The 67,681-nt window shown below is 63.2% G+C and overlaps 3 protein-coding genes across 3 annotated transcripts; 1 reads left to right on the top strand and 2 right to left on the bottom strand.

The window, feature by feature from the left end:
* The first annotated feature begins 40,889 nt into the window (after positions 1 to 40,889).
* Positions 40,890 to 42,683, top strand: LOC142830008 (uncharacterized). The gene is made up of 2 exons (XM_075932813.1): positions 40,890 to 41,820; positions 42,016 to 42,683. Exons 1-2 carry the CDS (start codon positions 41,271 to 41,273, stop codon positions 42,528 to 42,530), a joined length of 1,065 nt encoding a protein of 354 aa, XP_075788928.1. The 5' UTR covers positions 40,890 to 41,270; the 3' UTR covers positions 42,531 to 42,683.
* Positions 42,684 to 43,304: 621 nt separating this feature from the next.
* LOC142830022 (uncharacterized) lies at positions 43,305 to 44,655 on the bottom strand. Its single transcript, XM_075932862.1, has 3 exons — positions 43,788 to 44,655; positions 43,355 to 43,533; positions 43,305 to 43,308 (listed from the first exon to the last, which is right to left on the bottom strand). The coding sequence occupies exons 1-3, from the start codon at positions 44,259 to 44,261 to the stop codon at positions 43,305 to 43,307; spliced, it is 657 nt and encodes a 218-aa protein (XP_075788977.1). The 5' UTR covers positions 44,262 to 44,655.
* A 3,869-nt stretch (positions 44,656 to 48,524) lies between these two features.
* Positions 48,525 to 54,717, bottom strand: LOC142830009 (C-C motif chemokine 19-like). The gene is made up of 4 exons (XM_075932814.1): positions 54,516 to 54,717; positions 51,504 to 51,627; positions 50,238 to 50,334; positions 48,525 to 49,547 (listed from the first exon to the last, which is right to left on the bottom strand). The coding sequence occupies exons 1-3, from the start codon at positions 54,580 to 54,582 to the stop codon at positions 50,238 to 50,240; spliced, it is 288 nt and encodes a 95-aa protein (XP_075788929.1). The 5' UTR covers positions 54,583 to 54,717; the 3' UTR covers positions 48,525 to 49,547.
* Positions 54,718 to 67,681: the final 12,964 nt, after the last annotated feature.

Consider the following 67,681-nt stretch of genomic DNA (forward strand, 5'->3'; position numbering starts at 1 on the left):
AGCAACGCTCCGGGATGGGACCCCGTTGCTGCTTAGCAACACACGGCAACACTCCGGGATGGGACCCCGTTGCTGCTTAGCAACACACGGCAACACTCCGGGATGGGACCCCGTTGCTGCTTAGCAACACACGGCAACACTCCGGGATGGGACCCCATTGCTGCTTAGCAACGCACGGCAACACTCCGGGAGGGGGCCCCGTTGCCACTTACCGACGCACGGCAATGCTCCGGGATGGGACCCCGTGCCGCTTAGCAACGCTCCGGGATGGGACCCCGTGCCACTTAGCAACGCTCCGGGATGGGACCCCGTGCCACTTAGCAACGCTCCGGGATGGGACCCGTGCCACTTAGCAATGCTCCGGGATGGGACCCCGTGCCGCTTAGCAACGCTCCGGGATGGGACCCCGTGCCACTTAGCAATGCTCCGGGATGGGACCCCGTGCCGCTTAGCAACGCTCCGGGATGGGACCCCGTGCCGCTTAGCAATGCTCCGGGATGGGACCCCGTGCCACTTAGCAACACACGGCAACACTGGGGGGCTGGGGGATTCTCTCCCAATGAACCGGCAGAGGGGGTTTCAGGCCCTGGGCTGACGCAGCATCTGCCTTCCGGGATAAGAGCGTGGCCTCCTGTGCGGCGAGCGGCGCCTCACGCCAAGGCACAGCCCCTGGCAGCGAGGGAGAGCCAGGCTGCGCCTTCGAAGCGCTGCCCGGGGCCGGCTCGTGTGAGCGAATACCCCCCGCGCCGTTCCTCCCAGCGCAGCCCCCTTGCGGCACAGCTGGGGGGCTCTGCCGGCAGCCGGGGCTGGGACGCGTCCGAGGCTCAAGTCTTCGCCTGGGCCGTTTCCGGCGGCAGGCAGGTCCTTGGCACCGCAGTGCCCCGAGCGGGAAGGCTGGCGAGCGGCGCTTCCGCTAGAGAGGCCCCTGCGGCCGCAGGACGGCTCCTTCCCCGCGGGAAGTCCCCGCTCCTTATTGTAAACGGGAGGAAGGGGCCGGGCGGCCGGGGAACAGAAACTGACTCGCAGGCGGGATTCAGACTGAAACTTAGCGCGGCTCGGCCCTGGCAGCCGGCCCGGAGAGCGTCGACTCTGCAGCCAGCCCAGCCTCGGACGAGGCGCAGCCGGGAACAGCGCGGGCTGGGCCCCCTGGCCCCCCACAGACCTCCGCCAGCTCCCTACGAACCCGTGCCGGTGGAGGGGGGCAGCCCCCCAGCGCAAAGCCTGGCCTGGCAGTGCTCAGGGGTCCGACGTGCCCCCCTCCGACGGGAAAGCAACCCCCCCGAGCCGGCGAAGGGACAGGAGACTGGCCAGCAGCCCCCGGGTTTTCACTGCTGCGGGCCCCTTCAGCCATGGCCCACAAAGGTCCGAGTCTAACGGCAGGGCCCCGGCAGCCTCCGGCGGCTTGGAACCGGGACTCCCAGCCTCCCCTCCCGCAGGGGCCACGGGCGCTCCTGAAACAGCTGCTGCGGCCCAGCCCCGCGGTGGCTGCGTGGCAGTGGCAGTGGCGGGGGGAGGGGAGTTGGGAGAGGCCACATGGCGCCATTCGTGTGCGTGCGTCTGACCGCGTGTACCGCGCAGCCGGGATCCCTGGGCCGTGGGGTCCCGGCGCGCCCTGCCCTTGGCCAGTGGGCGGGCATGGCCTCCCTCCACGGCTCGCAGAGGCTGGGCCAGACCAGGGCACCGCGGCCTTGGCGGAGCTGCACCCCTCTTGGGTCTCTCACTGTGGGGTGGGGCCAGAGCCTGGAGCCCAGGGCAGGCGCCCGAAGGGGGGGGCTGTGGGGCTGCTCGCCGCTAGGTCCCGGGTTCGGGTGCACCCCAGGGGGCTGGGGGCAGGCGGCGTTATCAGCAGGAGCTGGCCCAGTGGCCTGCGTGCCGTGGGTTTGCTGAGGTCTCCTTTCCCAGTGCGCGCTAGCCAGCCCCCCACCCTGCACAGGGAAGCCCGGGACTGGGCAGAGTGAGAATGAACTCTCCTCTCTGTCCTCCCGGATAGGACCGGGGAAAGCATGTGCGCGCAGGTACATGTGTGTGCGCTTGCATGTCTGTGAGCACATTCATGTGTGTGTGCTTGTGCGTGCACATGTGTTTATGTGCGTGTGTGTGTGCAGGTGCATGTGCTCGTGTGTGTGCATGTGTGCACGCTTGCATGTCTGTGAGCACATTCATGTGCGTGTGCTTGTGTGTGCACATGTGTTTATGTGCGTGTGTGTGTGTGTGAGTGCAGGTGTATGTGCTCGTGTGTGTGCATGTGTGCATGCTTGCATGTCTGTGAGCACATTCATGTGTGTGTGCTTGTGTGTGCACATGTGTTTATGTGCGTGTGTGTGTGAGTGCAGGTGCATGTGCTCGTGTGTGTGCATGTGTGCATGCTTGCATGTCTGTGAGCACATTCGTGTGTGTGCTTGTGTGTGCACATGTGTTTATGTGTGTGTGTGTGTGAGTGCAGATGCATGTGCTCGTGTGTGTGCATGTGTGCATGCTTGCATGTCTGTGAGCACATTCATGCGTGCATGCACAGGTGCAGAGGGAGCAAGAGCAAAATCCTGCAGTAGGGAGGGGTAGACTGGCCGGCCTGTGCGGCCCTTCTCACCCTGGGCTCCGTGGCTCTAACCCCAGCTGGCATGGCCCTGCCTCGCCTCGGGTGGCCAGATGGTTTCAACGAACCCACCGGACACACCGGCCATTCCATCCCAAGCGACGCTGCATCGGAGATAGCAGCACCGGACAGTTCGACTTTCTCAGTTTGCTTCCCGGACAGAAAGCTCAAATACTGGACTGTGCGGTTCAGATCAGACCCCGGCGGCCCTCGCCTCCCCCCGGGGTGAACGAGGGAAGCAAGCGGGAGTCTCACGCTACCGCAAGGCCCCGTCTCCTCTCCTGAGTTCCCCATCCCTCGGCGGATTCTGATCTGACTCAGAGCGGGCCTCTTCCTGCCGTTCACGATCGCTCTTGAGTCTCTGGGGCAGGAGCACGGTTGCAAGATACTTTCACCCAAAATCCCAGACAGGGCGGGGCAAATTGGTTGAGCAAAAAAAAAAAAAAAGGGGGGGGGACCAAACTTGTTGGGGGGGGAAGGTCACTGCGCCTTTAAATCTCCCCACTCCCCCGACGTAGTAGGGCAAGAATATCCGCACCAGCCTCCGACCAAAAAACACAGAAAATCCTGGTATTTTCTGGGGGGGTTTTACTGGACAAGGGCCACAAATACCACACTGTCCAGTGAAAACCGGACACCTGGCGACCCTAGGCAGGAGCCCAGATCCCATGGTGAGGGGCAGCAGGCACCCTCAGACAGACAGCTGTGCTTAGCTGAGAGGTTTCCAGGCTGGCTTGATGGTCCAGGCCCCGCAGCGACGCAGGAGCCTCTTACGCCATCGCTCCTCAGCCGCCAGTTGGAGAGGCAATGAGTGGCAGCCACGCAGCAGAGTTCCGGGCAGCGGTCCCCTAAGAACCAGGCGGAGCCCCACCGCGGCCTCTCCCAGGGATCCCTGCACAGCCATCAGATGGGCACAGCTCGACTGGCCACTGACCTAGGCTGGATTAGAACCGGTGACCTCGTTTGAGCTGCCAGTGGTGATCTGCCGTGGGACCCCCGGGGCACAAACGCTGGAGTCACAGAATCCTAGAGCACTGGAACTGGCAGGGACCTCGAGAGTCGTCGAGTCCAGTCCCCTGCCCTCCCGGCAGGACCAAGCACCGGCTAGACTCTAGACCATCCCTGGCCGGCGTCTGTCCAACCTGCTCTTCAATATCCCCAGTGATGGAGATTCCACAACCTCCCTGGGCAATTTATTGCAGTGTCTCACCACCCTGACAGGTGGGAAGTTTTTCCTAATGTCCAACCTAAACCTCCCTCGCTGCAGTTTAAGCCCATTGCTTCTTGTCCTGTCCTCAGAGGCCAAGGAGAACAATTTGTCTCCCTCCTCCTTATGACTCCTTATGATGGAAGGTCCCAAGTGCTCTTAGCATGCCGGTCTCGGCCGGGTGGCCGGGTTCATCTGCAGCTTTAAAAGAACCACAAGCAGTCCTGTAGCACCTTAGGGTCTGTCTACACTACCACCCTAGTTCGAATGAGGGTGGCTAACGTAGGCATTTGAAGTTGCAAATGAAGCCCGGGATTTGAATTTCCCGGGCTTCATTTGCATCTTGCCGGGCGCCGCCATTTTTAAATCCCCCTTAGTGCGGACTCTGTGCCCGCGGCTACACGTGGCACGCAGTAGGTAGTTCGAATTAGGCTCTCTAATCCGAACTACCATTACTCCTCGTGGAACGAGGCGTACAGGTAGTTCGGAATAGGAAGCCTAATCCGAACTATCTAGTCCGTGCCGCGTGTAGCCGCGGGCACAGAGTCCGCACTAAGGGGGATTTAAAAATGGCGGCGCCCGGCAACATGCAAATGAAGCCCGGAATATTTAAATCCTGGGCTTCATTTGCAAGTTCGTATGACTTCATTAACCACCCTCGTTCGAACTAGGGTGATAGTGTAGACATACCCGAAGAGACTCAGGTGTCATCAAGTCCAGCCCCCTGCTCAAGGCAGGACCAATCCCAACTCAATCAACCCGGCCAGGGCTTTGTCAAGTCGAGACTTAAACACCTCTAGGGATGGAGACTCCACCCCCTCCCTAGGGAACCCAGCCCAGGGCTTCCCCACCCTCCTAATGAAATAGTTTTCCCTAATATCCAACCTGGACCTCTCCCACCACAACTTGAGCCCATTGCTCCTTGTTCTGCCGCCTGCCCCCACTGAGAACAGCCTCTCTCCAGCCTCTTTGGACCCCCCTTCAGGGAGTTGAAGGCTGCTCTCAAATCCCCCCTCGCTCTGCTCATCTGCAGACTAAACAGACCCAAGTCCCTCAGCCTCTCCTTGCAGGTCATGTGCTCCAGCCCCCTAATCATTTTGGTAAATGGCGGGGGAGGCAGAAGGATCCGGCTGCCCAGCGGCCCCACTTCAGAAACCACCTTCCCAAGGGGGCCGGTTTCCCTGGCCCCGCTTTGACCTCCACGACTGTTCCTGCCACGGGTCATTACCTCCGATTTTCTGTTCCCGTGGCACCGCGAACCCCCGCCCCTCTGCAGCCCCACAGCGGGGGGCAGGCCCTGCCCTGAGGCGCTTCCCGTCCGGCAAAGAGGAGACTAGAAACGTTCTCCCTGTGGACGCTAGGGAAGAGACGAGGCGACAGGGCCAGGAATGGAACCAAGGTTCAAGTCTGGAAACCCAGCCTGGCTCTCTGGCAGAGTCTAGAACAGGCGCCGGGCAGGAATCCGCAAGTACAGCCCCCTCCCCGTGCTGGGCTGTGCCTGTGTGTGCATGGGCAGCTGCCTCGTGCTTTTGGGGGCTGACATCATGAGAGCCCAGGGCCGGCCAGGCAGGGACTGCGCTTGCTCGGGGCCACCAAGGAGGCTGGGATGGGTCAGAGCTCGGCCGCCTTTCGAGAGAATCAAACCGTCCCTTCGAGCGCCCAGGGTGACAGGCGCTGCTGGGAGGTGCCAGGGCTGTGCCAGAGGAGCTGGTCGGAACGGCCCCTTCCGGCTGCGGCATCGACACGTAGGCGCCTCGCTCGGCCCGGCCCACGCCAGTCCCCGCGCTCGGAGTGGGCAGAGAACGAGGAGCCTCCAGCCGACGCCAAACAGAAGGCAGGAAGCTGCAGAACAAGCCGTGTTCAGCCCCGCACGGCCCCAGCAGAGGCAGCTGCAGTGGGACCTGGCCTGGCCTGGCCCCGGGGCCCCGTTCGGCTCAGGCGCCGAGTGTCTCCCCTCCGGGGTGAGCTGGTTGGACTTCCCGGGGTTCAGCTCCAGGCTGGGCTCGGTGAAGGACGGGTGCCCACCGTGCCGCCAGGAGGCAGGAGAGCTTTGAGTTCTGCCCCCCAAACGCAGGGAGAAAGCACCGTTCTGGGGACTTCCAGGGGGTCTCAGCGTGGCTGGGCCCGGGTGTTACCTCGCTGTCCCCAGGCCACGATGCCTCATAACCAGCAAACTCCACTTCTGGCAGCTCTCCTGGGCCGCTCTGCACTGGAACGGCTGCCCGGGGATGGAACCAGCGCTCCCTAGGCGTAGGGTGGGGGCTACCCCAGCCTCACCTCCCCCCTGACCTCGGCTCCCTGTTGTAGTGATTTGGGGGCCTTGACAAGGTAATTCCCCCCCACCCCATAGACGTGCTTCTATGTTTCCTGCCTCAACTGTGAGCTCTCGGACGGCAGGGCTGTGGTTTCTTCTGGGCCTCGTCCGGCCTCGGCACAACACACCGGATTGGCAGCCCTTGTGCAGGAAGCAGGTGTGATGCTGGCAGACCAGATGCCAGCTCATGCCAAAACGCTGCAGAACAAGCCTCCTCGAATGTTTGCGAATGCACGTCTGGGAGCCAGCCCCATCGACTGGCTGGTGCGTCAGCAGAGATCAAAGGGATGGCTGGACAGAGCGCATCTGAGGTTTGAACTTCGTGAAAACTACTGGGATGCCACATGTGTTGTTTTCATGTATCTGTGTCCTGTTACGAAGGAGGGGCACACATCTGCATGGTGCACACCCTTGTAACTGAATAGCCCCACGGACGAGAGAGAAGCCTTCTGGAAGGCAGATGAAGAAGGCGATTGCAGAGCTGAAGTCGAAATAGCTTAATTTGGCTTTTGGCGCTGTCTACACAGCAGGAAGTCGAAGAAAGAAAACTCTTCCTTTGACTTCCTTACTCTTCATGAAATGGAGTCAGAGTAAGAAGTCCTTCAGCGCGACGTTATTTCGAAATAAAGGCATGTCATGTAGACACACAGACTGTGTCTACACTGGGCCACTTATTCCGGAAAATCAGCCGCTTTTCCGGAATAAGCTGCGAGCTGTCTACACTGGCCCTTGAATTTCCGGAAAAGCAACGATGCTCTACTGTACAAAATCAACCGCTATTCCAGAAAAACTATTCTGCTCCCGCTCGGGCATAAGTCCTTATTCTGGAACACTGTTCCGGAAAAGGGCCAGTGTAGACAGCCCAGTAGTCTTTTCCGGAAAAAAGCCCCGATCGCGAAAATGGCAATCGGGGCTCTTTTCCGGAAAAGCGCGTCTACATTGGCCACAGACGCTTTTCCGGAAAAGCAGCCTGCCAATGTAGATGTTCCTTTTCTGGAAAAACTGAAAACGGAATAGTATTCCGTTTTAAGCAGTTCCGGAAATTCATGCCAGTGTAGACACAGCCACACTATGTTATTTCGGAATAATGTCAGCTATTCCGAAATAACGCTGCTGTGTAGACGTACCTTTATAGGAAAGGTACCAGATGCAAAACGGAGAGCCCCACGGAAAACTGGGTACCTGAGAAGACTTCTGTGGGACTGGAAGTTTATTACATGACTCACCATTTGGAGTTACAAACTGCGACTTACTTGTGTATGTGTTTTATCTGCTTTAACTTCTCAGGAGCTCTCATTGCTTTTTCTAGCTAATAGACCCCACAACGTTCTCTGTAGAGTCGGCTGCCAGCTTTGTCTTTGGTGTGAGACTGAGGACACCAGTGGATCTGGGTTAAGTGACTCATCTCGGGACTGGGAGCAATCTACGTGGGGTGTGATTTTTGGTGTAAGTGACCATTACCACTAAGTCCAGCTTAACAGCAAAGTCTAAGGCGACTGTCTGTGACTAAGACTGGTCTAATGACCTAGGCATCCTCGTTTGCTACTGGCTTGGTGATATCTAACTCTAGAACATTGTCCCAGACTGGACTTGATGGCCTCTCAAGGTCCCTTCCAGTTCTAGTGCTCTAGGATTATCCTGTAGGAGGAAAACCTCCGACCAGCAAGAGAAAGCTGTCCTCAGGAACTAAAACCCGGTGTCCCAGAGGCCCGCAGCTCTGGACACGGCACAGGAACTGGCCTGATCGCAACTCCTAGAGGCCCAGAAAGAACGTGAGCACGAAATAACGGTGTCAGAGCTGTGGATCAGGGAAACTGAGGCAGAGGAGTGCGCCTCCTGAAGAGTCATGGAACACGTGGCAGCTGTCAAAGCCGGCGCCGGAATGGAGGGAAAAGCCCACCCAAGCTGCCCGGAACAGCTGGCAGCTGAGGGGAGGAGACGCGCACTGCAGCTCCAAATCCCGGAACAGCCTCCGGCTGAGAGCCCGAGTCATCTCACACAGGACGGGGGAGAGAGCCCGGCTTAGCAAGAGCCTGTCTGCTCGGAGGCGTCCCGCCCCGCTTGGAGAGACGTGTGCAACCCGGGAGATTCTAGAGGGTAAATGGGTGCCCATCCTATCAGCCGGCCCGACTGGGGACCCCGGGCCCGTCGCGCATGCTGGGGAGGAGGCTGAGGCGAAGGGGTACCGGAGATGTCCAGAAAATGTTCTGCAAGGTCCCAGATCACCCCGGGTCTGGCGACCGACGGCTTCCCGTCCCGGTCCCTCGTGGGGCGTATGTGGCTGCAACGGGCCACGCGAGAGAAAACGGGGTCGCAGCCACATACGCCCACGAGGGACCGGGACGGGAAGCCGTTAGATTTGATGGCCCAGGAGCAGTTGTTGTGGGCAGTCGCAGAGGAGGTAACAGTGGCCCTCTGTGGCAAAACCCCCCCCCCCCCCCCCCCGGCAGCTTTGGAGGCAGCTAAATTGCTGATGAATCCGTTGAACTAAGGGGTCTGGAGGGACACACCACAATCCCCCTAAGCCCAGGTTAAGAGGGAGGCGGGTTCTAGGAATAAATGCCCCCCCCCAACTTTGTTACAAAACCTCCAAGGACCCCTGATTCTCAGCCCTCTCGTCCTGAGGGGGGGGCAGGCACCACGAGGCTCTTGGCCACGGAAAACCATCTCGCCCCAAACGTAATGTCCCCAGTCTGCATCCGCCACCCCCACCGTAAATGCCAGGCTGCCCCTGGGTCCCAGAGGGGACCGGCCCCACGCTCCAGACCAGGCTCCAGTCTTGGGTCTGTGCTTCCGTGTCCCGAACTTGGGAAGCGTCTCTTAGCCGCAGCTCTCGCTCCCGGGACGCGCCGGCGCAACGCTGCCGCCCCTGCGAGACACGCTGCTTCGGTCTCCGCGGCGAAGGCGACGCCGGGCCAGTGTCGACAGGGAGAGGCGTGCCTCGACGGCCCCTCCGAAGCCGTCCCACAGGGCCCCACACGGACACGCGCGGGCGGCTGGAAAGAGTTCGTGGAACGTTAAAAGCCATGCTAAAAACGTGCAGGCCCAGGCGTGAGAGCGGCTGGGATGTGTTTCTCCCACACCCTCTGTCTGCGTACAGACACATTTCTCCACAATCTACGGGCTGGATATGCTGTGGGGGGTGGGGGGACCCCTAGATTAGATCTGAGACTCTTAGGAGAGTAGTACAGGTCGGACCTCTCTAGTCCGGCACTTGTGGACCAGACCCGTCCTGGATGATGGATTTTGATGGACCAGGGGAGGTCATCTTTGGCGCCCCTGCTACTGGCACCCCCCAGCCCTGGACTGGCCACCAGCCTCGCTGCCCCGCTGGTCCCCCCACCCATTTCCTGGCTATGCCAGGCAGCCCCGCTGGGTTGTTCCTGGTAGCCCAGCTGTGACACTGGGCTACCAGGATGGGGGTCGGTTTCTAGTGGAGTGCCCCAAGGTTCAGTTCTAGGACCGGTTTTGTTCAACATCTTTATTAATGACCTGGCCGAGGGGGTGGATTGCACCCTCAGCAAGTTTGCGGATGACACTAAGCTGGGGGGAGAGGTAGATACGCTTGAGGGCAGAGATAGGGTCCAGAGTGACTTAGACAAATTGGAGGATTGGGCCACAAGAAATCTGATGAGGTTCAACAAGGACAAGTGTAGAGTCCTGCACTTGGGACGGAAGAATCCCAAGCATAGTTACAAGCTGGGGACCAACCGGTTAAGTAGTAGTTCTGCAGAAAAGGGCCTGGGGGTTACAGTGGATGAGAAGCTGGAGATGAGTCAACAGGGGCCCTTGTAGCCAAGAAGGCTAATGGCGTATTAGGTTGCATTAAGAGGAGCATTGCCAGCAGATCCAGAGATGTCATTATTCCCCTTTATTCGGCTTTGGTGAGGCCGCATCTGGAGTGTTGTGTCCAGTTCTGGGCCCCCCACTACAGAAAGGATGTGGACGCATTGGAGAGGGTGCAGCGGAGGGCGACCAGAATGATTAGGGGGTTGGAGCATATGACCTATGAGGAGAGGCTGAGGGACTTGGGTCTGTTTAGTCTGCAGAAGCGAAGAGTGAGGGGGGATTTGAGAGCAGCTTGCGACTCCCTGCAGGGGGGTTCCAAAGAGGCTGGAGAGAGGCTGTTCTCAGTAGTGACAGATGGCAGAACAAGGAGCAATGGTCTCAAGTTGTGGTGGGAGAGGTCCAGGTTGGATATTAGGAAAAACTATTTCCCTAGGCGGGTGGTGAAGCGCTGGGCTGGGTTCCCTAGGGAAGTAGTGGAGTCTCCATCCCTAGAGGTGTTTCAGTCTCAGCTTGACAAAGCCCTGGCCGGGTTGATTGAGTTGGGATTGGTCCTGCCTAGAGCAGGGGGCTGGACTTGACCTTCTGAGGTCTCTTCCAGTTCTATGATTCTATGATTCTATGATGCGCCAGGCAACGCAGCTGCAGGGACCCCAGCCGCCAGCTCTCCACCGGGACTCTCTGGTCCTGAAACATCCTTGGTCCGGCCAGATCGCAGGTGTTGCCGGATCAGGGAGTCCTGGTTTATGAGGTTCAGCCTGCACAGAGAAAACAAGACAGCCCAAAGGGGAGCATGCCACTTGTTTTGAGGAGAATGGACAGGTTATGATGAATTTAGTGCAAGAGAACCTGGAAAAAAAGTCAGGAAACGAAAGTTTCGTAAGATCAGCCTCCAGCAGGAAGATTGTTTCCAGCTTGGTCTCTCTTGTTCACCAGTCTGGACGTTGCTGGAGCACGCAGGGACAGGAGGGGATGAATAATACCTTGCAAGCAAACACCTGCCATAAGAGATTGTCGTAAGGGGGAGCCGGGTGGATTTGCTCTCAGAGCTCGCACCGCTTTCCTGGGCCATCTTCATTTCCTTGGGGCGAGGGGGGTTCACGGCTATTTTGGGGCTGTCGGCGCCCCGCTCCCTTTTTATTTGTCCATCGCTCTTCGTTCTCCACAGCGACGGCGCCGATTCGGAGCCTGGTGGAAGCGTCCTTCCCGGAGCCCTGGTCAGAGCTGCCTGCCTGCCTCCGCGGGCACATCTGCCCCCCACTTGCCTGGTGGGTCCTAGAGCTGGCCCCCGGCCCCCGGGGCAGTGGGGGTTCCCCCAGAGCTGGCCCCCGGCCCCCGGGGCAGTGGGAGTTCCCCCAGAGCTGGCCCCCAGCCCCCAGGGCAGTGGGGGTTCCCCCAGAGCTGACCCCCGGCCCCTGGCCCCTGGGGCAGCATGAGATCCCCCAGAGCCGGCCCTTAGCCCCTGGGGCAGCGCGAGGTCCCCCAGAGACGCAGCGCGAGTTCCGCGGCTCCGCCTGGCGCCCCACCAAGGGGTTAAGCGCTAGCTGCTCTCCTCGGCTTCTTGTCGAAAGGCCCCAGGGACAAGCCGCTCCTTGTTCGGCACCGGGCCAGGCCGGCAGAGCAGCATGGTCAATAGTTTAATCGTCACCACGGAGCGGTGGGCCAGGGACTTTCCGCCGCCTGCCACTGCACCCAGGAAATCGAGTGCAGCAGCGCTCGGCTGGGACATGCTGTTCTCCTCCGGGACTTCCCCCCGCTTCCTTCCTCCCCAGCCCCCTCTGCCTGGCAGCTCTGTCCTCCCGGAGCCCTCGCGCCCCGTGGCCTCGCTGTCCGGCCGTCTCTGGTCTCTCCCGCTCAGCCACGCGCGCCCCGTCTGCCTGCGGCCTTTCCGTTCTCCCAGGCGCGACGGGCCCCCCCACAGCGCGGGCGACCGGCGGCTCCGACCCCGCAGCGATGCCCTCCTGGCCTTCTCCGCGCCGCTTTCTCCTCCCGCCTCGCCTCCTGCCCATGGCATCCCCTGGGGGGGTCTGAGACGGAGCGTGCGTCTGGCGGGTTGAGGGTGGAGGTGTCGGACGGTGACCCGGGGGGGGGGGGTTTGAGACGGAGCGTGCGTCTGGCGGGATGGGGGTGGGGGCGTCGGACAGTGTCCCCTGGGGGGGTCTGAGACGGAGCGTGCGTCTGGAGGGATGGGGGTGGGGGCGTCGGACAGTGTCCCCTGGGGGGGGTCTGAGACGAAGCGTGCGTCTGGCGGGATGGGGGTGGGGGCGTCGGACAGTGTCCCCTGGGGGGGTCTGAGACGGAGCGTGCGTCTGGCGGGATGGGGGTGGGGGCGTCGGACAGTGTCCCCTGGGGGGGTCTGAGACGGAGCGTGCGTCTGGCGGGTTGAGGGTGGGGGCGTCGGACAGAGTCCCCAGGAGGGGGGGTCTGAGACGGAGCGTGCGTCTGGCGGGATGGGGGTGGGGGCGTTGGACAGTGTCCCCTGGGGGGGTTTGAGACGGAGCGTGCGTCTGGCGGGTTGGGGGTGGGGGCGTCGGACAGTGGCCCCAGGAGGGGGGGTCTGAGATGGAGCGTGCGTCTGGCGGGACGGGGGTGGGGGCGTTGGATGGTGTCCCCGGGGGGGGGGTTTGAGACGGAGCGTGCGTCTGGCGGGATGGGGGTGGGGGCGTTGGACAGTGTCCCCTGGGGGGGTCTGAGATGGAGCGTGCGTCTGGCGGGATGGGGGAGGGGGGCGTTGGATGGTGTCCCTGGGGGGGGTCTGAGACGGAGCGTGCGTCTGGCGGGATGGGGGTGGGGGTGTCGGACGGTGTCCCTGGGGGGGGTCTGAGACGGAGCGTGCGTCTGGCGGGATGGGGGTGCAGGTGTTGGACAGTGTCCCCTGGGGGGGTCTGAGACGGAGCGTGCGTCTGGCGGGTTGAGGGTGGGGGCGTCGGACAGTGTCCCCAGGAGGGGGGGGTCTGAGACGGAGCGTGCGTCTGGAGGGATGGGGGTGGGGGCGTCGGACAGTGTACCCTGGGGGGGTCTGAGACGGAGCGTGCGTCTGGCGGGATGGGGGTGGGGGTGTCGGACAGTGTCCCTGGGGGGGGTCTGAGACGGAGCGTGCGTCTGGCGGGATGGGGGTGGGGGCGTCGGACAGTGTCCCCGGGGGGGTCTGAGACGGAGCGTGCGTCTGGCGGGGTGGGGGTGGGGGCGTCGGACAGTGTACCCTGGGGGGGGTCTGAGACGGAGCGTGCGTCTGGCGGGATGGGGGTGGGGGCGTCGGACAGTGTCCCCGGGGGGGTCTGAGACGGAGCGTGCGTCTGGCGGGATGGGGGTGGGGGTGTCGGACAGTGTCCCTGGGGGGGGGGTCTGAGACGGAGCGTGCGTCTGGCGGGATGGGGGTGGGGGCGTTGGATGGTGTCCCTGGGGGGGGGTCTGAGACGGAGCGTGCGTCTGGCGGGATCGGGGTGGGGGTGTCGGACAGTGTCCCTGGGGGGGGTCTGAGACGGAGCGTGCGTCTGGAGGGATGGGGGTGGGGGCGTCGGACAGTGTCCCCTGGGGGGGTCTGAGACGGAGCGTGCGTCTGGCGGGATCGGGGTGGGGGCGTTGGATGGTGTCCCCTGGGGGGGGTCTGAGACGGAGCGTGCGTCTGGCGGGATGGGGGTGGGGGCGTCGGACAGTGTCCCTGGGGGGGGTCTGAGACGGAGCGTGCGTCTGGCGGGATGGGGGTGGGGGTGTCGGACAGTGTCCCTGGGGGGGGTCTGAGACGGAGCGTGCGTCTGGCGGGATGGGGGTGGGGGTGTCGGACAGTGTCCCTGGGGGGGGGTCTGAGACGGAGCGTGCGTCTGGCGGGATGAGGGTGGGGGTGTCGGACAGTGTCCCTGGGGGGGGTCTGAGACGGAGCGTGCGTCTGGCGGGATGGGGGTGCAGGTGTTGGACAGTGTCCCCTGGGGGGGTCTGAGACGGAGCGTGCGTCTGGCGGGATGGGGGTGGGGGCGTTGGAAGGTGTCCCCTGGGGGGGGTCTGAGACGGAGCGTGCGTCTGGCGGGATGGGGGTGGGGGCGTCGGACAGTGTCCCCAGGGGGGGTCTGAGACGGAGCGTGCGTCTGGCGGGATGGGGGTGGGGGCGTCGGACAGTGTCCCCTGGGGGGGGGGCTGAGACGGAGCGTGCGTCTGGCGGGATCGGGGTGGGGGCGTTGGAAGGTGTCCCCAGGGGGGGTCTGAGACGGAGCGTGCGTCTGGCGGGATCGGGGTGGGGGCGTTGGAAGGTGTCCCCAGGGGGGGTCTGAGACGGAGCGTGCGTCTGGCGGGATCGGGGTGGGGGGCGTTGGAAGGTGTCCCCAGGGGGGGGTCTGAGACGGAGCGTGCGTCTGGCGGGATCGGGGTGGGGGCGTCGGACAGTGTCCTTTGGGGGGGGTCTGAGACGGAGCGTGTGTCTGGCGGGATGGGGGTGGGGGCGTCGGAAGGTGTCCCTTGGGGGGGGGTCTGAGACGGAGCGTGCGTCTGGCGGGATGGGGGTGGGGGCGTCGGACAGTGTCCCCAGGGGGGGTCTGAGACGGAGCGTGCGTCTGGTGGGATGGAGGTGGGGGTGTCGGACAGTGTCCCCTGGGGGGTCTGAGACGGAGCGTGCGTCTGGCGGGATGGGGGTGGGGGCGTCGGACAGTGTCCCCAGGGGGGGTCTGAGACGGAGCGTGCGTCTGGCGGGATGGGGGTGGGGGCGTCGGACAGTGTCCCCTGGGGGGGTCTGAGACGGAGCGTGCGTCTGGCGGGATGGGGGTGGGGGCGTCGGACAGTGTCCCCAGGGGGGGTCTGAGACGGAGCGTGCGTCTGGCGGGATCGGGGTGGGGGCGTCGGACAGTGTCCTTTGGGGGGGGTCTGAGACGGAGCGTGCGTCTGGCGGGGTGGGGGTGGGGGCGTCGGAAGGTGTCCCCTGGGGGGGTCTGAGACGGAGCGTGCGTCTGGCGGGATGGGGGTGGGGGCGTCGGACAGTGTCCCCGGGGGGGTCTGAGACGGAGCGTGCGTCTGGCGGGATGGGGGTGGGGGTGTCGGACGGTGTCCCCGGGGGGGGTCTGAGACGGAGCGTGCGTCTGGCGGGGTGGGGTGGGGGCGTCGGACAGTGTCCCCGGGGGGGTCTGAGACGGAGCGTGCGTCTGGCGGGATGGGGGTGGGGGCGTCGGACAGTGTCCCCGGGGGGGTCTGAGACGGAGCGTGCGTCTGGCGGATGGGGGTGGGGGCGTCGGACAGTGTCCCCGGGGGGGTCTGAGACGGAGCGTGCGTCTGGCGGGGTGGGGTGGGGCGTCGGACAGTGTCCCCGGGGGGGTCTGAGACGGAGCGTGCGTCTGGCGGGATGGGGGTGGGGGCGTCGGACAGTGTCCCCGGGGGGGTCTGAGACGGAGCGTGCGTCTGGCGGGATGGGGGTGGGGGCGTCGGACAGTGTCCCCGGGGGGGTCTGAGACGGAGCGTGCGTCTGGCGGGATGGGGGTGGGGGCGTCGGACAGTGTCCCCGGGGGGGTCTGAGACGGAGCGTGCGTCTGGCGGGATGGGGGTGGGGGCGTCGGACAGTGTCCCCAGGGGGGGTCTGAGATGGAGCGTGCGTCTGGCGGGATGGGGTGGGGGCGTCGGACAGTGTCCCCGGGGGGTCTGAGACGGAGCGTGCGTCTGGCGGGATGGGGGTGGGGGCGTCGGACAGTGTCCCCGGGGGGGTCTGAGACGGAGCGTGCGTCTGGCGGGATGGGGGTGGGGGCGTCGGACAGTGTCCCCGGGGGGGTCTGAGACGGAGCGTGCGTCTGGCGGGATGGGGGTGGGGGCGTCGGACAGTGTCCCCGGGGGGGTCTGAGACGGAGCGTGCGTCTGGCGGGATGGGGGTGGGGGCGTCGGACAGTGTCCCCGGGGGGGTCTGAGACGGAGCGTGCGTCTGGTGGGATGGGGGTGGGGGTGGCCGCTGGCAGGAGTCACTCTGGTCCATCGGTTCTGGACCAGGGAGATCACAACCAGCCTGCGCCGGGAACTGCTCTTTGACCCTGGGGTTGAACTCACTGCTCTGCCCTCCCTGGCAGAGAACCCCGGGGCAGGCCGAGCCCTCAGGAGGCACCGAGTCCAGCCCCCTGCTCTAGGCAGGACCAACCCAACTCAATCAGCCCAGCCAGGGCTTTGTCAAGCCGGGACTTCAACACCTCTAGGGATGGAGATTCCACCCCCTCCCTAGGGAACCCATCCCAGCGCTTCCCCACCCTCCTGGGGAAATAGTTTTTCCTAATCTCCAACCTAGACCTCCCCCACTGTAACTTGAGCCCATTGCTCCTTGTTCTGCCACCTGCCCCCACTGAGAACAGCCTCTCTCCATCCTCTTTGGAACCCCCCTGCAGGGAGTTGCAGGCTGCTCTCAAATCCCCCCTCACTCTTCCCTTCTGCAAACTGAACAAACCCAAGTCCCTCAGCCTCTCCTCATAGGTCATATGCTCCAGCCCCCGAATCATTTTGGTTGCCTCCGCTGGACCCTCTCCAATGCGCCCACGTCCTTCCTGTAGTGGGGGGCCCAGAACTGGACACAATACTCCAGATGTGGCCTCCCCAAAGCCGAATGAAGGGTTATAATCACTTCTCTGGATCTGCTGGCCACGCTCCTCCTAATGCAGCCCAATACGCCATTAGCCTTCTTGGCTACAAGGGCCCCTGTTGCCTCATCTCCAGCTTCTCATCCACTGCAACCCCCAGGCCCTTTTCTGCAGAACGGCTGCTTAGCCTGCTGGGGGACCCCAAGTCTCCCAGCCCCCCCTCCAGGCAGTGATGTGACAGCTAAGAGGGGCCCGTGGCCTGGAAGCCTCCAGAGCCAGGTGCCAAGTAGCTAGCTCAGCAGGGCGTCTGGCTGCTCTTCTCCCCCCTCGGTCACTGGCACAGGGCAGAGCTCCGGGGCAGCCGTGGCTCGAAACCTTCCCCTGCGTCCCATCGACAGCAGCAACCGGAGACGTTCTAACCCCCTGCTCCGAAACCGCCTGTTCCCGCTAGTGAGGCCTGCCTGCGCGATGGGCTGCGTGTGCCGGGGAGGCCACACTCCACGTGGCACAAGGGAGCCGCGCGTGAGTGCACGAGTCACCCACGGGGGGGGGGGGGCTGAGTGGGGACAGCAGAAAGCTGGGCTCACATCTCCCTTAGCCCTTCCTGTCCCCTAGTATCTGCGAGAACAGCAGGGCCAAGGGAGCGAGCTAATGGGGGAGCCCTGCCCACCCCCCGCGCGAGCCCAGCTCCATCCCTCCGAGGGGCCCACAGGAAGGCCCGCATCGCGCTCTGGGGGGCAGGCCCCTGTGCCCCATGGAAGGAGAAGGCTCCTTGGCCCAAGAGCAGAGCTCCAGCCAGGCTGAGGCGCGCCGTGGCCCCATCAGCTCCCCGGTGGCCCTCCTGCCCCAGCACCACCCTCCCCCCGATGGCTGAGAAGGTGGCGAGCAAAGGCCAAGAACGGTCCCCCCCCTCCACCTTCAGCCCAGGGTGTGTCCCCCTCCAGCGCCAGTGATTTCAGCCCGTTCCGTGAACGGCTCTGGACACGTGACCGCCACGCCGCGAGGAGACGCGCACCCCGCTCGCCGGGGGCGTGCGGCCACTTCTGGGGGGGAGCGGCCCCGCCGTGCAGTGACCAGCTGCCACGGTGCTGGGGATTTCCAGGCGAGGGGCAGTAACTACTCCAGCTGGCATCAGGCCGGGGCGCTGCCGTTTCCGTCCCACGGTGCCAAGAATCGTTCCTGTTCGTGGGGCCCCCGGGCGCAGGCCTGGCCTGGCACCGTGCAGCTGCCGAGCTGCAGGCGGGCGCCGGTGACCCGCGGCGCAGAGAGGCGACGGGGCCAGGAGTCGCGGCGGCACAAGGGCCCGGTCCGAGACAGGGGGACCCAGGCTGGCTGGCAAGGCGCAGCGGGCGCCCCGGAGCGGGCGCCGAAGGGAGAAGGGGCCTGGGTCGTGCACAGGAAAAGCAAACCGGGAACTGGGCTCTTCCTGCCTCTCCCCGCCCCCTTGTAGGTTTGTTTGTGCCCGAGGATTCGAATCTGCCTTTTCTTGGAGACACTTCCCAGCTGTCAGCCCGCCACCTGTGGCTTTGTTCCCCTGTCACTCTCCCCGGCTCCCCTGGGACCGCGCCAGGCCCTTCCTTCCTGCATCTTGGCCCGGCGTGCCTGGATCTGTTTTCATTAGCACCGCGTAGGCTCCTAGGAAACACATCCTGCCGCTGGGCCGGGGCGGGGGGGGTCCCCAAGACATGCCAGAGCCCCCCGCCCCTCCCCCAGGGCCACACCCTGCAAGTCCCACGGAGGCCAGGCACCCCCCCACCCCAAACTGCACCCTATGGGCCCCACACAGGCCAGACACCCCTCCACCCCCAGAGCCTGCACCCTACAAGTCCCACACAGGCCAGACACCCCCGCCCCCCACCCCCAGAGCCTGCACCCTACAAGCCCCACACAGGCCAGACCTTCCCGCCCCCCCAGGCTGCACCCTACAAGTCCCACTCAGGCCAGACACGCCCCCCCCACCTCAAACTGCACCCTATGGGCCCCACACAGGCCATACTCCCCCCTCTTCCGCCCCCAGCTGCACCCTACAAGTCCCACACAGGCCAGACACTCCCCCACCCCCAGAGCCTGCACCCTACAAGCCCCACACAGGCCAGACCTTCCCGCCCCCCCCAGGCTGCACCCTACAAGTCCCACACAGGCCAGACACCCCCGCCCCCCACCCCCAGAGCCTGCACCCTACAAGCCCCACACAGGCCAGACCTTCCCGCCCCCCCAGGCTGCACCCTACAAGTCCCACTCAGGCCAGACACCCCCCCCACCTCAAACTGCACCCTATGGGCCCCACACAGGCCATACTCGCCCCTCTCCCACCCCCGGCTGCACCCTACAAGTCCCACGCAGGCCAGACTCCCCCCTTCCCTCCCCTCTCCTCCCCTCCCCGGACTGCACCCTATGGGCCCCAGGCAGGCCAGACCCCTCTGCAGTGTTGCCAAATCCAGCTGTTCAAACACCATGAACCAGGCCCCCAAATATCCTGGGGCCGGCTTACAAGCCAGGAGCTTTTTCCGAAAAGCCAGTGAGTGCCGGTTCTCCCTCCCGGCCTCTGGTTTCAGAGCTTGGCTTGGGCCCGAGGCCTTTCGGAACAGCCCAGGGGAGACGCCCCGGCCGTGTCCTCGCCGCCACCCCGGAGGCCTTACGGAAACGCCCCGGGCGACTCGCCTCGTGCACGTGGCCTGACGTCGCTGGGCCGGGCGGGGGCTGGTCCCCACTGAAGCCCATAGGACAAGCCCTCCGTGTCGGGCTGCCCCACTGTGTCACCACACCCACGTTCCCCCCGGGCAACGGTACGGGGCGGGCGGAGGACGGCACGTTGGCCAACGTGAGCAGGCTGGGTCTGCGGATTTAACGCTTTCTAAGCGCCCCTCAGAGCCTCGCCCGCCAGTCCGGAGGCCATATGCCGACTAGTTCCCTCCACAGGGTCCTGGCCTTTGACGCGGTGGGGGGGGGGCGGCAAAGGGCCGGCTCGGAGACGCCCGCGGGCCGACTTATCCATTAGGCCCAGTGCCTAGGGTCCGCGGTACTTTTAGGGACCCACGAAAATGTTTTAATTTCTTTTAGAATCAGAAGGAAAAAAAAGAACTTTTAGGGTCGAAGACAATGTTTTCATTTTTTGCTCACATCAGAAAAAAAATGAAACTGTTAGGGCCCACGAAAATCTATTACGTTTTGCCTAAAACAGAAGAAAAAATGTTGAAGTATTTAAAGTTATAGCAAAAATAATTTTTAATATTTTTTTTTACGGAGGAAGGGACCCACGAAGGCAAAAGTACCAAGGGCCCACGGAAGTCATAATATGGCCCCGGCGGACACACGCTCTTGGCAGAGCGCCCCCCTGTGTCTCCATGGGGCTGGCGTGGCTCCCTCTTGGGCAGCAATATGGGGAGGCCTGAACCCCAATGCCGTGACCGAGCCAGCCCGGATCTGCAGTGGCTCCCATCGCAGCTCGGTGTACCGGAGCTGGGATTCTTCCCCAGCCGGGCCTGGGGTGGCTCCGAGCGGCCGAGACCCCCAGCTACGTCCTGGTTCGGGTCAGAGCGTAAAGCGGGGGGCCGGGTGGGAAAGTCGGGGGAGCTTTCCCCGGCGGGCCGTGCTGACCGCAGTGTCCTCGCACAGCATGGGAGGCAGGGGGGCGATGGGTTCAGAGCTGGGGGGGGGGGTGATGGGAAGTAGTTTTCTTTTCCCTGAAGCCATCTGGGCCTCTCTGCTCCACCCTGGCAGTAGCCAAGGGCCGCGTTCGTCAGCCTTGCCGGAGAAAGGAAACTGAAACGTGCCCTGGGAACCCAGCGCTGCTTTTTGTAACAATCAAAGACGCCTGCTCAGCACATGACGTCCTGCCTCCCGCCACTCCCTCTGCATCCCAGCATGCCTGGACCTGCCAAGGATGGGTCCTGTACAGCAGCACCCCAATTAGCGGCATCTTCATGAGAGACACGGGGCTGCACGAGGTCTTCAGACAAGCAACAGACCAACAGCAAGGCTGCCTGCTGCACGGGCGGTAGGCAGCCGGGATCCGGGCCCCCGCCATCCAAACCCCCCGCCGAGGCTGCTCTCCCACCGCTCTGTGCCCCGGCATGCGGATCCCCATCGCTGTGTGGGGACCAGTGGGGTGTCTTTCCCTTCACCCTCCTCTGTGTGGCACAGGAGCCGGGGCGTTGGAGGGGCAGGCTGTGATGCCTACTGGGTTTCGTTCCAGGCACGCATGCCCACAGCTCTGACCTCTCAGACCCTTTTCCAGGGGTCCCGTTTCCCCTCCGTAGCAGGCGTAATTATCCTGAGGTGCATGCCTCAAGTCCCTTCCCTGCTGCAGGAGGCCTCGTCTGCACTAGGTGGATGATCGACGCTGCCACAGTCAATCTCCTTGCGTTCGATTTAGCAGGTCTAGTGAAGCCCCGCTAAATCAAACTCAGAGCGCACCCCCGCCGGCGCCGGTTCTCCTGCTCCTCACACGGAGTCAGAGAAACCGAGGGGAGTGTTGGCTCCAGTCACCCTCCCACTGGCTGGTGGCGATTGAAGATACGTTGACTCCACCTAGGGAATTGCTGTCGCCGGAGCTGCGTATCTTAGGTCGACCTTCTGCTCCAGTGCAGACCAGCCCTGAGTCTGGCACATCGGTGTCTCCTCTTCTGTAACCCGCAGCAGGAGCAGGGGTGAGGCTGGGCCTCCCTCAGGGACCCTGTTCGTGTTTCTTCTCTCGGGTGAGACGTTTGAGGCAGGACTGTCCTTCACGGGCACGCTCTCCCCAGCAAGCCCTGAGCTCCATTTCTGAGCTCTCCTGGCCGTGCTCTGGGCTCCGGCCGGCCGTGGGAAACGCAGCACCCCGTATCGTTGGGCACTCAGCTGAGTATCGAAGGAGCAAACGTTGAAAGGAGGAGGAAAGCCCAGCATTCGGCCTCGGGCACGCATGCGGATCTGCGTCCTAGCCCTGCGCGTCGGCGCTCAGATGTGCGCCTGGGGTGGACGATTGGGACTGGGGCGTGATTTCGGAGATCCAGCTCCTTTTCCACCACCGCCCCCCCTCTTTTGTGTCCCTGGACTCTGCTCCTGGGCCAGCAGACGCCACCTGGGCAGGCCCACCTGGGCAGGGCCCTGTCGGGAAGCTGCTAGACTGGGTCAGAGCATGATCCACATTCCCCAGCATCCTATCGATGGACCTTCCTCCAGCAACTCACCCAATTCCTTTTCTGAACCCTGTTACACTTTGGGGCAGCACCGTGGAGTTCCTCAAACAATTTCCCTTGAAAGCAGAGTTTCCTTCTGGCCAAATCCAGTTTCCTCTTTTCAGAACCAGATGGCACCGAGAGCCAAGCATCCCCCAGAGACCAGGAAGCGTCGCCACACGGCCAAGAGAAACATCACACAACTGGCACATCTGCGATCACCCTCAACCCTACTCCCTCACCGGCCCCCTCCCGCTCTGCTCCGTCTGCCCCTCACCGGCCCCCTCCCACTCTGCTCCGTCTGCCCCTCACCGGCCCCCTCCCACTCTGCTCCGTCTGCCCCTCTCCGGCCCCCTCCCGCTCTGCTCCATCTGCCCCTCACCGGCCCCCTCCCGCTCTGCTCCGTCTGCCCCTCTCCGGCCCCCTCCCGCTCTGCTCCGTCTGCCCCTCACCGGCCCCCTCCCGCTCTGCTCCGTCTGCCCCTCTCCGGCCCCCTCCCGCTCTGCTCCATCTGCCCCTCACCGGCCCCCTCCCGCTCTGCTCCGTCTGCCCCTCACCGGCCCCCTCCCGCTCTGCTCCGTCTGCCCCTCTCCGGCCCCCTCCCGCTCTGCTCCGTCTGCCCCTCGCCGGCCCCCTCCCGCTCTGCTCCGTCTGCCCCTCGCCGTCCCCCTCCCGCTCTGCTCCCTCTGCCCCTCGCCGGCCCCCTCCCGCTCTGCTCCCTCTGCCCCTCGCCGGCCCCCTCCCGCTCTGCTCCGTCTGCCCCTCTCCGGCCCCCTCCCGCTCTGCTCCGTCTGCCCCTCTCCGGCCCCCTCCCGCTCTGCTCCGTCTGCCCCTCGCCGGCCCCCTCCCGCTCTGCTCCCTCTGCCCCTCTCCGGCCCCCTCCCGCTCTGCTCCGTCTGCCCCTCGCCGGCCCCCTCCCGCTCTGCTCCCTCTGCCCCTCGCCGGCCCCCTCCCGCTCTGCTCCCTCTGCCCCTCGCCGGCCCCCTCCCGCTCTGCTCCGTCTGCCCCTCTCCGGCCCCCTCCCGCTCTGCTCCGTCTGCCCCTCTCCGGCCCCCTCCCGCTCTGCTCCGTCTGCCCCTCGCCGGCCCCCTCCCGCTCTGTTCCGTCTGCCCCTCGCCGGCCCCCTCCCGCTCTGTTCCGTCTGCCCCTCGCCGGCCCCCTCCCGCTCTGCTCCGTCTGCCCCTCTCCGGCCCCCTCCCGCTCTGCTCCGTCTGCCCCTCGCCGGCCCCCTCCCGCTCTGCTCCGTCTGCCCCTCGCCGGCCCCCTCCCGCTCTGCTCCGTCTGCCCCTCGCCGGTCCCCTCCCGCTCTGCTCCGTCTGCCCCTCACCGGCCCCCTCCCGCTCTGCTCCGTCTGCCCCTCGGCGGCCCCCTCCCGCTCTGCTCCGTCTGCCCCTCGCCGGCCCCCTCCCGCTCTGCTCCGTCTGCCCCTCTCCGGCCCCCTCCCGCTCTGCTCCGTCTGCCCCTCGCCGGCCCCCTCCCGCTCTGCTCCGTCTGCCCCTCTCCGGCCCCCTCCCGCTCTGCTCCGTCTGCCCCTCGCCGGGCCCCTCCCGCTCTGCTCCGTCTGCCCCTCGCCGGCCCCCTCCCGCTCTGCTCCGTCTGCCCCTCGCCGGCCCCCTCCCGCTCTGCTCCGTCTGCCCCTCTCCGGCCCCCTCCCGCTCTGCTCCGTCTGCCCCTCGCCGGCCCCCTCCCGCTCTGCTCCGTCTGCCCCTCTCCGGCCCCCTCCCGCTCTGCTCCGTCTGCCCCTCGCCGGCCCCCTCCCGCTCTGCTCCGTCTGCCCCTCTCCGGCCCCCTCCCGCTCTGCTCCGTCTGCCCCTCTCCGGCCCCCTCCCGCTCTGCTCCGTCTGCCCCTCACCGGCCCCCTCCCGCTCTGCTCCGTCTGCCCCTCTCCGGCCCCCTCCCGCTCTGCTCCGTCTGCCCCTCGCCGGCCCCCTCCCGCTCTGCTCCGTCTGCCCCTCGCCGGCCCCCTCCCGCTCTGCTCCCTCTGCCCCTCTCCGGCCCCCTCCCGCTCTGCTCCGTCTGCCCCTCTCCGGCCCCCTCCCGCTCTGCTCCCTCTGCCCCTCTCCGGCCCCCTCCCGCTCTGCTCCGTCTGCCCCTCTCCGGCCCCCTCCCGCTCTGCTCCGTCTGCCCCTCTCCGGCCCCCTCCCGCTCTGCTCCGTCTGCCCCTCGCCGGCCCCCTCCCGCTCTGTTCCGTCTGCCCCTCGCCGGCCCCCTCCCGCTCTGCTCCGTCTGCCCCTCTCCGGCCCCCTCCCGCTCTGCTCCGTCTGCCCCTCGCCGGCCCCCTCCCGCTCTGCTCCGTCTGCCCCTCGCCGGCCCCCTCCCGCTCTGCTCCGTCTGCCCCTCGCCGGTCCCCTCCCGCTCTGCTCCGTCTGCCCCTCGCCGGCCCCCTCCCGCTCTGCTCCGTCTGCCCCTCGCCGGCCCCCTCCCGCTCTGCTCCGTCTGCCCCTCGCCGGCCCCCTCCCGCTCTGCTCCGTCTGCCCCTCGCCGGCCCCCTCCCGCTCTGCTCCGTCTGCCCCTCTCCGGCCCCCTCCCGCTCTGCTCCGTCTGCCCCTCGCCGGCCCCCTCCCGCTCTGCTCCGTCTGCCCCTCTCCGGCCCCCTCCCGCTCTGCTCCGTCTGCCCCTCGCCGGGCCCCTCCCGCTCTGCTCCGTCTGCCCCTCTCCGGCCCCCTCCCGCTCTGCTCCGTCTGCCCCTCTCCGGCCCCCTCCCGCTCTGCTCCGTCTGCCCCTCGCCGGCCCCCTCCCGCTCTGCTCCGTCTGCCCCTCGCCGGCCCCCTCCCGCTCTGCTCCGTCTGCCCCTCTCCGGCCCCCTCCCGCTCTGCTCCGTCTGCCCCTCTCCGGCCCCCTCCCGCTCTGCTCCGTCTGCCCCTCTCCGGCCCCCTCCCACTCTGCTCCGTCTGCCCCTCTCCGGCCCCCTCCCGCTCTGCTCCGTCTGCCCCTCGCCGGCCCCCTCCCGCTCTGCTCCGTCTGCCCCTCGCCGGCCCCCTCCCGCTCTGCTCCGTCTGCCCCTCGCCGGCCCCCTCCCGCTCTGCTCCGTCTGCCCCTCGCCGGCCCCCTCCCGCTCTGCTCCGTCTGCCCCTCTCCGGCCCCCTCCCGCTCTGCTCCGTCTGCCCCTCGCCGGCCCCCTCCCGCTCTGCTCCGTCTGCCCCTCACCGGCCCCCTCCCGCTCTGCTCCGTCTGCCCCTCTCCGGCCCCCTCCCGCTCTGCTCCGTCTGCCCCTCGCCGGCCCCCTCCCGCTCTGCTCCGTCTGCCCCTCGCCGTCCCCCTCCCGCTCTGCTCCCTCTGCCCCTCGCCGGCCCCCTCCCGCTCTGCTCCCTCTGCCCCTCGCCGGCCCCCTCCCGCTCTGCTCCGTCTGCCCCTCTCCGGCCCCCTCCCGCTCTGCTCCGTCTGCCCCTCTCCGGCCCCCTCCCGCTCTGCTCCGTCTGCCCCTCGCCGGCCCCCTCCCGCTCTGCTCCCTCTGCCCCTCTCCGGCCCCCTCCCGCTCTGCTCCGTCTGCCCCTCGCCGGCCCCCTCCCGCTCTGCTCCCTCTGCCCCTCGCCGGCCCCCTCCCGCTCTGCTCCCTCTGCCCCTCGCCGGCCCCCTCCCGCTCTGCTCCGTCTGCCCCTCTCCGGCCCCCTCCCGCTCTGCTCCGTCTGCCCCTCTCCGGCCCCCTCCCGCTCTGCTCCGTCTGCCCCTCGCCGGCCCCCTCCCGCTCTGTTCCGTCTGCCCCTCGCCGGCCCCCTCCCGCTCTGCTCCGTCTGCCCCTCTCCGGCCCCCTCCCGCTCTGCTCCGTCTGCCCCTCGCCGGCCCCCTCCCGCTCTGCTCCGTCTGCCCCTCGCCGGCCCCCTCCCGCTCTGCTCCGTCTGCCCCTCGCCGGTCCCCTCCCGCTCTGCTCCGTCTGCCCCTCACCGGCCCCCTCCCGCTCTGCTCCGTCTGCCCCTCGGCGGCCCCCTCCCGCTCTGCTCCGTCTGCCCCTCGCCGGCCCCCTCCCGCTCTGCTCCGTCTGCCCCTCTCCGGCCCCCTCCCGCTCTGCTCCGTCTGCCCCTCGCCGGCCCCCTCCCGCTCTGCTCCGTCTGCCCCTCTCCGGCCCCCTCCCGCTCTGCTCCGTCTGCCCCTCGCCGGGCCCCTCCCGCTCTGCTCCGTCTGCCCCTCGCCGGCCCCCTCCCGCTCTGCTCCGTCTGCCCCTCGCCGGCCCCCTCCCGCTCTGCTCCGTCTGCCCCTCTCCGGCCCCCTCCCGCTCTGCTCCGTCTGCCCCTCGCCGGCCCCCTCCCGCTCTGCTCCGTCTGCCCCTCTCCGGCCCCCTCCCGCTCTGCTCCGTCTGCCCCTCGCCGGCCCCCTCCCGCTCTGCTCCGTCTGCCCCTCTCCGGCCCCCTCCCGCTCTGCTCCGTCTGCCCCTCTCCGGCCCCCTCCCGCTCTGCTCCGTCTGCCCCTCACCGGCCCCCTCCCGCTCTGCTCCGTCTGCCCCTCTCCGGCCCCCTCCCGCTCTGCTCCGTCTGCCCCTCGCCGGCCCCCTCCCGCTCTGCTCCGTCTGCCCCTCGCCGGCCCCCTCCCGCTCTGCTCCCTCTGCCCCTCTCCGGCCCCCTCCCGCTCTGCTCCGTCTGCCCCTCTCCGGCCCCCTCCCGCTCTGCTCCCTCTGCCCCTCTCCGGCCCCCTCCCGCTCTGCTCCGTCTGCCCCTCTCCGGCCCCCTCCCGCTCTGCTCCGTCTGCCCCTCTCCGGCCCCCTCCCGCTCTGCTCCGTCTGCCCCTCGCCGGCCCCCTCCCGCTCTGTTCCGTCTGCCCCTCGCCGGCCCCCTCCCGCTCTGCTCCGTCTGCCCCTCTCCGGCCCCCTCCCGCTCTGCTCCGTCTGCCCCTCGCCGGCCCCCTCCCGCTCTGCTCCGTCTGCCCCTCGCCGGCCCCCTCCCGCTCTGCTCCGTCTGCCCCTCGCCGGCCCCCTCCCGCTCTGCTCCGTCTGCCCCTCTCCGGCCCCCTCCCGCTCTGCTCCGTCTGCCCCTCGCCGGCCCCCTCCCGCTCTGCTCCGTCTGCCCCTCTCCGGCCCCCTCCCGCTCTGCTCCGTCTGCCCCTCGCCGGGCCCCTCCCGCTCTGCTCCGTCTGCCCCTCTCCGGCCCCCTCCCGCTCTGCTCCGTCTGCCCCTCTCCGGCCCCCTCCCGCTCTGCTCCGTCTGCCCCTCGCCGGCCCCCTCCCGCTCTGCTCCGTCTGCCCCTCGCCGGCCCCCTCCCGCTCTGCTCCGTCTGCCCCTCTCCGGCCCCCTCCCGCTCTGCTCCGTCTGCCCCTCTCCGGCCCCCTCCCGCTCTGCTCCGTCTGCCCCTCTCCGGCCCCCTCCCACTCTGCTCCGTCTGCCCCTCTCCGGCCCCCTCCCGCTCTGCTCCGTCTGCCCCTCGCCGGCCCCCTCCCGCTCTGCTCCGTCTGCCCCTCGCCGGCCCCCTCCCGCTCTGCTCCGTCTGCCCCTCGCCGGCCCCCTCCCGCTCTGCTCCGTCTGCCCCTCGCCGGCCCTCCTGCCCTTGGTGGCTCTGCCTCCTGTTAGCCACAGGCTGCCCCCCCCCCCCCGCATCTTGACTAGTGCCCCCCGGGAGGGACCGTGCCTGTTCTTGAAGGAACACCTGGCAGGGAGGCTGCGGGGAGCCCAGGGCATGGAAAGCACTGCCTGTTTCCTGCCAGGCATTTGAACCACATTTGAATATTTCATTTCATTCAACACTTTTCAGGGCATTTTTCTGTTTTGCAATGAAGTGAGAAAAAAATCGTTCGCGCCCATAAATGAGGGGAAATTCCCATGAACAGGCAGCATGTTGAAAACAAACCAAAGGACGTTTTTCTTCAGGCCACGCACAGCCAACCTGTGGAACTCCTCGCCAGAGGATGTGGTGAAGACCAGGACTTTACCAGGGTTCAAAAAAGAACGAGATGCATTCATGGAGGTTAGGTCCAGTAGTGGCTATTAGCCCAGCTGTGCAGGAATGGTGTCCCTAGTCCGTTTGGCACAGTCTGAGAATGGATGACGTGGTGATTGCCTGTTCGGTTCCTTCCCTCTGGGGCACCGGGCACTGGCCGCTGCCGGCAGACAGGACACTGGGCGAGATGGGCCTTTGGGCTGACCCGGTCTGGCCGTTCCGATGTTGTTAGGGTTTGGGTGTGGCTGGGTTTCTTTCCCCCTCCCCTGCGAATGGAAAGCGCCATGAAAGCCTTTACTAAAAGGAAACGGAAACGTCACCCAGGAGGCACCGACCGGGCCTCAGCTCCTGCCCCTGGCGCCGAGGCAGCGGTAGCAAGAGCTGCCCTGCAGGGTTCTGCTCCCCGGCGCTCACACCTCTCCGGCGACCAGACTCCGCCACCTCCCTGGACAGCGATCGCGGTGATGAGCCGCCCCGACAGGCAGGAGCGTGCACACGGCAGCCAAAGGCCCGCCAGCGGGCTGCTCCGGCTGCAGGGACCTAGAGCGGTCGGGTGGGGCTGGGCAGGAGCCAGGGGGCTTGGACCCTGCGAGGAGGGAGTCCCCACATGGCACAGCTGCCCTCCCCGCCCCTCCGCTGGAGCCCAGTAGGCCAGGCCCCGGTGTTTCACTGCAGTGGGGCATCCCTTGAACCTCAACCCTCTTTTTCCCCGGCGGCGGGTTAAGCCCCTTGCCCCGAGGCCTCAGCAGAGAAGGAAAACAAGCCCTGGCGGCCTTGATAACCCGGCATGCCCGTGACGATGGTTCCCCGCCTCTTTTCGGTCTTCTCCAGAAGAAACAAGCCCGGGGGGTCACCTTCCCTCGCCGGCCAGCTGCTCTAGACCAGTCGTCCGTTTGGTTGCTCGCCCTGATCTCCCCGATCTGTCCCCCGGCCGTGACGGCGGGAGCAGCGTGGCAGGATTCCCTCTCCCGCCTTGCTCACAGGCTCCCGCGAGGACGCCTGCCCTTCGCTTTGGCAGCAAGGTTTTAGTGCGGCTCCGCTTCGGTTCACTCTGGCCCCTTCCTGCAGCCCTCCTCCCTCGGCCGCCAGCCCCGGACTGGACGTGGGCGGCTGCTTGCTCCTCCCGAAGTGGCGCCTGTTGCATTCGGCCCCCTTTATTTCAGACCATGTCGACGGTTCGTCCAGCTCGCAGGGGGTCCTACGCCTGTTCTCCAAAGCACTGGGCCCCCCGCCCAGCTGGGAATCCGCCGCAAACCTCCCCGGGGCCTCTCGGAGCTCGTCTCCAAATTGGGGAGGAGGATCTGCACTAGAAACGGAGGCAGGACAGCTCCTTGCAGGGCGCTAGGCGATGTGCTCTTCCAGCTAGACTGGGAGCCCCTGGTAACGGCTGGGTGTGGCGACCCGGCCCCTCTCACACCCAGCTCCATGGAGGTTGGGCCTCCCTAGCTTGGGTACGAAAACCTCACGTGACACAGGATCCGAAGCCAAGTCCCGCTCGGGTTTATATAGGGCAGGGAGCCAATCAGAAGCCACCAGGCTGCCGTTTGTCACGCCCCAGAGGCGGGACTTCCCATGGGCTGTGTTCACAGCAGGGGGTGGCCTGTCGCCGGAGCTTCTTACGGCCGCTTCTAGGGGCAGCCGGGTGCTCTAGAGCCAGGGTTCTAGAGCCGGAGTGCTAGAGTCAGGGTTCTAGAGTCGGAGTGCTAGATTCAGGGTTCTAGAGCCAGGGCTCTAGAGCCGGGAGGGGGCCACGCGTGCTATTGAAGAAGGGAGGAGGATGGTTTGCGCCGGACAGAGCCATGCGGGAGGCTCACATGCTGCTCAGTGGTTCCCCATTGAAACCCGAACTGTCCCTTCGATTCCCAGCCCTGCCCAGGCGCGGGAGGGAACTGGGAGCACTCCAGGCCACCCCGGGCTGCTCTGGGAAGGCCGTGTCCCCCAGGAAATGTTCTCTGCCGGCTCTAGAAAGGAGGAGCTTGGGACGGGCCCTGGAGGCCGCAAGGACCAGCCCGGCCACACATGAGGCTGGATTCAACGTGGGCACCACGGCAGGACGGTGCAGGGGGCCCATGACTCAGGGGTTCATTGCCCCCGGTGATGGAGCGGGAGGGGGGTTTTTAGGCCCTCTGAGATCTTCCCGGTTTGCTCTTCTCCAGCCAGGGACGGACAGTCCCGGTCCCTCCCTCACCTGCAGCGCTCAGCCGCCCCGTGTCCCAGGGGTGCCCCTGTCCAGCTCCCGTCCTCCTGCCAGCACCAGGCACGGCTCCCTGGCCCCGCAGTGGCTGGGGAGGGGCGGAGCGCTCGGGGTGGGGGCAGGGCCATGCGCTGCTGGCCCATGGCAGTGCCGAGATGCCCAGGCATTCGCTTCTGTGGGGGGAGGAAGGTTTCCATACAGCCCCCGGAGCGCCCGGCCCCTCGCCGAGGAGAGGGGCCCATGGGGCTAGGCTGCCCCCTAGCTCTGTGCTGCTGGAGCCGGGGGGTTGATTTTCCCGTGGCAGGTCTGTCCCCAGCCAGCGCCGAGGGGAGCCGGGGCCACAGTGGAAGGAGGCGGGTTCACTGGCAGGGCTTTATCGCGACGGCAGGGCCGGCCTGCCCCAGCCTCCCTCCTGCTGTCACATTACAGGATTTTGAGGGGAGCAGCCAGGTCGCTGCTGCACCCATGGGGGGGGGGGGTGTTGGCCCCAGAAAATGGTATAAAGGGGGCCATGTGGGGTGTTGAATAGAAGCTCACTGTCTGCTGATCCTGTGTACGCTAGTCATGTGATTGTAGAATGTCCGTGTGTGGAGTTAGGAATCTGTAATCTGTGTGGAGACTGAATATTTCCCTGCATGTGGTTGAGCATAGGGCAGAGCCCGGCCTATGGACATGCTAATCAGCGAGGCCCTGTGGGGCAATGGCTCTCAATGGGCCAAGGACACACCTAAAGAATGAGGGTGACGGGGCCAGGCGACCTGCCATAGCCAAGAAGAGACCAGGAAGGAGGGATAAATAGGCCATGTGGTGGACTCCATCTTGGTCTTCAGCTCAGCACTTCATCCCAGAGGCAGCAGTGCAGGGATTGAAGAGCTGGAAAGAACTGAGGACCCATCCTGATCCTAAGATGCGCAACAAGGACTTTTAAGCCAGCAGCTGTAACATCTCTGCTAGCGCCTGCATCGAGGACTGGGAGATTCGGTGCATGTAACGCACTATTCTTTAACAACCTCACTCTCAGGCTTTTCTTTCTTGTGATAATAAACCTTTAGATGTTAGATGCTAAAGGATTGGCCCAGCGTGATTTGTGGGTAAGGTCCAGAGGGTAACTTGACCAGGGATCTGTGGCTGGTTTCTTGGAACCGGACAGAACTTGTTCGGGGTAGGTGGGATTGGGTGCTAGGACCCCCCACCTGTGTATGAGGCCCGGGGCCATCTGGGGCACGGATATTGCTGGGGTGTCGGAGGGGTTTTGCTCGTGAGGCTTCATGCAGGCAGCTGAAGCGCTCTGTGGGACTGGTTTGTGGCCTGTTTGGAGAGGTCACCAGTCTGGGGGCCGTAAGGAGCCCCGAAGTTGAGCAATTCGCCCTGAGCGGACGCCCTCAGCTGTGCCCAGACACGGCCCGGTCTGTCACACCTGCCCAGGGCCCCAGCCCTGCACTAGCACCCCGGCTATTTACTTTCTCTTTCGCACAGCGGGAAAGGGGATTTTTCTGTGGATGTTGCTTCGGTCACACATTAACTGGGGCGTCAGCGCAGGCTCCGCTCTGGCCCAGGGGAGTCGGGCTGGCCCTCGCTGGGCGCCCGCTCCGGGGCCAGGAAGAAGCCAGGCAGGGCACCTCGGGGCCATTTCACCCGGCCAAGCCGGAAGCAGAGGGGTGCCTGCCCCCGTGTTCTCAGCCAGGCACTTCGGCCTCCCCGGCCCAGTCACGCCTCTGAGCCCCGGGAGGAGCGGGTTATCTCCACCCGAGGGGGAGCCGCGGAGCCCTGCCCAAGCAGACCAGCCTTGGCCCTCATGGTTGGTGTGAGCCGGGGCGGCTGACGCGCGCCGTGTCCCGGTGCCTCCTGGGGAAGGTGCCAGAGGCAGGCCTGGCTCTGGCGTTAGATGCCACCGGGTGACCAGGTGGGCAGAGAGCAGGAAGGGCTGCAGGGGAACCATCACAGCAGCCCAGGGCAGGCGGGTGGCTCGTTTCCTCATTGCCTGCCCTGGGGGCTTCCGGCCTGGCCCCTCTGGGGCACTGCCCGCTGGTTCCTGCCTGCCCCCAGCACTGCCCATGGCACCAGCCGCACACGGCCCCCTCAGCTCTCCGCTTCCTCCCTCTCCGGAATGGGGACGGAAGGAGCAAGCCAGGTACCTGGTTCACCTCTTCCTCACCAGGTGAGGCTTCTGGCCACACCCGCGTGGGCCATGTGGGGCGCGTGGCCCACTCCCAGCTGACGTGTCTTTGTGGGCCTCTCCCGAGTGCCGGTGCGGTGCAAGGGCTGCGGAAAGCCTGGCCCGGCTCCATGCGGAAAGCCCCAGCTGGAGGCCCTCCCCTCTCGCCTCAGGGGGCACCCCCGGTCCCCGGGTTATTCAGTAACCTGACAGTAAACAGCTCTCCCCTCGGGAAGGGCGGGCTGGGCGGCGAACCTCCCAGGGTGCATCTTGGTTCCTCTAGCAAACACCCCAGCTCTCCGCCACACGCCCCGACTGCCGGGGGCCCGGGCGTCCTGCTCCGAGCGCCGCAGGGCCGGGGGCCGAGGGGGGCTGAACCTTTGGACTCCACTTGGAATCCCTCACAGCCTTGTGGCGCAAAACCAGACGGGCTCCTCGGGCACGGCCGTTCAGACAATCCTAGAGCCACCGAGTCCCGACCCCAAGCAGAACCAGCCCCAGCTCAATCAGCCCAGCCAGGGCTCCGTCAAGCCTGGACTTACACACCTCTAGGGATGGAGATTCCACCCCTCCCTAGGGAACCCAGCCCAGCGCTTCCCACCCGCCTAGGGAAAGAGTTTTTCCTAGTATCCCATCTAGCCCTCCCCCACTGCAACTTGAGCCCATTGCTCCTCGTTCTGCCACCTGCCCCCACTGAGAACAGCCTCTCTCCAGCCTCTTTGGAACCCCCCTGCAGGGAATTGCAGGCTGCTCTCAAATCCCCCCCCCCCCCCCCCACTCTGCTCTTTCTGCAGGCTAAACAGACCCAACTCCCTCAGCCTCTCCTCGTAGGCCATGTGCTCCAGCCCCCGAATCATTTTGTTTGCCTTTCACTGTACCCTCTCCATGGCCTCCACCTCCTTTCTACAGTGGGGGCCCAGAACTGGACACAACACTCCAGATGTGGCCTCACCAGAGCTGAATAAAGGGGAATAATGACATCTCTGGATCTGCTGGCAATGCTCCTCCTAATGCACCTAATATGCCATTAGCCTGCTTGGCTACAAGGGCCCCTGTTGACTCATCTCCAGCTTCTCAGCCACTGTAACCCCCAGGGCCTTTTCTGCAGAACTGCTGCTTGGCCGGTCTGTAGCAGGGCTTTGGATTCTTACCCCCCAAGGGCAGGACTCGGTTACAGTGAAATGAGCCCTGGGCAGCCCCTCGGATGCTAGCGAGGCAGGCGGCCACATCTCACAGACTCATAGACTCATAGACTTTAAGGTCAGAAGGGACCATTCTGATCATCTAGTCTGACCCCCTGCACAGTGAGGCCACAGAATCTCACCCACCCCTCCTAGAATAATCCTCTCACCTAGATCTCAGATATTGAAGCCTTCAAATACTTTGAAGGCCCCAAGATGCAGAGAATCCTCCAGCTGTGATCTGTGCCCCATGCTACAGAGGAAGGCGAAAAACCTCCAGGGCCTCTGCCAATCTACCCTGGAGGAAAATTCCTTCCCGACCCCAAATATGGCGATCAGCTAAACCCTGAGCATGTGGGCAAGACTCACCAGCCAGACACCCAGAAAGTTCTCTATAGTAACTCCTATCAGCCCTCCATTGACCTATTTCCCACTGATAATGAATGGTCAATTAGTTACCAAGATCATGTTATTTCATCAAACCATCCCCTTCATAAACCCATCTCATTTAATCTTGAAGCCAGATAGATCTTTTGCCCCCACGACTTCCCTTGGAAGGCCGTTCCAGAACCTCACTCCTCTAATGGTTAGAAACCTTCGTCTAATCTCGAGTCTAAACTTCCTACTAGCCAGCTTATATCCATTTGTTCTTGTGTCCACATTGGTATTAAGCTTAAATAATTCCTCTCCCTCCCTGGTATTTATCCCTCTAATATATTTAAAGAGTGCAATCATGTCCCCCCTCAGCCTTCTTTTGGTTAAGGTAAACAAGCCAAGCTCCTTGAGTCTCCTTTCATAAGACAGGTTTTCCATTCCTCGGATCATCCTAGTGGCCCTTCTTTGTACCTGTTCCAGTTTGAATTCATCCTTGTGACGGACCGGACCGTGTCTGGGCACAGCTGAGGGTGTCCGCTCAGAGCGAATTGCTCGAATCCGGGGCTCCTTACAGCCCCCGACTGGTGACCTCTCCACACAGGCCACAAACCAGTCCCACAGAGCGCTTCAGCTGCCTGCCTGAAGCCTCCCGAGCAAAACCCCTCCGACACCCCAGCAATATCCGTGCCCCAGATGGCCCCGGGCCTATACACAGGTGGGGGGTCCTAGCACCCAATCCCACCTACCCCGAACAAGTCCTATCCAGTTCCAAGAAACCAGCCACAGATCCCTGGTCAATTTACCCTCTGGACCTTACCCACAAATCACGCTGGGCCAATCCTTTAGAATCTATATCTAAAGGTTTATTATTACAAGAAAGAAAAGCATGAGAGTAAGGTTATTAAAGTACAGTACGTTACATGCACCGAATCTCCCAGTTCTCGATGCAGGCTCTAGCAGAGATGTTGCAGCTGCTGGTTTAAAAGTTCTTATTGCACATTCTACGATCAGGATGGGTTCACAGGTCTTCCGGGCTCTTCAATCCCTGCAGTGCCGCCTCTGGGATGAAGTGCTGAGCTGAGAACAAAATGGCATCGACCACATGGCCTCTATATCATTGTTGGGGCCAGCACCCCCACCTATGGGTGCAGCCACGATCCGGGTAGAACAAAGGGAGTTTATTGCCTCTCCAGGATACAGCCCAGCACAGATGTCATCAGGTTACAGGGCAGGCCTAGGATGCCTCAGCCCCCCTTGATATGGGGCAGGGGTCTCGGCTTCTAAACCCCCCAGCCTGTTGCTGAGGCTGCTTCCTCCATGCTCCCAGACAAAAAAACTAACTAACTAACTCTCCTCCAGCCCTGCCCCCCAGCCAGGGGCGGCATCCACCTTCCTTTGTTTCTCCCCATGGGGGGTAGCTGGTCAGACAGGTTTGGAGCCCCCTTTGCATAACGACTCGTGTTACAGACAGCAGAGGTAGCCACAGCCCTAGCAACGTACCCCCCACTACATCACAACTGTCTACACCGGCCCTCTTGCGCAAAAACATTTCCGGAAAAGGGCTTTTGCCCGAACGGGAACGTCAAAGCATTTGTGCAAGAAGCACTGATTTCGGACAGCAGAACGTCAGTGCTTTTGCGCAAAATCAAGCGGCCAGTGTAAACAGCTGGCAAGTTTTTGTGCAAAAGCGGCCGCTTTTGTGGAAAAACTTGCCAGTCTAGAAGCAGCCTTAGAGTTTAGATGCTAAAGGATTGGCTCAGCATGATTTGTGGGTAAGATCCAGAGTGTAAATTGACCAGGGATCTGTGGCTGGTTTCTTGGAACCGGACAGAACTTGTTTGGGGTAGGTGGGATTGGGTTCTAAAATCTTCACCTCTGGGCAGGCCCAGGGCTGTTTTGGGCACAGAGAGAGCTGAGGTGCCAGAGGGGTTTTGCTCGTGAGGCTTCCGGCTGGCCAGATTGGCAGCTGAAGCGCTCTATGGGACTGGTTTGTGGCCTATTTGGGAAGGTCTCCAGTCAGGGGCTCTAGAGAGCCCCAAGTTTGAGCAATTTGCCCTGAGCGGATGCCCTCAGCGATGCCCAGACGTGGCCCAGTTCGTGACAGTGGCGTAGTCGGCAGGATCCACAGATCTTGGGCAATTGAGCTTGGGATCAGGACCCTACGCCGTCTAAATCTGATGTTTGGTCTTGAGAGTTCGGTTGGTTAAAGAGCTGCTGAAATGAGTCAGCTACTGTATGAGACTCTGGAAGCCTTGTGCTTGGGAAGAGGTATTGTCTTTAGTGAGGAAGCGTCTAAGCCAGAGCTGAGATCTTTGGTAGTGGGTAGAAATGCTGCAGACGAAATGAGAGTGCAGGATCCAGTGAGGAGAATGCAACTTTAATATAAGAGAGAAATGCAAAGTGCTCCACTTAGGAAGGAACAATCAGTTCCATACATACAAGATGGGAAGCGACTGTCTAGGAAGGAGCATGGCGGAAAGGGATCTAGGGGTCATAGTGGACCACAAGTTGAATATGAGTCAACAGTGTGATGCTGTTGCAAAAAAAGCAAATATGATTCTAGGTTGTATCAACAGGTGTGTGGTAAGCAAAACTCGTGAAGTCATTCTGCCGCTCTACTCTGCACTAGTTAGGCCTCAGCTGGAGTACTGTGTCCAGTTCTGGGCGCCACATTTCAAGAAAGACGTGGAGAAATTGGAAAGGGTACAGAGAAGAGCGACAAGAATGATTAAAGGTCTAGAGAACATGAGCTATGAAGCCAGGCTTCATGAACTGGGCTTGTTTAGTTTGGAAAAAAGAAGATTAAGGGGGGACATGAGAGCGGTTTTCAAATATCTAAAAGGGTGTCACAAGGAGGAAGGCGAAAATTTGTTCCTCTTGGTTTCTGAGGACAGGACAAGGAGTAATGGGCTTAAAGTGCAGCAGGGGAGGTTTAGATTGGACATTAGGAAAAAATTCCTAACTGTCAGGGTGGTCAAATATTGGAATAAATTGCCAAGGGAGGTGGTGGAATCTCCCTCTCTGGAGATATTTAAGAACAGGTTAGATAGACATCTGTCAGGGATGGTGTAGACGGAGCTTGGTCCTGCCTTGAGGGCAGGGGGCTGGACTCGATGACCTCTCGAGGTCTCTTCCAGTTCTATGATTCTATGATTCTATGAACTGGAGGAGTTTTTTCTGCCAGCAGAACAGAGAGAGCAGAAGCTGGTCAAGGAAATGGCCGAAAGAAGGCAGAAGCTAGATCAAGAACATGCAAAGAAGATGGCACTAGCCAAGGAGAAAAATGCCAGACTTGAACTTCAACTTCAGAGAATAAAAGAGACTGTATCCTCCTGAAAGTTCGATGTATAACCACGTGGGTATGTGGGGTGATTATAATTGGGCTAATGTTGTAACACAGCCCCAAAGCAGTTGGGGTCTCTAAAGTAAACAAACCCATTTCTTTCAGCCTTCCTTCATAGCTCATGTTCTCTAGACCTTTAATCATTCTTGTTGCTCTTCTCTGGACCCTCTCCAATTTCTCCACATCTTTCTTGAAATGCGGTGCCCAGAACTGGACACAGTACTCCAACTGAGGCCTAAGCAAAGCAGAGCAGAGTAGAGCAGAAGAATGATTTCTCATGTCTTGCTCACAACACACCTGTTAATGCATCCCAGAATCATGTTTGCTTTCTTTGCAACAGCATCACACTGCTGACTTATTTTCAGCTTGTGGTCCACTATGACCCCTAGATCCCTTTCTGCCGTACTCCCTCCTAGACAGTCGCTTCCCTTTCTGCATGTGTGGAACAGATTGTTCCTTCCTAAGTGGAGCACTTTGCATTTGTCTTGATTAAACTTCATCCTGTTTACCTCAGACCATTTCTCCAATTTGTCCAGGTCATTTTGAATTATGACCCTCTCCTCCAGATTAGTCGCAACCCCTCCCAGCTTGGTATCATCTGCAAACTTAATAAGCGTACATTCTATGCCAATATCTAGATCGTTGATGAAGATATTGAACAGAGCCGCTCCCAAAACAGACCCCTGTGGAACCCCACTTGTTCTGCCCTTCCAGCAGGTTTGTGAACCATTAATAACTACTCTCTGAGTACGGTTATCCAGCCAGTTATGCACCCACCTTATAGTAGCCCCATCTAAGTTGTATTTACCTAGTTTATTGATAAGAATATCATGCAAGACCGTATCAAATGCCTTACTAAAGTCTAGGTATACCACATCCACCGCTTCTCCCTTAGCCACAAGACTCGTTATCCTATCAAAGAAAGCTATCAGATTGGTTTGACATGATTTCTTCTTTACAAATCCATGCTGGCTGTTCCCTATCACCTTGCCACTTTCCAAGTGTTTACAGATGATTCCCTTAATTACTTGCTCCATTATCTTCCCTGGCACAGAAGTTACACTAACTGGTCTGTAGTTTCCTGGGTTGTTCTTATTCCCCTTTTTATAGATGGGCACTAGATTTGCCCTTTTCCAGACTTCTGGAATCTCTCCTGTCTCCCATGATTTTCCAAAGATGATAGCTAGAGGCTCAGATACCTCCTCTATCAGCTCCTTGAGTATTCTAGGACTCATTTCATCAGGCCCTAGTGACTTGCAGGCATCCAACTTTTCTAGGTGATTTTTAACTTGTTCTTTTTAAATTTTATCTTCTAACCCTTCCCTCCTCCCGGTAATATCTGGTATTTCTGTTTTTTCCGGCTGGGCACTAGACAGAAGCCTTGTGACACCTCCTGCGGTTGCGTGCTGACGCTGGGCGGTGCGGGGTTTTTTGTATGCCCGACATGCGTGTTCTTTTTTTTTAAGCTCACATGTTCAGTATTTTTTGGGAGACCATCTGGCAACCTTTGGTGCGGGTGACTCTGGGAAGTTCTCTGGAGCTGGTCAGTCTTATTGTAACCAAGGGGAAAGTGTCTCTACATGTGTGCCTGTGGCAGATGGCCGTGTGTCTGTGCAGGGGGGCAGTGAGCCTGTGGGTGAGGGCCCGTCTGATGCCTCAGAGGTGAGGCTGGGATCAGAAACAGGGCGGGAAGAGCCCAGGAATCAGGGCAATGTTTCTCTGAGGCAGTCTGGAGTGGCTGGCCAGAGTGATGTTTTAGCTGAGGAAAAAGATCAAGTTCTGGAGGGTGAGGAGTTGTGGGCTGGTGAGGTTTGTAAAACTGAACCTGCACGAGCTGAAAGTGAGTTGTGTGAGGAGGCCCAGTGTGCGCAAGCTGCAGTTTGGCTGGGGTAAGTAGCAGTGGAGGAAGCTGTCTCAGTTGTTAGCTGTGGGCCTGAAATTAGCCAGGGGTGCTGGGGCAGGGGAGAGACTCTCTCTAGTCCTCTGTCTGTGTGTGGCAGTGGCAGGCTCGTGGGCGAAGAGTTTCCTCCAGTCCTTTGTCCGAGGAAGGGGCCCCTTCACCTGCTGTTGCCCCTGAGTTAGATCTGGATACAGCTACAGCCCGGAAAGGGGGTGGCCCTAGGCTGGTGTCTGCTGGGGAGATGGATGCTGTGACTTGGGTAGATCCAGGCAGTGTTTTGCCAGGATCCCCGAGATCAGATCGGGGTGGCACTGATGTTTTCCCTGATGCTGGTGTGTCGCTGGAAGAGGGGGGAGTGACTCTGTGGGACCAGGGTGACCCCTTAGCCCGGGCACAAGGAGAGAATTAGGACATGTTAACTCTGGAGCCTAATGATGGTGTGGACGTTTACAGCCATCTAGAGAGCTGCAAAGGGAGAGAAGGTGCCGCTGACCCTGTATCTTGTGAGTCTGTCTGTGTGCCTGAGAGGGGATTGTCTGTGAAGCCACCTGATGGGCCAGGGATGATCCAGGGAGTAAAGGAATTACAGGAAGAGTTGGTTGTGACTCAGCAGGGCAATGCTGCTGCAGAGCCAGAGAAGGGTGAACTGCTGCTTAAGGAGGCTCATAGAGTCATAGAATACTAGGACTGGAAGGGACCTCGAAAGGTCATCAAGTCCAGTCCCCTGCCCCCATGGCAGGACCAAATTCTGTCTAGAACATCCCTGATAGACATTTATCTAACCTGCTCTTAAATATCTCCAGAGATGGGGATTCCACAACCTCCCTGGGCAATTTATTCCAGTGTTTAACCACCCTGACAGTTAGGAACTTTTTCCTAATGTCCAACCTCAACCTCCCTTGCTGCAGTTTAAGCCCATTGCTTCTTGTTCTATCCTCAGAGGCCAAGATGAACAAGTTTTCTCCTTCCTCCTTATGACACCCTTTTAGATACCTGAAAACCGCTCTCATGTCCCCCCTCAATCTTCTCTTTTCTAAACTAAACAAACCCAATTCCTTCTGCCTTCCCTCCTAGCTCATGTTCTCTAGACCTTTCATCATTCTCATTGTTCTTCTCTGGACCCTCTCCAATTTCTCCACATCTTTCTTGAAATGCGGTGCCCAGAACTGGACACAATATTCCAAATGAGGCCTAACCAGCGCAGAGTAGAGCAGAAGAAGGACTTCTCGTGTCTTGCTCACAACACACCTGTTAATACATCCCAGAATCATGTTTGCTTTCTTTGCAACAGCATCACACTGCTGACTTATATTTAACTTGTGGTCCACTCTGACTCCTAGATCCCTTTCTGCCGGACTCCTTCCCAGACAGTCGCTTCCCATTCTGTATGTGTGAAACTGATTGTTCCTTCCTAAGTGGAGCACTTTGCATTTGTCTTTATTAATAGGGAATTCTCATAGGGAAGAGAGTCCTTGTAGTGCTTTTAGCAAGCAGTTTGCAGTGACAATGCCTTGTTTGGAGAATAGTGATATAGATGCAGCCGTGTTAGTCTGGTGGGTCACAGCTTGTGCTGGGAGTGTTCTCTGCCTGAGACACAGCGATGGGCCTGAACTGCCTGTTGTAAAGAAGGATCGTTCAGTCAATGACTATGCTAATTAGCACGGCCCCAAGGACCATGACTCTGTAGGTGCCCGATACACGCCTGAGGAATGCGTCTGGAAAGCTGCAGACCAGTCAGTATCTAGTGGCTGCTGGCAGGGGACTCAGGGACAGGTCACCGGGCCATGGGACCTGCTCCAGCGTGGAAGGTACCAGGAATGGCCATGAGACAGACTCCATCTTGTCTTCAATTTTGCTACTGAGCCCAGACGCAGCCTTGCGAGGGACAGAGCCGGGAAGGATTGTCGACCCGTCCGGACATAGGATGGACACCAGAGACTTCTAAGCCAGCAGAAACAAAAGACAGGACTAGGTAGCACTTTAAAGACTAAAAAGATGGTTTAATAGGTGATGAGCTTCTGTGGGCCAGACCCACTTCCTCAGATCGAATAGTGGAAGAAAATTGGCACAACCCTATATACCAAAGGGATTGTATCATCACCTAATAAACCATCCTGTAGGTCTTTAAAGTGCTGCATCGTCCTGTCTTTTGTTTCAGCAAGACCAGACTAACACGCGACATCTCTATTACTTCTAAGCTAGCAGCTTGTAACACCTCTGCTGAGAGCCTGCAGCAAGAGCTTGGGGACTGGGGCATGTGTTGTATTCTCTTAACAACCTCTGGGTATGTCTACACTAGAAAGTTAGTTCGAACTAACGGACGTTAGTTCGAACTAACTTTCCTATGCGCTACACTAGCGCTCCGTTAGTTCGAACTTAATTCGAACTAACGGAGCGCTTAGTTCGAACTAGGTAAACCTCATTTTACGAGGACTAACGCCTAGTTCGAACTAGCTAGTTCGAACTAAGGGCTGTGTAGCCCTTTAGTTCGAACTAGTGGGAGGCTAAGGCTTCCCAGGTTTCCCTGGTGGCCACTCTGGCCAACACCAGGGAAACTCTATTGCCCCCCTCCCGGCCCCGGAGCCCTTAAAGGGCCACGGGCTGGCTACTCACTTTGTGCCAGTTGCAAGGCTGCCAGCACCCGTGCCTGCACAGCCTGCACCTGCCACAGGATGAGCCAGCCATCCGAGGGCTCCCAGCCCTCCACTGCTCCCCACGACCAGCCTGGCGGCTCCCGGGAGCCTGCCCGGGGGCGCAAAAGGCGGGCGCCCGCCTGGTCAAGTGCGGAGATCGTGGACCTCATCGAGGTTTGGGGGGAAGCCTCAAATGTCCACGATCTCCGCACTAGCCACCGGAACGCGGCCGTCTATGGACGCATGGCTGCCAGCCTGGCCGCCAGGGGCCACCAGCGCAGCCGGGAGCAGGTGCGCTGCAAGATTAAAGACTTGCGGCAGTCCTACTCCCGGGCCTGCCTGCCAGGGGCTGACCCGGAGGCCTGCCCCCACTTCCATGCCCTGGACCGCATCCTGGGGCCTCATGCCGTCCCTGCCCCCCGGGACGTGATTGACCCCGGGGCAGAGGGACCGCTCCTGGACACCGAGGAGGAGGAAGAGGGCTCTGAGAGCCAGGAGCCTGCCGCCAGCCTTCCCAGGACCCGGGACCCCCGAGGCACCCCACAGAGCCGCTCGCCTGCATCATCAGAGGCCGGGGAGGCGTCCACCTGTGAGTACCCTCGTGTTCCCCTTATGTGTACGGGGGGCTGGGGCGAGAGGGAGCCCTGGGACCGTGCGCCTGGGCCTTGCCCACTACGGAGCAGCAGCTGGGGATCCTGCAGGGGCCCTGGCCTTGCAGAGGGGAGCTGGGTTTCACACACCTGGGCCCCTGGGGTAATTGACCGCTGGTCTTCTTGCACCACAGCTGCAGCACCGGGGACTGCAGGGCGCACCACACCGCCTGCAGCAGCCGCCCGCGCCCGGGCAAGCAGGACAGCCAGGAACCAGGAGGACTACCAGAGGCGGCATCTCCGGTTCCTGGACCGACAGCTCCGTCTCCAGGACCACTGGGTCCAGGAGGACCTCAGGCTGCGCCAGAGGAGTCTGGAGGCCCTGGAGGAGCAGGGCCGTGCCCTGAGAGGCCACCTCCAGAGCCTGCTAGACCGCTTTCCATTTCCTCCTCCCCCTGCTCCCCCTCTTGCTCCCCCTCTTGCTCCCCCTGCTCCCCCTCTTGCTCCCCCTCTTGCTCCCCCTGCTCCCCCTCTTGCTCCCCCTGCTCCCCCTGCTCCTCCTGCTCCTCCTGCTTCCGCTCCTGCTTCCGCTCCTGCTTCCTCCACACCCCCTGTCCTCTCTGCCCCCCCCTCCACAACCATTCCCCACCGACGCCCCCGGACCCGCAGTGTGGCGAGACGGGAGAGGCACCCAGACTCCCACCCCTGAGCTTTCCTTTCCCTTCCTCCCTTCCCTCCCCTCCCCTTCCAGCTCCCTCGTCCCAGGTTTCCCCCTCCCTTCTCCCACCTTCATTCCTCCCTCCCCCACCCCAGTTCTCTGAAATAAACAGACGTTTTTGTTGGAAAAACAGGTGTCTTTATTGTACAGTAGATAGGGAGGGGAAAGGGGAAGGGGGGGGGGTAGGGTGGAAGAAGGCCCCGGTGGGGCATGCAGGGAGAGGTCAGTCCTCCTCCTCCTCCACCTGGAAGCTGTCCCGCAGGGCTTCCCGGATCCGGATGGCCCCCCGCTGGGCTTCCCGGACGGCGGCGGTGCGGGGCTGACCGTAGTGTCCAGCCATGCGGTCAGCCTCAGCCATCCAGGCTGGCAAGAAAGCCTCCCCCTTCCGCTCACACAAATTGTGGAGCACACAACATGCCGCCACCACGGGAGGGATGTTGTGCTCGGCCAGGTCCAGACGGGTGAGGAGGCATCGAAAGCGGGCTTTCAGTCGCCCGAAGGCCCCCTCCACCACGATGCGGGCCCTGCTCAGCCTGTTATTGAAGGCCTGGCGGGAGGGATTGAGGTGTCCCGTGTAGGGCTTCATGAGCCAGGGCTGCAGTGGGTAGGCGGCATCCCCCACCAGGCAGACGGGCATGTCCACGTCCCCGACCCTGATGTGGCGGTCGGGGAAGAAGGTCCCGTCCTGCAGCCGCTGGCACACGGAGGAGTTCCGGTACACCCGGGCGTCGTGTGCTTTGCCGGACCAGCCCACATTTATGTCCGTCAACTGTCCCCGGTGGTCACACACGGCCTGCAGGATGACGGAGAAGTACCCCTTGCGGTTCACGTACCGGGACGCCTGGTGTTCCGGGGCACGGATGGGGATGTGCGTCCCGTCGATGGCCCCCCCGCAGTTGGGGAAGCCGAGGGCGCCGAATCCCCGGATGACGGCATCCGGGTCGGCGAGGCGGACCACCCTGCGGAGCAGCACCCGGTTGATGGCCTTGACCACCTGCGGAGAGAGACACAGCAAAGCGTCAATCAGTGGGGCGCCCGGGTGGCTGGGAGCGTGCGTGCCCTGGCAGTGCCCCGCGCCCCACTCCCGGAAGCAACCCCCCTGGCGGCGTGTAGTACGGCCGGGACAGCCCGACCCCTCCGGTGCGGGGCGCCTTCGCCTCCTCCCGCCCCCCCCTTTGTCCCTGGGGCGGCCCATCCCCTCCTCGCAGCCCCCCTCCCCCCCGGCTCGGTGGCCGACGAGCGCCGTACCTGCATGAGCACCGCTCCGACAGTGGATCTCCCCACGCCGAACTGGTTCCCGACGGATCGGTAGCTGTCCGGCGTGGAGAGCTTCCAGAGGGCGATGGCCACCCGCTTCTGGAGGGGGATGGCGGGCCTCATGCGAGTGTCCCTTCTTTGCAGGGCAGGGGCGAGCCACTCGCAGAGCTCCAGGAAGGTGTCCCTCCTCATCCTAAAGTTCTGGGTCCACTGTCGGTCGTCCCAGCGCTCCAGGACGATGCGGTCCCACCAGTCGCTGCTGGTGTCCAGACGCCAGATGCGGCGGGGCACGCCGGTGCCGGGGCGCCGCCGCGGCTCCTCCACGGCCCCCAGGGCGGCCAGGCGGAGAGGCAGGGGGCTGACGTTCCCCAGGTGGTGCCAGGCAGCCTCGAGCCATTGCTGGCAGGCTTGCAGCAGCAAGTCCAGAACGTGCACCAGAAGGTGCAGGGCGAGCCGTGGCTCCATGTTGCCACCTGCGGCGGTCCCCCCCGAAGGGAAGCACCGACACAGACGGGCACAGAGACCGACGCTTTGCTGTCCCTCGGCGAGGTTGGCAAGCAAGCAGGAAAAGCTGAGAACCGGCTGTCCAGGGGGGGTCCCTTTAAGCACGAGCCTCAGATAGCCTCAGACAGCAGCCACACAAAGCAACTGCTGACCTGATGCCCTGCCAGAACCGGTTTCAGCTGCCCTTAAATGCCCCCCTGCGTCCAATCAGTGTGGACGCGCTAGTTCGAACTAGCAAAACGCTAGTTCGAACTAGTTTTTAGTTCTAGATGCGCTAGTTCGAACTAGCTTAGTTCGAATTAACTAATTCGAACTAAGTTAGTTCGAACTAGCGCTGTAGTGTAGACGTACCCTCACTCTCCACTTTTCCTTTCCTTTGTTAATACACCTTTAGATTTCAGATGCTAAAGGTCTGGCCCAGCGTGATCCTGTGGGGAAGATCCAAAGTGTAAGCTGACCGGGGATTTGTGGCTGGTTCTTTGGGACCGGGAGGACCCGTTCGGGGGAGGTGAGATCGGGTTCCATAACCCCTCACCTGTGTTAGGCCCTGGGCTGATTGTGGCACAGGGAGAGCTGGGGTGTCTGAGGGGTTTTGCTCGGGAGGCTTCCTGCTGGCCGGATTGGCAGCTGGAGCTCTCGGTGGGACTGGTATGTGGCCTGTTTGGGAAGGTCTCCGGTCAGGGGCTGTAAGCAGCCCTGGTTTCGAGCTATTTGCCCTGAGCGGACACTCCCAGACCCGGCCCGGCCCATCACAGCATCCTGCTCCGAAAAGTGACTGAGGCATTGCAGGGCCGCTCTCTGCTCATCCTCTGTGATTTCTGCATCCATGGGGCCCACTCCATAAGCACACAGAGGGGTTTCTACCCACCAGCCCTGCCGTCTGTCACGTTACTGAATTTGAGGGAAGCAGCCAGATCGCTGCTGCACCCATAGGTGAGGGTGTTGGCCCCAAAAATGGTATAAAAAGGGCCATGTGGGGTGTTGAATAGAAGCTCACTGTCTGCTAATCCTGTGTACACTAGTCGTGTGATTGTAGAATGTCTGTGTGTGGAGTTAGGAATCTGTAATCTGTGTGGAGACTGAATATTTCTCTGAATGTGGTTGAGCATTGGGCAGAGCCTGGCCTATGGACATGCTAATTAGCGAGGCCCTATGGGACAATGGCTCTCAATGGGCCAAGGACACACCTGGGGAATGGTGACCAACACCTAAGGGCTGCCAGCAGGGAACACAGGGATAGGCTGCTGGCCAGGTGACCTGCTGCGGCCAAGAAGACACCAGGAAGGAGGGATAAATAGGCCATGTGGTCGACTCCATCTTGTTCTCAGCTCAGCACTTCATCCCAGAGGCAGCATTGCAGGGATCGAAGGGCCGGGAAGACCTGTGAACCCATCCTGATGCTAGGATGTGCAACAAGGACTTTTAAACCAGCAGCTGTAACATCTCTGCTAGAGCCTGCATCGAGAACTGGTACGTTACGAGGTGCATGTAACGTACTATCCTTTAACAACCTCACTCTCCTGCTTTTCTTTATTGTTGCAATAAACCTTTAGTTGTTGGATGCTAAAGGATTGGCCCAGCGTGATTTGTGGGTAAGGTCCAGAGGGTAACTTGACCAGGGATCTGTGGCTGGTTTCTTGGAACCGGACAGAACTCGTTCGGGGTAGGTGGGATTGGGTGCTAGGACCCCCCACCTGTGTATGAGGCCCGGGGCCATCTGGGGCACAGATATTGCTGGGGTGTCGGAGGGGTTTTGCTCGGGAGGCTTCAGGCAGGCAGCTGAAGCGCTCTGTGGGACTGGTTTGTGGTCTATTTGGGAAGGTCTCCAGTCTGGGGGCTATAAGGAGCCCCGAAGTTGAGCAATTCGCCCTGAACGGACACCCTCAGCTGTGCCGAGATATGTCCCGGTCCGTCACACTGTCACAGTCTGAATCTCGGGCCCTAGCCTCGGCCACAGGTTCTGCTGGCTAACCCAGACCCACAGTGACACCCAGGCTGCTCCTTGGCCTGCCATCCATGCCCGCTGCAGCCTGGCAACCTGGCTAGGCAAGGGGGAGCCAAATCCCCAACCCTGCAACCCGTGGTGAGGTTTTAGCAAGTGTAAGCAGCGGCTGAACTGCTGCTTGCTGTCAGCCAGCTAACAGGAGGGGTCGGTGTGCCCACTACAGTTCTTTAGCTCTGCAAGGTAATTAACTGTTGACATGTAAATACAGCTCAGGAGAGAATCCGAGGTGTGGCTGCGTAAATCCCATTCAGCCAGGGCTGATGGAGGGTCAGTGTTGGACTGGACTGTGGAGAATTGTAAATAATTTGGGACTGTTGTGGGGGTCACTAATCATGCTACCCCTAAATGTGGGAACTGTAACACATGCCACCAGTGCTCGCGGGAGAGACACCCCCATCATGGGAAGAGGTCTCGGAAGAACAAGCCTCCCCCTTCCAGAGTTGAGTGAACAGAGCTGGAGGGAAGGGTTAAAAGGTTTGAGTCAGCCTGCTCCAGACCTGCCGGGTGTGAGCTATAAGACTGGCCAGGCCTGCATCTTTCCCCCTTTGTTTTAAGGACAGACCTAAAGCAGACTCCCTGAGGAGTCTTTTCTTTTGCTAGTCCAGTGAAAGCTGGATTCATTTGCCAGTCCAGCTGGTGGCTAAAGAGTTGAAATCACTGAGAGCTGAAATCACTGGTTTGGCTGAGGCCAGACCTATTGCTGCCAGTGAAGTGGCGGTGACCAGCGGCGTGGCGTGGCGCGGAGCGGCAGCAGGCGAGGGGTGGCCATCAGCGACATGGTGTGGCATGGCGAGGGGCAGCCACCAGCGGCGTGGCGCGGAGCGGCACCAGACGAGGAGCGGTGACCAGCGGCGTGGCGTGGAGCGGCGGCAGGTGCCCAGCGGTGTGGAACAAGACAGCTGGTGGAGCATGGAGGAGTTTCGTATAAGGTGCCCCCTATCTATCCCCCCACCCCCATTTCTACCCAGGTTGGGAGGTGAAACCCTGCGGGTGAACTTTGGGACTCTGGGTGGCAGGGACCAGGGACAGAGACTTTTGGGCTGTCGGACTGTTTTGGACTTCGGGCGATTCTTGGCTGGGGTGGGGGCTTGGCTCCTGTTTGGGTTATGGTCTCTGTTTGTGGTGTTTTCCCCAAGTTAATGCCATACGACTTCTCTCTCTGTTTCATTAAATGTTTCTTTCCTACACTCAGACTCGGTGCTTGCGAGTGGGAAGCATTGCCTCTCAGAGGCGCCCAGGGGTGCGTGAATTTCCCAGATTACTGGGTGGGGGCTCGAGCCGGTTCTATGTGTGATGGCCCCAAGATATTGAACCCAGCCCTGGTTACTGCCAGGCCTACCCAGCAGAAGGGTTACACAAGGACACGTCTGAGAGGACAGCCCGGGGGGGGGCGGGGGGGGTGAGTCTCGACAGTGTGTGGCGGTGTGGGCTTTGCGACAGGCCAGTCGAGGCTGTCCCGGAAGAAGAGGCTGTTTCGAAGGAGAACAGTCGGAATGCGCTGTGGTGAAAAGTCACAACCTGCAAACGCTGGGATAGCTGAGAGCTCCTCTTGCAGGCGATGGTGTGGCTTTCGGCCACGCGCGGTGTCGGAGGGGAGAGCGGGCCAGTGGACGGTTTTCAGCCAGCCCCTCTCAGGCGCCAAGTCAGACGGTGCCGCTCCCCTGTCCACGATCCAGGCAGTGACAAAGAGACACTCGCAAATTCAGTGGCTGAATGACGGAGCTGGGGGTCACGTGGATTTTAAGTGGTACCTTGGCTACGGCTGAGCTTCGTTAAAGTCATAAATAACCCAGCAGCAGTGGCCATGTCGTGATCACATCGTGCAAACAATTTGCCCAGCACTTGGCACCAAGGTGCCTGAGATTTTCAAAGGCGCGAAGGGCAGGGAGGTGGCCAGGACCCATGGGAGTTGTGTCCTCACCACAGATCCGGCTCAGCGCTTCCTGCGTTCCCTGTTCCCTGCCGCAAGCAGGGACCGCCTAGCCCCGAAACTCCCCTCCCCCAACCCCGCGCGGTTTGGGCGTCATACGCAGCCAGCCAGGGTTGCACATTTCTGGGGCTTTTAATTTAAAATATCGGTTTGATCACAGCCGGAAGAGAGAGGGGACAGACAGCCAGACAGGCAGGCAGAGCAAATTCCCCTGCAATTCACAGCAGCACACAGCTCCCGTGGCACACGCGTGGCCCTCGCTGATGTTACCGCTGCTCCCACCGCCGGGGGGGTCTAGACACAGGATCGGTCTGATGCAGAAGAGCAGAGGGCTCTGGGGTCCTGGAGGCTCTGGCGGGAAGGCGGCACCAGGGAACGCCCGGCCATGGCGCTTACCCCCGCGCAAGGGGTCACTGACCCTGCCCTGTGAGCGCTGGCTGAGGGAGGGGCCCGGCCCACGCTCCAGCTCCTCTCCTCGCCCTGGGGCCCTGTCCCCGCGGCGGGGCCAGGCCGGCTCCGCTCAGCCCAGTGGAACAGAGCTGAACCCCCCTCCCATTGCAGCCACCCCCCAGTCCTGCGCCAAGAGCCAGCTCTGCCTCAGCCTTAGCACCCCCGCACTCCCCCCAGCAAATCTACCCCCTGGCCTCCCCCCCCCCAGCAACTCTCTTGGCACTGCCCGGGCGGCTTGGCACAGAAACCATTGCAGGAGCACTGGCTGAGTGCCACGGACCCGATTTGCTTTATGCCAGGGCCCCTGGAGGGTGGGGCTGGCAAAGGGGGCTGGCCAGGAGACCCAGGACAGGACGGACAGGCAGCACCTGGACTTGGCTCCCCACATGGCCCCTTCCCCGTGCGGCTGCCCAGAAGGCTGATACGGGGGGGAGGGTCTTTCCGCTGGCACAGGGGCCATTGTGGGCCAGTTTCGGTCTCTCTAATAGAGGCACCTGCTCCCTAGGGGTGCAGCTGAGACCCACCACACTCGTCTCACGTCGTGGCCACCGCCCAGCCAGCCAGGTCGCCACCAAGTACAGAGAGCCCACGAATTCCGGGGGGACCTGCCGAGGTGCCCGGCTCATTGCGGGAGCACGTCTGCCTGGCACGGGGAGGCCGGGGGCAGTGCCAGCCGGCGTGGCCTGAGCCGTCTGCGCCTGGCAGGCCTGGGCACACCCCGGCCCGGTCCCAGCGAAGCAGCACGTGGCGTGACAGAGTCCAGGGAGAGTCCCCGGGCAGAGCAGAGAGCAGGAAGTGAAGATCTCCGCGGGGGTGCAGGACCGTCCCACCGGAGTCAGACCCGAAGGAGCTGCTGGCCGTCCTAGGAAAGAGAGAAAAAGGGTGATGCTCGTCCGCCCGCTGCCAGCTCTCGGCTGAGCCCTGCGAGGGAACAGGCCGCTTCTCTGATCGCGGGGGAAAGGCCCGTGCGGAGTGTGGGAATCCAGGCCTGAGACGTGTCTCCCCTGCCCAGCCAGGAGGCGGGTCCAGGTTAAATGGGCCATCGCGCAGCATCCCAGTGCAGCAGCCGGGTGAATGGTCCATGCGCGGATGTGAGGCTGTCCGAGCGGCCAGGCTGGGTCAGCGCAAAGGCCCAGCCAGCCCCGTGTCCTGTAGCTAAGGCGCGACCCCCTGAGTCCGCCTGGCTTCTCCGGGCCCGCCCCAGGCAGGAGATGGAGACTAGACACTGGACTAGGTGCCCTGGCCCAGCACGCCCACAGGTGAGTCCTAGATCAGAGGTACCAGTGGGCTGGCTGGGGATAGAGGGGGGGATACAGGGCTCCAGCGACCAATGGACTGGCCGGGGATGGCGGCAGGGCCCAGTGGTACGGGGCTCAGGGTCCCAGCAGGCTGACCCAGCATGAGGAGGTAAGCCGCTGGGATCCAGGGGGGCACCCTGTGCCCAGCATGGAGGAAGCGACTCCTCCCCCACATCTGCCAGGCCTGACTAGCCGGTGCCCCTGCTGCGTGCCAGCATGCACGGGCTTTGCCTGGGGTGCGGCTGTGCCCTTACCTAGCTATAGTAGGCTTCCCGCAGCTTCTCCATCAGACGGTGCACCCAGTAGGCATGGGGAGGGGCACAGAGCCGCCGTCCTCTCATGGTGATAAACCTAACGCACAGCAAGGAAACAGAGGTGCCAGTTAACACGAGCTACCCCCTGCACCCTGCCACTGCTCTGCCCCCCTCTGCCTGCAGCCGCCCCGTGGTGGCTTCCCGGCTGAGGGCGTGTGGGAGATTCCCAAGCCGAACTTTGTAGGTAACAACGCTGAGGAATTGTTCCGGATGGAGGTGTCATTAGAGGAGGTTTGGGAACAAATTGATAAATTTAACAGTAACAAGTCCCCGGGACCAGATGGCAGCCACCCGAGAGTTCTGAAAGCGCTCCAATGGGAAAGTGCGGAACTATTAACTGTGGTTTGTAACTGACCCTTTAAATCCGCTTCCGTACCAAATGACGGGAAGGTAGCTAATGTGCCGCCAATATTTAAAAAGGGCTCTAGAGGTGATCCTGGCAATTACAGACCGGTAAGTCTAACATCAGCACTGGGCAAATGGGTTGAAACTATAGCAAAGAATAAAATTGTCAGACATGTGGATGAAGATAATTTGTTGGGGGAAAGTCAATGTGATTTCTGTAAAGGGAAATCCTGCCTTACTAATCAGCTAGAGTTCTTTGAGGGAGGTCAACAAGCACGTGGACAAGGGGGATCCAATGGATCTAGTGCACTTAGATTTCCAGAAAGCCTTTGACAAAGTCCTTCACCAAAGGCTCTTAAGTAAAGTAAGTTGTCATGGGATAAGAGGGAAGGTCCTTCTGTGGATTGGTAACCGGTTAAAAGACAGGAAACAACGGGTAGAAATAAATGGTCAGTTCTCGGAGTGGAGAGGGGTACCTAGTGGGTCCATGCTGGAACCGATCCTAATCATCTGATTTATAAATGATCTGGAGAAAGGGGGAAACAGGGAGGCAAAATGTGCCGATGATCCCAGACTGCTCGAGATAGTTAAGACCGAAGCAGCCTGTGACGCGCTTCAAAAGGATCCCCCCAAACTAAGTGATTGGGTAAGAAAATGGTAAATGGAATGTCAGGTCGATCGATGTCAAGTAACGCACGCGTCCCAGGTTTGGGAGGGTCTGTTCTACTCAGCAGCGCCCATCCCCCTGGTGTCTGACCTGCCCCCTTCCATCCCCAGCTCCCCACCAGCTAGACCCCCCCCCCACCCGCCAGCACGAGCAGCCCCCCCGGCCCTCTCCCCCGCCCTGGCAGGGGTACTCACACTATGGCATGGATGGGGCAGCCATCCTGCCGCCGCTGCACCTCGTAGCCCAGCAGAAGTTTGCGGGGGATGGGGGTCGAGCTGGTTCTCAAGCAGCAGTCCAGGGCGTTGTTGGTGCCGGACACTGGGAGAGAAAATCCATAGGAGGGTTGGGCTCCGGGTGCTCTGGGCTCTGGTTCTTCCGGGCTCCGGGTGCTCTGGGATCTGGTTCTTCCGGGCTTTGGGTGCCCTGGGCTCTGGGTGCTGTGGGCCCCGGGTGCTCTGGGCTCTGGTCCGACTGGTTGCCATACTGCAGTCGGGGGGGGGGGGATTTTCCCCCAGGTCAGATTGGCCGAGGCCCTATGGGGTGGGATTCACCTCCCCCTGCAGTGTGGGCCTGGGGGGCCTTGCTCATTTGATCTAGTGTCAGTGGTGGGGTCTCTGCCACTGCGTCGGGGGCTGGAGCACGACCTGCGAGGGGAAGCTGAGGGGTTTGGGTTTGTTCAGTCTGCAGAAGAGCAGAGTGAGGGGGGATTTGAGAGCAGCCTTCAACTTCCTGAAGGGAGGTTCCAAAGAGGCTGGAGAGAGGCTGTTCTCAGTGGGGGCAGGTGGCAGAACAAGGAGCAATGGGCTCAAGTTACAGTGGGGGAGGTCTAGGTTGGAGATTAGGAAAAGCGATTTCCCCAGGCGGGTGGGGAAGCGCTGGGCTGGGTTCCCTAGGGAGGGGGTGGAATCTCCATCCCTAGAGGTGTTTAAGTCCCGGCCTGACCAAGCCCTGGCTGGGATGGTTGAGCTGGGGTTGGTCCTGCTTTGGGCAGGGGGCTGGACTTGGTGCCTCCTGAGGCCTCTGCAGCCCTGGGGTTCTGTGAGTCTAAGTTTCAGAATCCCGAATAGAGGGTCTGTTCCGGAGGCGGGGGTGAGGCTGTGGCCTGTAATGGGCGTCAGCTGAGCAGCCTTTTCTGACCTTAAGGTCTCTGAAGGTCCAAGGAAGGGGCAGTGCTACCTCGTATCGGACCAGCCAAGAGACCCAACAGCAGAGACACTGCGCACAGGCTGGGGACCCTAGAACACCCCCCTCCCTCCGACGCTCCGCCTGTCCCAGACAAAACCCGGGGATCCTACAATGTCCCCCCCCAACGCTCCGCCTATCCCAGACGAAACCCGGGGATCCTACAACGTCCCCTCCCGACGCTCCGCTTGTCCCAGACGAAACCCGGGGATCCTACAATGTCCCCCCGCGATGCTCCGCCTGTCCCAGACGAAACCCAGGGATCCTACAACGTCCCCTCCCGACGCTCCGCCTGTCCCAGACAAAACCCGGTGATCCTACAACGTCCCCTCCCGACACTCCGCCTGTCCCAGACCAAACCCAGGGATCCTACAACGTCCCCTCCCGACGCTCTGCCTGTCCCAGCCAAAACCCGGTGATCCTACAACGTCCCCTCCCGACACTCCGCCTGTCCCAGACCAAACCCGGGAATCCTACAACGTCCCCTCCCGACGCTCCGCCTGTCCCAGCCAAAACCCGGTGATCCTACAACGTCCCCTCCCGACACTCCGCCTGTCCCAGACCAAACCCAGGGATCCTACAACGTCCCCTCCCGACGCTCTGCCTGTCCCAGACCAAACCCGGGGATCCTACAACGTCCCCTCCCGACGCTCCGCCTGTCCCAGCCAAAACCTGGGGATCCTACAACGTCCCCTCCCGACGCTCCGCCTGTCCCAGCCAAAACCTGGGGATCCTACAATGTCCCCTCCCGACGCTCCGCCTGTCCCAGACAAAACCCGGGGATCCTACAATGCCCCCCCCCAATGCTCCGCCTGTCCCAGACAAAACCCGGGGATCCTACAATGTCCCCCTGCGATGCTCTGCCTGTCCCAGACGAAACCCGGGGATCCTACAACGTCCCCTCCCGGCGCTCTGCCTGTCCCAGACGAAACCCAGGGATCCTACAACGTCCCCTCCCGGCGCTCTGCCTGTCCCAGACCAAACCCGGGCATCCTACAACGTCCCCTCCCGATGCTCCGCCTGTCCCAGACCAAACCCGGGGATCCTACAACGTCCCCTCCCGACGCTCTGCCTGTCCCAGCCAAAACCCGGTGATCCTACAACGTCCCCTCCCGACGCGCCGCCTGTCCCAGACCAAACCCGGGGATCCTACAACGTCCCCTCCCGATGCTCCGCCTGTCCCAGACCAAACCCGGGGATCCTACAACGTCCCCTCCCGACGCTCCGCCTGTCCCAGACCAAACCCGGGGATCCTACAACGTCCCCTCCCGACGCTCCGCCTGTCCCAAAGGAAACCCGGGAAGGAGGCTGGGAAGGGCCCTTTGCTTTCGGGATCCAAGCGACTGGCTGCAGGGGTCTCTGTTGCCCACCCGGCTGGGATCTGTTTGCTTTTACAGACGATTATTGCCCGTGTGTTTCCAGCAGAGCCCACGACACTCCAGGTGCTGCCCAAAGCCCAGAGAAGCCCAGAGACCAGTCCCTCGCCGCCGTCTCTCTCCCCTGAGCCCTCGACATGGAGCCTTGCACATGCAAACTCAGGCGGACAGCCCACAGCTGTGCCCGAGCATCCAGGGCCTGATCCTCGCCCTGTCCTGTGCCATCAAACCCCACCAGTCTGGCTCTGGGCCAGCCGTCTCTGTGCCTCGGTTTCCCCCTGCGCTGGGGGCGTACTGGCAGCAGCCTCTGAGGTGTGACGAAGGAGGCTCATTAACGAGCCAGGGATGGGTGCAAAGTGTCACTGCGCAGGATTTCACTGCGCCAGGCACACCCGCGGGGTCAGGCTGCGAGCGCTGGGAGGCTGAGTGGCCCAGCGGCAGGACGGCCGGCGTGGAGCAGAGCTCCCGGGGGCGGAGGGGAAACACTCCGGAGACTGATGCCCGGGTGCCCTGTGCCAGCCTTGGGGATGCCTCAGCTGGAAGCCAGCAGCAACCCCAGCCCCGGCGCGCTAACCCCAGGGACCGGCCCGCCCCACGAGCAGAGCCCCAGGGCTGCAGAGCGCGCCCGGCGGGAGCTGTCCAGCTTACCGGGCAGGAGGCTCTGCAGGAAGAGGGCGGCCAGGCCGAGCAGAACCAGGCTCCGAGCCAGCTCCATGCTGCGGCGCAGGCGGGGAGTCCGGAGTCGCCTGCAGGAGGGAGTCGGGCGGGCACACTCGGCACGGGGGCGGCTGCAGCTCCCGGGGCTCGGCTGCTCCGGCTCTATTTATCCTGCCTCCTTGCTCTCGCTTTCACTTCTCCCGGAGGCGGGCTCACTTCCCCGCTGCCGCTGCTGGCTTCGGGCAGGGCTCCCGGCGCGGCGCCAGCGGAGAGGGGACAGGCCCCGGCAGCACCTGTGGGCTGGCAAAGGGGGCGCGGCCCCAGCACTGGGCTAGCGGGGGCTCAGACCCCCTGTGAGCCGTGGGCAGGCTGGGGTGGGCACGGAGCCGGTGCTACGGGGAAGGACTCATCTAGGTCAGCCGGGGGGTCTTAGCCACGCTCTAGAAACCCCCCTGCAGAAGCTGGGCGCTCACGCAGCCTGACTGGCATTGCAGTGTGCCAGCCTCGGCCTGTGGGCCCCTGCCCCATGGGTCGGGGGGCTGGAGGGGTGGCCCAGTTGCTTGGGGAAATGCCCTGGGTTGATGTTCAGCAGGGCCTGCTCAGAGGGGAGCCGGTTGCTTTGCAAACGGGTCACCCCAGCCCATCGCCAGCCTGCGAGAGACGCCAGCTGAGCCCCAGGGCGGCTGGAACGTGGCCCCCGGCCCCCTGCCCGGGTCTCGGCCGCATGGGCTGCCTGGGGCGGCCGGGTCGCCTGCCGAACCCCCTTCCCTGGGCCAGCCTGCTCCCCGCTGAGGGAAGGGAGGGAAACGGAGGAAGGTGCCCAGGGAGGCCGGAGGGGAACTCGGCCCAGGGGGAGACGCGAGGGCGGTTGAGCCCCTCGGCCGGGGCAGGCCTGTCCCCTCCCTGCCGCTCTCCGGCAGCGCCCCAGCGAGGCCGGGACGGGTCGGGCAGCGCGCCAGGGCTGTGCCCAGCAGTGCCTGCTTGGGTCTCTGCTGTGCGCCCGCTTGGGTCCCTGCTGTGTGCCCGCTTGGGTCTCTGCTGTGCGCCCGCTTGGGTCTCTGCTGTGCGCCCGCGGGCCCGCTTGGGTCTCTGCTGTGCGCCCGCGGGTCCGCTTGGGTCTCTGCTGTGCGCCCGCGGGCCCGCTTGGGTCTCTGCTGTGTGCCCGCTTGGGTCTCTGCTGTGCGCCCGCTTGGGTCTCTGCTGTGTGCCCGCTTGGGTCTCTGCTGTGCGCCCGCTTGGGTCTCTGCTGTGCGCCCGCTTGGGTCCCTGCTGTGTGCCCGCTTGGGTCTCTGCTGTGTGCCCGCTTGGGTCTCTGCTGTGCGCCCGCTTGGGTCTCTGCTGTGTGCCCGCTTGGGTCTCTGCTGTGCGCCCGCTTGGGTCCCTGCTGTGCGCCCGCTTGGGTCTCTGCTGTGCGCCCGCTTGGGTCTCTGCTGTGTGCCCGCGGGCCCGGTTGGGTCTCTGCTGTGCGCCCGCGGGCCCGCTTGGGTCTCTGCTGTGCGCCCGCGGGTCCGCTTGGGTCTCTGCTGTGCGCCCGCTTGGGTCTCTGCTGTGCGCCCGCGGGTCCGCTTGGGTCTCTGATGTGCGCCCGCTTGGGTCTCTGCTGTGCGCCCGCGGGCCCGCTTGGGTCTCTGCTGTGCGCCCGCTTGGGTCTCTGCTGTGCGCCCGCTTGGGTCTCTGATGTGCGCCCGCTTGGGTCTCTGCTGTGCGCCCGCTTGGGTCTCTGCTGTGCACCCGCGGGCCCGCTTGGGTCTCTGCTGTGCGCCCGCGGGCCCGCTTGGGTCTCTGCTGTGCGCCCGCTTGGGTCTCTGCTGTGCGCCCGCGGGCCCACTTGGGTCTCTGCTGTGCGCCCGCTTGGGTCTCTGCTGTGCGCCCGCGGGCCCGCTTGGGTCTCTGCTGTGCGCCCGCGGGTCCGCTTGGGTCTCTGCTGTGCGCCCGCTTGGGTCTCTGCTGTGCGCCCGCTTGGGTCTCTGCTGTGCGCCCGCGGGTCCGCTTGGGTCTCTGCTGTGCGCCTGCGGGTCCGCTTGGGTCTCTGCTGTGCGCCCGCTTGGGTCTCTGCTGTGCGCCCGCGGGTCCGCTTGGGTCTCTGCTGTGCGCCCGCGGGTCCGCTTGGGTCTCTGCTGTGCGCCCGCGGGCCCGCTTGGGTCTCTGCTGTGCGCCCGCTTGGGTCTCTGCTGTGCGCCCGCGGGTCCGCTTGGGTCTCTGCTGTGCGCCTGCGGGTCCGCTTGGGTCTCTGCTGTGCGCCCGCTTGGGTCTCTGCTGTGCGCCCGCGGGTCCGCTTGGGTCTCTGCTGTGCGCCCGCGGGCCCACTTGGGTCTCTGCTGTGCGCCCGCGGGTCCGCTTGGGTCTCTGCTGTGCGCCCGCTTGGGTCTCTGCTGTGCGCCCGCGGGTCCGCTTGGGTCTCTGCTGTGCGCCCGCGGGCCCGCTTGGGTCTCTGCTGTGCGCCCGCTTGGGTCTCTGCTGTGCGCCCGCTTGGGTCTCTGCTGTGCGCCCGCGGGCCCGCTTGGGTCTCTGCTGTGCGCCCGCTTGGGTCTCTGCTGTGCGCCCGCGGGCCCGCTTGGGTCTCTGCTGTGCGCCCGCTTGGGTCTCTGCTGTGCACCCGCTTGGGTCTCTGCTGTGCACCCGCTTGGGTCTCTGCTGTGCGCCCGCTTGGGTCTCTGCTGTGCGCCCGCGGGCCCGCTTGGGTCTCTGCTGTGTGCCCGCTTGGGTCTCTGCTGTGCGCCCGCTTGGGTCTCTGCTGTGCGCCCGCTTGGGTCTCTGCTGTGCGCCCGCGGGCCCGCTTGGGTCTCTGCTGTGCGCCCGCGGGTCCGCTTGGGTCTCTGCTGTGCGCCCGCGGGCCCGCTTGGGTCTCTGCTGTGCGCCCGCGGGCCCACTTGCAGGATCAGGGCCCCCTCCCAAATGTCTCCACAGCCCCTCGGACCCTCCCCAGCCCCTGCCCCTCGCACCTCACCCTGCCCGCCCCATGCACCTCGCCCCACACATCTCGCCCTGCCCCTCGCACCTCACCCTGCCCGCCCCACGCACCTCGCCCCACACATCTCGCCCTGCCACACGCACCTCACCCTGCCCGCCCCACGCACCTCACCTCGCCTGCCCCATGCACCTCGCTCTGCCACGCCCCACGCACCTCACTCCGCCTGCCCCATGTGCTTCGCCCCACACATCTCGCCCCGCCTGCCCCACACACCTCACCTCGCCTGCCCCATGCACCTCGCTCTGCCACGCCCCACGCACCTCACTCCGCCTGCCCCATGTGCTTCGCCCCACACATCTCGCCCCGCCTGCCCCACACATCTCGCCCCGCCTACCCCATGCAGCTCGCCCCATACATCTCGCCCCACCTGCCCCATGCACCTTGCCCCGACCGCCCCACACACCTCACCCCGCCTGTCCCGCCTGCCCCACACACCTCGCCCCGCCCACCCCACACACCTCACCCCGCCACGCCCCATGTACCTCGCCCCGCCACGCCCCACACACCTCACCCTGCCCCACGCGCCTTGCCCCGCCTACCCCATGCAACTCTCCCCACCCATCTCTCACACTGCCCCATGCCCCTCGCCCCGCCTGCCCCACACACCTCACCCTGCCCCACGTGCCTCGCTCTGCCTGCCTCACACACCTCATCCTGCCTGCCTCATGCACCTTGCCCCATACATCTTGCCCCATCCGCCCCACACACCTCACCCCACACATCTCGCCCCGCCTACCACACGCACCTCGCCCCGCTGCACCCCACACACCTCTCCCCACCCGCCCCATGCACCTCGCCCCACCATGCCCCACACATCTTGTCCCGCCTGCCCCACACACCTTACCGTACCCCACGCACCTCGATCTGCCTGCCCCACCATGCCCGGGGCTTTCGGGATCTCCGGAGAACGCGCGAGTGGCATGGCATCCCCGCACGCCCAGCACGGCAGAGCAGCCAGCTGTCACGTTACTGGGTTCTAAGGGGCGCAGCCAGATCACTGCTGCACCCACGGGGGGGGGGTGTTTGCCCCAAAGGTCTGTACAAAGGGGGCCGTGTGAGGTGTCACACGAAAGCTTCTGTTCTACTGATTCTGTGTGTGCTCTTCATGCACTTGTATGAGATCTGTGTGTGGAGTTAGACACATGGACTCTGTGTGGATGCTGGAAAATTCTCTGTCTGAGGCAGAGCAATGGGTGAGAAATGCTCAGCCAACGGCTATAATAATTAGCAAGGAGACAATGAAGCTCTAGGTGCCAATACACCCCTCAGGAACGTGACTGGTATCTGCAGACCAGCCAGGGCGGCCAGCATGGGACACAGGGATAGGTCGATGGACCATGGGACCTTCTCTGCCCAGGAAGATGCCAGGGGAGGTATATACGTGCCATGTGGCACCCTCCATCGGGTCTTGAGTTCAGCTCCTGATCCCAGGTGCAGCCTTGCAGGGAACAACGAGCCAGGAAGCGCCGGGGACCCATCCTGACATAGGATGTACACCAGAGACTTTTAAGTTAGCAGTTTATAACATCTCTGCTACGAGCCTGCATTGAGAACTGGGGGGTTCGATGCATGTAATGTATGATACTTTAACAACCTCACTCTCAGGCTTTTCTTTCTTTTAGTAATAAACCTTTAGATGGTAGATTCTAAGGGATTGACTCAGAGTGATTTGTGGGTAAGATCCAAAGTGCAAATTGACCCAGGACCTGTGGCTGGTTTCATGGGATTGGAAGAACCCGTTCCGGGGAGGTGCGATTGGGTTCTATAACCCCTTGTGACGGAGCGTCGGGTTTTTCCCGTCTCCTGCACCCCCGTAATGGCACGAACAGACTCACCCAGCCAGTAGAACAGAGGGAGTTTATTGCTTCTCCAGGATACAGCACAGCACAGATGGAATCTGGTTACAGGAACTGGGGCTAGGAGGCCTCAGTGCCCCCCTTGAGATGGGGGGTGGCTGGGCCCTACAATCCCAGCCACCTCCCTAGCTCCTTCTCCCCTGCTTCCCAGACAGAAACTAAACCGTGCTCTTCCAGCCCTGCCCCCCAGCCAGGGGCGGCATCCCACCTTCCTTTGTTTCTCTCCCTGGGGGGTAGCTGGTCAGACAGGTTTGGAGCCCCCTTTGCATAATGACTCACCCCCTGCCCTGCTGGGCCGTGCTGCAGACAGCAGAGGTCACCCACAGCCCACTGCCCAGCATAGCAGCCAGCAAGGTACCCCCCACTACGTCACACCTCTCACCTGTGTGTTAGGCCTGGGGCTGAGTGGGGCACAGGGAGAGCTGGGGTGTCCGAGGGGTTTTGCTCGTGATGCTTCTGGCTGGCCAGATTGGCAGCTGGAACGCTCGGTGCGACTGGTTTGTGGCCTGTTTGGGAAGGTCTCCGGTGAGGGGCTATAAGGAGCCCCAAATCTGAACAATTCGCCCTGAGCGGACGCCCTCAGCGGTGCCCAGACCCGACCCGGTCCCTCACACCAGCACTGCCCCTGGCAGCCGGGGCAGGCTCAGAACCACTAGACTAGCACAGACCAAAGGTCCATCTAGACCAGCCTCCTCTCCGCCAGACCCCTGGGGGCACCGCGAGCCACCTCTCTCCCGTTTGAACCCCTACCGGGAGGCCCTGCCCTCTGTCTCCTGCCTTTTAGCCCATTCTGCGTCCGCGAGCGGCCCTTCCCTCTCCCTGCCGTGGTAGCTCACAAGCTCGTGGCGAGGGGCCTTGTCCAAGGCTTTCGGAAATCCAAGTTCGAGATCCCTCTTGCCCATGTTTGCTGGCTCCTCAGAGCATCCGAGCAGGCTGGAGAGGCCTGATTTCCCTTTACAAAAGCCGTGTTGACTCTGCGCCCACAGACTCCGGGGGGATCCCATCCTCATTGGCCGGTTTGTTCCAAAACCTCCTCCCCTGGGGCACGTCTGCCGCTGGGCCGGCGGAACAGAACCGCCGGGTGGGGGTCCCCCTCACCAACGCAGGTCTCTGCCCCGGCCTCGCCTCCCCTCCATCCCCACTAGCCGCTTGGCAGCTTCCTGCTTCCGTTCCCTTCTTGCGCGGCGCTGGGTCCGTCGCTCGCTGTTGGCGCGCTGCCTGCGTCGACCCCGCTGCGGGCGAGGGGCCAGCGCCGACGGGCCTCTGTCCGTGCGGGAAGGAGGCCTCTTGCCTTGCTGCTTAGCCAGGCGGGGGACTCCGGCTCTCTCTGAACAGGGAGAGGACACTGGGTGAGTCGCCAGGGGGTAGTTTGACTCCACTTCCAGGAACCTCACGGGCACAGGGCTTTTGGGACTGGTCTTAGCTTCCCTTTAACTCGCCTCCTCGCCGGCTGGAGTTCCCCTGCGCTAGGGAAGGCCTGAGCGGGTGGGTTTCTGGGGCATTTCCCCCGACGAGCCGTTCAGCTAAAGTCATGCCTTGGACCGGCTCCTAGCCCCCATCTGGGGCCCACTCACAGCTCCAGGAAGGCCAGGGCCCCGGGCGGGGGCTTTGGCCCGGCTGCGCGTGATGCTTTCACTGACGCAGCTTCTGCCCTTCTCCCTGGGTGGCTGTTCTGTTGGGGGGGGTCGGCGTTTGGGGAAACTTGCCTCGTTGGCACCGGGCAGCACCTCCCCCCTCCGTGGGATTCATGCCCCCTTCGCCGCCCCTGCAGGGCACAGAGCCCCGTGAGGCACAGAGAGGAGGGGGTGGCTTTGGGCCAGCTGGGTCCCAGGCCTGGCTTTGCTCCCGACTCTGAGGACGTCACTTCGCCTCTTCGTTCTCCCCCCGTGAAAGCCCTAGGCGGTGAGGTCTTCTGGGCTGCGCCATCTCGCCCTAGGGCGCACGCAGCCCCCAGGACAGCAGGGCCTCGGGGGGAGGGGGATCTCCATGCCCCGGGGACCACAGATGTGCGCCCATCCGCGCGGAGCCTGCTGGTCACTCGCTGTGAGCGCTCGCTGCCAAGCGTTCATCCCGCCCGGGAGCCGCTCGTTAGAAAACCGCCGGGCTAGGGTAGCCCCCACACAAACCGGCTTCCCGCGGGTTGTCCCTAACCCCATCAGCGGGCATCGCCGCCGGTCACCTGACGCTTGGCCCCGTTTCCCTCCCCCCGGGGGGCGACCCCACTTGCTTCAGCCATTTCTGCCTCGTGTCGTCTGGCCCCCACGCAGGCCCCCCACCCCTGGGCTCACGCACGCCCCGCAGCAAGTTCCAGCCCGGCCTCGCCCCCAGCAAATTGCTGACAGACTGGTTCCCCCGGGGTTTGCGGGCCCACGTCTGGCTGGCAGCTGGCCCTGCTCACATCCGACCCCGGAGAGTTTCGTTTCTCCTAGAGCCCAGGGCCCGTGACTGCGCCGCTTCTGAGCCTGCTTCCCCCCGGCCGGGGCATTCCAGCACGGCCGCGCCGCCAGCCCCGCAGCAAAGTCTAGTGGGGCGCGCAGGGGCAGGGCCGGGCAGGCAGGATGTCTTGGCTTAACGCGAATTGGTGCCCGGCCCTGCGTTATCACCTCGCTAAGCCTCCTTATCTGCAGGAAACTTGGCCCCGCCGCTCACGGGGCGAGTCCAGGGAGCAAAGATAAGAGGCAGCCACATTAATAGCTGCAGTGCGGGGCATGGCGGCGCGGCGCCTTTCCCCGGGCAACCCCCATGACATGGCTGCCGGTCCCACTCCCGGGCAGCCCTCCGCCGGCCAGGTGAGGAAACCCCAGCCACACACAGGGGCAGAGGCCAGGAGACGCCGGATCCACCCTCGGCTCGGGCTTTCTCCCCCCAGTGCTTGCTGCTGTGGGGCACAAGGGGGGTCCCCCAGGAGCCCCAAGAACTGAGAGGAGCACAGAGCCTGTGACTCCCCCCCCCCACGAGTCTCCTGGCAACCCACCCACCCTGGCCGGCCTCCCTTCGCCCACCCCGGCCTGTCTCTCTGCGCACCCTCTCCCTACACAAATGGGGCCAGCTTCACAGCGCTGGCTCAGGGACAGGGCTGAACCCTCCGGGGAGCCCACCCAGCCCCACGCCCACCGGGGGCATGGCTGGGGCAGGGTCCCATCACAGGATCACTCCCAACCTGGTGCCCGCTTGGCCCTTCGACGGCCTGGCAGTGCCGAGCTGTGGGCCATGGCAGCTGGCAGGGGTGCCAGGGAGGGCTGGGGGGCAGCCCTGCTCATAGAGCGGGCACCAGGGGGCTGAGCTGTGTCCCGGCACGCCCAGCGAGGGGCAGCCAGCAGGGTCCTGCCGGGTGGGCATGCGGCATGAGACCCCATGGCCCAGCCAGCACCGAGCCGGGTGGTGAGTCAGATCGATGACCTGGAAGCTACAGGTCTGCTGCCCTTCGCCAGCCCTGGAGTGACCCGCTCCCCTGGCCTGGCCCAGCCGGGGCCCAGCCGCCACCTCTCCCCCCGGTCCGGCGCACGGCACCCTCTCCCCCCACCCTCCTGCCCCATGGCCGAGGCGCAGCACGCCCCGAGCCGTGAGAACGGAGCCGGGAGCCAATGTTTGCTCATCCCGGCCTGTCCCTGCGCCAGAACAAACAGGGATTAAGCAGCCCCACCGCCGGCCAAGTGGGTCAAGGGCCAGCTTGCACGGGCTCAGCCTGCCCCCGGCTGCCGCTTGCAGGAACAGCCGCGCAGCCGGCCGCAGGGGCTTTCCGGCGCTGGCCACAGCTGCTTGTTGTGAAAGGAACATCTGGCCCTGCCAGAGGAATCAGGAAGCGCTTGCAGGCGGCTGGCGAACGGAACCGAAACGAGCCCTTTGCGCTCCCCACGGCCCAGCCCCCTTGTTCGGGTCGGGGGCCGCACACGAGTGAGACGCAGAAAACCCCCAAACCTTCAGCGAGGTGGCCCCCGCCTGAGGAGAAAGACCCTTCCCTCCCGCCCCTCCCGCACCGGAGCCTGGGGGCCCAGGCAGGTGGATTTTGTGCGCCCCACCCCACAGATTGCCACAGGACTTTCCCCGCTGGTCCCGGGCGGCTGCCGGCAGCTGGCAAGGGGGGGCCGGTCCAAATGGGGCTCGCGGTCCCGGTAGGAACCTTTCCCGGCTCTGCCCCAGCTGCTTGGGCGAGTCGCATCCTCTCCCTCCCGGCCTCGCCCCCCGTCTGTAGCCCAGGGCTTGCCTGCCCCCGGGGGTGTGGGGAGAGGCGCATGCCGGCCAGGCCTGGCTGCAGTGGGGCTGGGCCAGAGAACCCACACACCCCCTAGGGAGGAAGGAGCTGAGGGGTCCCGTTAGAGGGCACGGCCCATGTGTGGCCAGAGCCGGGCGGCGGCCATGGAGTCACAGGGCAAATGGCAGACTCCTGGTCCCACCACTCGGCCCCCCTCCCTGTCGCCCTGAGCCCCTCCCCCACCCGGCCCTGCTCCCCCCGGCTCGGCGCCCCTGGCAGGAGCACCCACAGAGGCGTTACGCGCCCCGGGGCAAAAGCAACCTTTGAGCCCCCTCCCCCGCTGCATGGCGGGGCCCCAAACCTGGGCGGGGGGAGCGTGTACTGTGTCTTCCCCCACCCCCTCTGGTTTGGGACCAGGCCCTGCATGCACCAACCTGCCGGCGGACATGGAGGCGGGTCGGGCTGGGGGCAGGCAGGAGGCTCCAGCCGGCGGGCGGAGGAGGAGCAGGCGAGCCGCGGGATGACAGGGGAGCAGGGGGGACTGAATTGGCAACTGCCCCACCCCCCGCAGCACCTTCACTATGCCACTGGCACCCTCGGACCCCCTGCCCTGCCTGCACCCCTGCTCCGTCCTCCCAGGGGTGCGGGTGGGCGAGGTCGGTGCAGCAGAGCGCTGGGGCAGTAGCACGGGGGGATGGCTCAGGGCAGGGAGGCAGTGCCCAGTCCCCCCTCCCCCACTGTCCCCTGCGCCGCAACCTCTGGACCAGAGCCTCAACAGCAGGCTACCAGCTCCGCAACAGCCACCTACAGCCCTGCACTGGAACGGAGCCAGGGCTGTGGACACCCACTGCGATCCGGCCCCACCGACTGTAACGGAGCCAGGGCTGTGGACACCCACTGCGATCCGGCCCCACCGACTGTAACAGAGCCAGGGCTGTGGGACACCCACTGTGATCCGGCCCCACCGACTGTAACGGAGCCAGGGCTGTGGACACCCGCTGCGATCCGGCCCCACCGACTGTAACGGAGCCAGGGCTGTGGGACACCCACTGCGATCCAGCCCCACCGACTGTAACGGACACAGGGCTGTGGACACCCACTGCGATCCGGCCCCACCGACTGTAACGGAGCCAGGGCTGTGGACACCCGCTGCGATCCGGCCCCACCGACTGTAACGGAGCCAGGGCTGTGGACACCCGCTGTGATCCGGCCCCACCGACTGTAACGGAGCCAGGGCTGTGGACACCCACTGCGATCCGGCCCCACTGACTGTAACGGAGCCAGGGCTGGGGGACAACCGCTGTGATCCAGCCCCACCGACTGTAACGGAGCCAGGGCTGTGGACACCCACTGCGATCCGGCCCCACTGACTGTAACAGAGCCAGGGCTGGGGGACAACCGCTGCGATCCGGCCCCACCGACTGTAACGGAGCCAGGGCTGGGGGACAACCGCTGTGATCCAGCCCCACCGACTGTAACGGAGCCAGGGCTGTGGGACACTCGCTGCGATCCAACCCCACTGACTGTAACGGAGCCAGGGCTGTGGGACACTCGCTGCGATCCAGCCCCACCGACTGTAACGAAGCCAGGGCTGTGGGACACTCGCTGCGATCCAGCCCCACCGACTGTAACGGAGCCAGGGCTGTGGGACACTCGCTGCGATCCAGCCCCACCGACTGTAACGGAGCCAGGGCTGTGGGACACTCGCTGCGATCCAGCCCCACCGACTGTAACGGAGCCAGGGCTGTGGGACACTCGCTGCGATCCAGCCCCACCGACTGTAACGGACCCAGGGCTGCGGGACACTCGCTGAGATCCGGCCCCACCGACTGTAACGGACCCAGGGCTGATTGACACTAGCCGGATCTGGCCCATTGACTCTGGTGCGGCTATGGCTGACTGACAGACAGAAATGTCCCACCCGACACTCCGCCCCTCGGCCCATGGCAAATGCCCCCGTGGCCCCGTGTCCTGCTCCGCCTACTGGGGCAGCCCTGCCCTGTGAGCCACAGGGCAGAGGATCGGGCCCCGTGCTCTGCTGCCCCTCCCCCCCTCGGGCTGTTGGGCTTGGTAGTTTCCTCAGCCCCCCGGCAGGGTCCCCCCGGCCCGTCTGTTCCAGGAATGCAGGAGGGGACGGGACACGCTCGCTGGAAGCCAGCCAAGGCCTCGGCCCTTTGCCAGCAGACTCTGCGAGGATGACTGCGAGTGTCCCGGGCCTGGCCCCCCTGCCCTCCCCCGGGGGGGTGCACCAGGGTGAGCATTTCCCCTCCAAGCCGAGCCGCGGAGCCGAGGTGGGGAGAGCGACTCCCCCGCGCGGGACGGTTCTCTCCTCCTAAGTCGTGTGCTCCAGCCCCCAAATCATTTTGGTCGCCCTCCGCTGGCCCCTCTCCAATGTGCCCACGTCCTTCCTGTAGTGGGGGGCCCAGAACTGGCCGCAACCCTCCAGACGTGGCCTCCCCAGAGCCCAATAAAGGGGAATAATGACGTCTCTGGATCTGCTGGCAATGCTCCTCCTAATGCACCTAATATGCCATTAGCCTGCTTGGCTACAAGGGCGCCCTGTTGGCTCATCTCCAGCTTCTCGTCCACTGTCATCCCCAGGGCCTTCTCTGCGGAGGTGAGGCTGAGCCTCCAGCTGGCTCCGCCGCCTTTGCGTCCCTCCTGCACACGGAGGCTGCCTGCCTGGACCACTCGCCTGCAGCCCCAGCAGGGAGAGGGTGGGGAGGCATGAACGGGCAGTTTGCTGGCTGGGGGTTCCCAGGTGCTGTAGCCGGACAGTGTATTCAGAGCAGCCTCGAGGCTGCTTTAGTCTGCTCGGAGGTTAGCGTAGGGACCGGCCCAGCCCTGGAACCAGCCTCCCTGCCGAGACCCCTCCGGAACTGAGCACAGCTGGGAATGCGGCCCCTCGGCAAATCGACGACGTCACCTTTGGTAAAAGCATGAAACGATCCGGGGCGGCTGGTCCGAAGGGCGGGTGAGAGCTGGTGGACTGGGCGTATCTGCGGCCCCCGGGGCGGCTGAGATCCCTGGATCGTTTCCAGCCAGCAAACTGCCCGTTCATGCCTCCCCGCCCTCTCCCTGCTGGGGCTGCAGGCGAGTGGCCCAGGCAGGCAGCCTCCGTGTGCAGGAGGGACGCAAAGGCGGCGGAGCCAGCTGGAGGCTCAGCCTCACCTCCGCAGAGAAGGCCCTGGGGGTTACAGTGCATGAGAAGCTGGAGATGAGCCAACAGGGGCCCTTGTAGCCAAGCAGGCTAATGGCGTATTTGGCTGCATTAGGAGGAGCATTGCCAGCAGATCCAGAGACGTCATTATTCCCCTTTATTGGGCTCTGGGGAGGCCACATCTGGAGTGTTGCGGCCAGTTCTGGGCCCCCCACTACAGGAAGGACGTGGACACATTGGAGAGGGGCCAGCGGAGGGCGACCAAACTGATTCGGGGGCAGGAGCACACGACCTGTGAGGACAGAACCGTCCCGCGCGGGGGAGTCGCTCTCCCCACCTCGGCTCCGCGGCTCGTCCAGTGAGGCTGGTCCCAAGGCCCACACCCTGTGTGGAGGGGGACTGGCCTGAGACAGACAGACGCACAGACGGACAGACGCTCACAGACCCACCAATGGGGCGGGCAAAGGGGGCAGGTGCTCCAGGGCCCGGAGGTTCAGAGGGGCTCGGAGCTCCCAGCTGCTGTCGATGGTATTACTGCGGCAGCAGCCGGCGCCCCAGGCCCCTTTGAATTGCCGCTGGAGCACTTCTCCGTGGGGATATGGCTGCGGGCACTACGGTCTGGGCAGTGCCAAGGGCTGACTGCCCTCAGCTCCACCCTCCACCCCTTCCAGGGGTGTGGATCCCCCCGCACACACACATCCCTTGCCCAGGGCCCACGGTGGCTGTCAGCCCCACTGGACACACACACACACACACACGGACGGACACACGGACACACACACACACACACGGACACACACACACACACGGACACACGGACACACACACACACGGACACACGGACACACACGGATGGACACACGGACACACACACACGGACACACGGACACACACACACTCTCTCCAGTACGTCGTAGGGTGGTAAAAATGAGCAAGCCAGCAATTGGTCACTCACTGTGCAGCTGGTCCTTCAGTCAG

The sequence above is a fragment of the Pelodiscus sinensis genome, chromosome 6 (assembly GCF_049634645.1).
Source record: "Pelodiscus sinensis isolate JC-2024 chromosome 6, ASM4963464v1, whole genome shotgun sequence".
NCBI classification, from domain to species: Eukaryota; Metazoa; Chordata; order Testudines; family Trionychidae; genus Pelodiscus; species Pelodiscus sinensis.

What these genes read in the sequence shown, in the direction of transcription:
- LOC142830008 (XM_075932813.1), top strand. Translation starts at nt 41,271, where the DNA reads ATGAGCCAGCCATCCGAGGGCTCCCAGCCCTCCACTGCTCCCCACGAC. An exon ending in GGCCGGGGAGGCGTCCACCT is followed by an intron (nt 41,821 to 42,015) that starts GTGAGTACCCTC and finishes CTTGCACCACAG; the next exon opens with CTGCAGCACCGGGGACTGCA.
- LOC142830022 (XM_075932862.1), bottom strand. Translation starts at nt 44,261, where the DNA reads ATGGAGCCACGGCTCGCCCTGCACCTTCTGGTGCACGTTCTGGACTTG. An exon ending in TCGGAGCGGTGCTCATGCAG is followed by an intron (nt 43,534 to 43,787) that starts GTACGGCGCTCG and finishes CTCTCTCCGCAG; the next exon opens with GTGGTCAAGGCCATCAACCG.
- LOC142830009 (XM_075932814.1), bottom strand. Translation starts at nt 54,582, where the DNA reads ATGGAGCTGGCTCGGAGCCTGGTTCTGCTCGGCCTGGCCGCCCTCTTC. An exon ending in CCTGCAGAGCCTCCTGCCCG is followed by an intron (nt 51,628 to 54,515) that starts GTAAGCTGGACA and finishes TTTCTCTCCCAG; the next exon opens with TGTCCGGCACCAACAACGCC. An exon ending in TGCCCCATCCATGCCATAGT is followed by an intron (nt 50,335 to 51,503) that starts GTGAGTACCCCT and finishes GCTGTGCGTTAG; the next exon opens with GTTTATCACCATGAGAGGAC.